The sequence below is a fragment of the Helianthus annuus genome, chromosome 3, assembly GCF_002127325.2.
Source record: "Helianthus annuus cultivar XRQ/B chromosome 3, HanXRQr2.0-SUNRISE, whole genome shotgun sequence".
NCBI lineage: Eukaryota > Viridiplantae > Streptophyta > Magnoliopsida > Asterales > Asteraceae > Helianthus > Helianthus annuus.
This window is the reverse complement of record NC_035435.2, coordinates 4,102,257-4,174,345: the sequence shown is the minus strand read 5'-3', so window position 1 is coordinate 4,174,345 and position 72,089 is coordinate 4,102,257. Positions and strand designations below refer to the sequence as shown.

Genomic DNA, 72,089 nt, shown 5'->3' with positions numbered 1-72,089 from the left:
CGACGAGTACCAACCACACTTAGGATACGAAATCGTCAAGTTAGGGGTGAAACCCGCACCTTGGCGACTAGTTCCACTCCTTGATATTTTTTTTAATCCCGCCAAGTCTCGAAATTTCGATTGATTTGGGACATGTAGTAACCGGAAGGGTAAATACCGTTAACCGACTTGTCGGCGAGAGTATTTTATCTATTAGGCCAAAGCATGCTCCTCAAATTCAAAAGAATTTTCGACCACTTTGGTTAGTCAAAGTTCCGTTTTGGAACCATCCAAATTTTGATCAAACATTTGTTTCTATTATTTATTTATACGATGCAATCTTTCAAACTCGAGTTTACTTTCGATTTCTTTTTTTCACACACACAACATATCGAACCTTTTCCATACATTTATATATATGCATGATTTCATATAATTTAAATTCGTATTCCTTGTAACGACGACTGGAGACATATCATTAAGATTAGAGTGATTTCCTTACCTTGACGATTAACTCCACTCCCCTTTTCTTAAAAAAAATGATATCACCAACGAGTTAGGGGTGATTCCCTTACCTAGGTGATCGCTACCAAAACGCCTCTTCAAAATATCTTATTATGCAAACTCGATCATATTTTATACCCAAATTGTTTATCATTATTCAAAATACCCACTCATACCGATTTCAAAATACATTGTTTTATCAAACTTACTTCTTATTCTACAATCTATTTTCACTCAACTCATATACACGAGATTCTTAATCATGTCTTAAAACGTCTTATTACTCGAACTCCAAAACCTTACGAAATGCTACCTATCAAGTAACTCGGTCCAACGAAACTCTTGCCCATGAACTTCATATTCGACTTAATCACTAAAACTTGCTCACATTATATCGTCATACTAGAGACTTCCATTCTTAATTGAAACCAAACCAACCTTTCTCAATTACTTATAGGATCTTATAGATATTATGAGATCGTTTTACCAAAGAATATTTCCAACATCAACGAACCATTTGTCAAAACCCTTTAAAATGAACACTAAGACCTTGATAAATCCCTTTTCCAAGGATCAACGTATTCACAAAAACTCCAAAATTTCTTGTTTTGATGAAACGAACTTACTTTTTCGAAGACCTTTTCCTACACCTATTTTCCAAAACATGTGGGCAAGAAGACTTCATGGGGACCGACCATCTTCGGATTTCGTAAACTCTTTTAAAACAAAGGTAGCATTTCCATTCATTACAAAATACGATATGCATGACCAATAAGTACTTTATATCCTCTTACATATGCAAACTATATTCTACCTTTTAAACCAAGGTCAATCTAAATTTGATTCAATAAACTCAACGTTTCGTTTAAACAACTATACATTCATATCATCATACACGTTTTTGTCGCTTCATCGCGACAATTTCACTTATATCGTTCGTATTTACATGCTCAACCTTTTGAGCACTCTTACATATGTAACTTTGTTATGTTTCAATTAATATTATATACGTAATCATTAGTATTTGTACTCACACTCTCACTCATATTCATAACAACGCATTTTATGCTTATACTTATAATCGTATTCATACTTGTACTCATGCGTTTTATGCTTATAATTATATTTATACGTTTCATGCTTACACGTATACTCATACTACTTGTACGTTTGTTACCCATACTTACGTGTATATTCATACTTAAACTTATACTTATGCTCATAATTTTGCTTATACTCATGATTCATACATTCGTACCTATACGCGAGCGTAATCCGAGGGATTCGCTTGCGTGGGTCCCATACATACTTAAGCATGGAATTGCTTACATACTATATTCTTATACGTACACATTCTTATTCTTTTTATGTATACCCTGATTCATACACAACTTGTACAAGCTATGCAGATCATGCGACGATCAAAATAATCGCGGGTGCACACGGGATTATAGTGATAGGCGTATGAGAACCATAGAGTGTACTACAGTGTATGGTAAGACACGGAACGTAACCTGACACCGAATACGAGACAGACGTGACATGGTCAAAACATGGTGGATACGCCGCTGGTACTTCCTATATATAAGTGTTTCACCATGTTACCAAACCGTCGTAAAACATGCCACGAGAAATTCAGTGTTTTGCAGACCCTTTGACCTAATACAAACTTTAAATAACTCACAAACGCATTATATCCGATTATCCATGACGAGACTTCATCTTTAACACACTACTTTCGTCTATCTAATACTTATATCATTCATATACTTGCATTCATTTAGTGTCAATTGTTCACCCCATACTCCTATTATTCTCCATTATCCTTTCTTTCATATGAACCCCGTTCGCAATCAAGCTTGTTTTAAACATTCAAATCCTAACTTATCTCATTACCTTTAAAACCGTCTTCCTATTCTTTATTCTTATGTAAATGTACTTAGTATACCTTTAACAAATCTTTTCGTTACTCTCAATAAACAATTTTTATGAAAATGTGATTTTTATACTATCCTTTAGACTCCCCATGCAAACTACCACACTTTTCATCAAAAATACTAAACGCATTATACGAAAGTTATACTTCTTGGATATCATATTTTAAAGATACTTCTCCATTCTGGGACATTCAAACTTATTTAAACTCCTTTGCCTATGCGCACGCATACACGTTTTACCTATGCTTAAACGCCTCAACTCATTTTAGTCAAACAAATTCCTATCCTATCGTTCTTCAAAATTTCGTACTTTTCTAAACGTTTCAAAACTCCCAAGTCTTGATTCTTTTAGCCAAAATGCTTTTTCTCCAAGGTCTTCCTCTTGAACAAATTTCGGGACGAAATTTCCTAAAGAAGGGGAGACTGTAACACCCTGCTTTTTCATACTTTCCATAATTAGAAAGCCCGCCTTGTAATGCTATTTTTGGAAATCTTGTATTATTGTAGTCGTCTTTTCGTTGTAAAATCCGAGACTTGGATCATAAATAAAATTCATATTTCTTTAAATTCACCATCTACATATTCATACATGTTCATACGTTCGAATTCATTGTACATCGAATCCTTATTCGTAATTCATACTTATACGATACTTATTCACGATGCATGTCCATGCTTGTCCTTAAATTTTTGATACCTAAAAACCCCTAATAATATGCTTATTTATACAGCGGTTAATCATCTAATATGTGACATATACTTGTCACTTAAAAACATGTTACATACTTGTACATTACACTTTTTACCTAGTTAAATCATGTTTTATTTCATATTTCACCTTGTTACAAGTTAGGGGAAACATTGTTGCATATTATTACACAACTTAATTAACAAAATTACTCATTATAATGTTTAAAAAAAATAAATAAAGAAATATGGCAGCCCCAATTCAGCAAAATTTAGCCCCATATAGTTGGGTTTTGTGGGCTAGTTTCAAGGTGTAACCCCTTCTAAACACTTCCAAAGCCCAACCCATTGAAACCCTAATCCTTCCCCCTATAAATACCACTTATAACCAGCCTCCCTACCACTTTTGCAACACTAAAAACTCTCAAAACATCCTCCAAACCGTAGCTGAAAACAAGGGTTCGAGCAGATTGACACCCCTTCACGAAAATGAGCATAACTTATTCAATTCTTATCCGATTCACTCGATTCTTTTCCTACTACTTTGTATTGACCTTATCTACGTTTCCATGGGTTTTTCACAGTAAATAAATCCCTGGAATGTCCCCAAATAGGCTCCAAAGTGGGCTGTTCGTTTCTGTTTTTATCTAAACTTTGTTAAACTCATCCAACTTGTGTCTAACACATCTCACACCTATGTCCTAATGCTTACAACCTCACTTATGGTTGGTTAAGCTTAAAAACAAGGTTGAGACACTATAAATCAGAGGTTAAAACCTCAAATACTTTCTGTTTTGTTAGGGTATTTAACCCACAAATCATGTCAAGCTTAGATCTTGATGAATGAGTGATTATGGAACAATTTGGGTTGTCCTACATACAATCCTCACATGATTTGATGATTTCTCTATAGTTAGGTTGTTTATGTTATTGTGCCAAACCTAGTTCGTGACCCTCCTTGGTTGTTTTTACATCAAGTGAAGTGGTGAACATTCAAGGGGTTCCTAAATGGAAGCATGTTATTCCTACCCCATACATGACATCTATGATAACACGAGGTGCCTAAATGAAGATCCTAATCTTCTACCTCCTACTTGAATTATTGGACTAAATAATATGTAGTACTTAACCTAGATATATATATACACTCATTCGAACCTTTGATGTTGAACTTATGTTTATATGTTAAAGTAGTAGAACATCACCTAAGACCTAAACCTTGTTGTGATTCTTATGGGTGTTCAACTCATGAAAACATTATCATAACCCTTGTGGTTACCAAGTGTCATACAAGTGTTAAGTGTTGAAGATGATTATTTTCACATGCTATTCTCATATCTTACTTTTATGTTGTTTTAAATACCGAATCTCGACTATAAGCATACTTGAACTTTAACCCTACACATTCAATCTTCTAACCTCATCAACTCGTCAATAATTGGATAATTGGAAAGCATATGCAAACTTTGTGAGTATACTCGTATTTCCCCCTTTTTTACTTTTACCACTTTTGGGGTATAACATGTTTACTTATCAAAAACTTACACATGAACATTTTGCTTAAACACATGAACATTCCTATAACATGCTTGTATACGTGATGGCTTGATACTTTAAACTTGGGTGAAACTTACGTGTTGAATTTATCATTAACTTCGTACGAGCCAAACCGTGACATATGTAGCGCTATAGGATTAACGACCCGCCTCTTTATCTTCGGTTATGTCATGAGCTTGGTTTGATATGTTAGACACATACCATGTTTAGATGTTTATCTTGAATCACATGCTTGCTATGAGGAATTGTTTAAAACTTATCTCTTGCTATGTATGTATCAAACTTGTATACTCGCCTTTGCTTTTGCATTGAATTGTATTTTTAAACATGTTACAGGTTGATGATGACGATGCTATGAAAAGAAGTAGCGTTGATGCCTAGATACACATATAGACGTTTAGGTTTAATATGTTGTATCAATTTTGCTTATGTTGTTATGTATTACTTTTGGAACTTGTTGTATTTTGAATTTCTTGTAATGTTGACAATTTATCTTATGAAATGAAATCGGATTATTTAAATACTTGTCACAATTATTAGCGTTATGATGTCTCGAGCAATCTTCACACTTCGTCTCATCCCGATGTTTCCGCCATTGGTTAGGGTGTGACAGTTTTTGAGTAATCACACATTATCGGTCCAATCAGCAATCAGGTTTGGTTGAACAATTAAAGTTGTAGGCTTTTGCATGTGAACATTTAATTGTTAACAGTTGATAGGCCACTTCATCGATCCATGTGAGATACTCATGCCATCGGCCCAATCAGTTAAGCATAAGTCAGTATAAGCTTTGACTGAATAAAAAGTGGCCCAATCATATTTGTTGATCAACTAATATTGTTGGTCATTTGATATATTAAATGTATGTGTTCACTGAATTAATTTTGTTGGTCATATAATACACAAATTTGCATGTAATCTGGTAAAAAGACATCGGCCCAATAATTTTTTTTACAATACATTCAAGTCAATTCACGCGAAAGTTGTGTCAGATTGCATCGGCTTGATCGGGTCTTTTAGTCAAAACTGTCAAGAGTGTAGGTCCAATAGAATTGGAACTGACTGTTGTTTATCGATTCATAAAGCCAGATTCATCAGTTCATGTGACATATTCATTGACCATGTGAATCATTAAACAGTATAAGTCAGAATCGGCCCAATCAATCACATTCACGTAATAGTGGCCCAATCATTTGTTAAGTATATTAGAGCTTTTATGTTTTAATCAATAGTTTCATTCGAAGTTTGATTCTGCTTCAAATCATTCAGATTCCGCTTGAAAAGGGTTCATGGTAGGAAGTTTGTATTTTCGCTTGAAAAGGGTTGTCTTGAAAAACGTGTTTCCGAATCATGGATATCAATTTCTTTAATATGACTAATGAAACAATTAATAGAATAAATGTATTAAAGAAAGAATTTGATTCGTTTTCAGGTTGTCCAGGAGAGAGTACAAAGAATATCATTGAAAGATATAGCCATCTTGTTCGATCAATGTCTAAAAATGGTATAACCAAAAGACCAGAAGAATGGGTTGAGAAATTTGTGAGTGCTTTACCTCAAGAAGAATGGGGAAATTATATCTTGAATTTGAAGATTTCCGGAGAATTTTCTCAACTGACGATTTGTCAACTCATTGAAAAGATTGAACAACAGATGGTGATCAATGCTGAAAATAAGAAAAGTCAAAATGATGTGCAAATGGGAGAAGACCTGACTGAAGAGATTTCAGTTTTGAGAGACCTAAAGAAATCTGATGATAAACAGATTCTTGTCTTACGAGATAATTGTGAGAAGTTGAAATCTGAATATGTCAAACTGTTAGATAATTTGAACAGTTTGACATTGGAAAACAAGAAATTGAAAGTTTTTAGTTTGAGTTTATGTGGACAACTATATCGTCAATCTATGTGAATCGTTTAAAAATTAAAACGATTAAAAGCTTAACGGTGCTTGTGATGTGTCTCAAAACTAATATGATCCTCTTTCACAAACTCATAAAAATACTGTTTGTATATATTTCATTTCTGCATTTAAATTTCTGTTAGTCTAAAAAATTCAAAAAAAGATTTTCGACAACTGATGTTGAAGAGCTGATTTTCAAAATTCCAAAGGCTAAACATGATGAACAGTTGGGTTGGATAATTGATTTGAAATGTTTAAAATGAATCATTAAGTTGAATCAGAACTTAGAATGATTCCAGGAAAAGTTCCTGAAGAAGACCGATCAAGATTGAAGAGTTGTCATGATTGAAGACTCTCACTGAAGATTCCGTCAACATTCAAGGGGGAGTCATTTTCATGTAGGATCGGGTTTCGACCTAATGAGTCGATCAGAAGAGTGCTCAGACAGAATCAGAGGCAGAATTCATTGATTCTGCCTTCGTTTAGCTTGTAGAACACTGAAAATACTATTTACAGTCTCTTGTATATATCAGAACGTGATTACAGACTCAAATACACCTTGGCAGGGCTTCGCCGTCAAATGTAAGAACTGAACTACTTGATTTCGCTCGAGACTACCTATATATAGGCTTGGGGTTCCGCTTGAACATGCATGTGCATTTCGAGCGGAATCAGAAATTACATTTGGAGCGGAATCAGAAAGTTACATTTGGAGCGGAATCAGCAACTAACTTTTCGAGCGGAATCAGGATATTAAGTGATTTCGCTTGAAATAACATTGTGTCATTTCGAGCGGAATCAACACTAATTCACATATCCTTGATTTCCGTGCACTATACAATCAGCCCTACACTAAGACTCGAACAAAGATGAAGTCGACAGACAACTGCACCAACATTCGAGTTGCGAGCGCAATGATGATTAGATTAGTTTTATTAGCGTTTAATTGGCTTTATCGCATTGTTACTTCCAATTATTCACAGTCGTAAAGCGAGTTGTAGCGATAAACATTCGATTACAACTAACGTTAAACATAAATTAGACTATCTACAGTCAAAGAAGTCAAACAAAATGGAGTAAGGAGAGACAGATCGCAATTAGCGATCTTTTCCTCCTTTGACTTCAATCTTGACTTTGACTTTTACTTTCGAAACACTGGGGTGTTACACCTAGCCCTTGTGCTAGTAGTAAGCTCCTTGTAACTTGTTATTTCATATTTTGATAGTTAAAAGATGATGAACAATATTAATCTTGAAGAACACAAAAGAACATGATCATGGTACTTTAACATAAGCTTAAATACATAAGAATACATGTTGAATATGCTGATTTGCTTCTTGTTGATTGATTATTAGTGTTAGTGATGTTAGACATCATATGGAAACTACTAGATTGTGATTAAACACATGATCTAGTAAATTAAAGTGGTGATCTTGTGAAAGACCAAGATCTTCATACTTTATGTCTTCATGAACTTGAATAATGAAATTAATTTTCATATGAAAAAAATAATATAAACAAAATACAAATCTTGTAAAAAGATGATTACAAAAATGATTTTCTCAAGAAACCAAGTTTATTTATGAAATTTACAAAGTCATGGTTTCTAAGTAAACTAATAATATTTTTAGTGTTTAAACGAGACTAGAAACATGTTGGTAACAAGAAAAATACAAGAGAAATATTTTTAGAAAAATTATCTTACAAGTTGTAAATGGCTAAATCTCTTAGTAAAGTGATTTACAAACAAATAACCATGTTTTTAAGGGTAACTAAACCTACTAAATAACATGGTAAATTACTACAAGTTTTTACAAAAACTTCAAGTTCATTATATAGTGTAATATACTTGATTTTGACACTCGGATAGTGTTGAATAAGTTGATGATTGATGGGATGATTTTAAAAGAAAATAAACACATGTTTTGAAAACATGGGAAACCTCCATTTTTAGGGGAAACTATGTCAAAATTTTTATAAATTTTGACACTTAGAAAATATAAGTTTGGTGAAACTTATTCCCTAAAAATATTTACCAAGGTTTCCCTAATTTTTTTATAAACTTCAAGTTAAGAAATGATGATTTCTTCAAGATAAAAATTGATATTAAGTATATATATTTTTGAAAAATATATATATATATATATATATATATTGATCACCAAATTTTGTGCTAAGTGTATGTAGTATGTATTACATGTAATAGTGTATTAGGACTTGAAAATACACTAAATACTCCTAAGGAGTGAAAATACAAAATACACACACAACATGCTTAGACACATACAAGAAAATATATTTATGAAAATATATTTCTTCATAGAATAAATAACTTGGACAAGTTATGAACATGAAATGAAGTTATTGGACAAAATACATAATTCGGGTGAAAAATGCAAGATACTTATATTTATTTTTGAGAAAATAATATAAGTAAGACACATGGTTAAAAATATAAATTATTTTTAACACAAGAGTACATACACAAAAGATATTGACTTGTACTTGTGCGATACAAGTCTAGTGACTAACGTTAATAAGACACGTTTAGGTCACGACGCTAGATAAGCAAAATCCAGTGAAGTTTACGGCGCAAGGAACGCAAAGTTGTGAGTTCATGCTCCCCCTTTTCTTTTAACTGTTTTCAGTTTTATAAATTCGGGGGTGAAATACATGTTACAAATGTTACAATGTTTACAAATGGTATGATGATACGAGAAATGATACATGTTACGAGAAATCATGTCACGAATAGGGTACCATAAGCACCATTAATCAACAATATACCTAGACCGCAGAACAAAAGGTTAGATCTAACGGGTTTTCGGGCAGCCACACTCTTGGTGAGAACGAGTACCGAGTAGTGCTTTTGTGTCTCAGTCGTGAATCAACAACAAGAAAAATGCCTATGGTTTGGATGCTTCCTATGTCGTGTCACATGTTAATGGCCTTGCAACCCATTAACAACTTGATACATACAGAAATACTTGATTATACATGATATATACAGAAATACTTGATTTATACGAGATACATACCATGTTTTTCATACAAAGTATACAAACGTTCAATACAAGAACTGCATGAATTCACACCAACATTATGTTGACGTTTTTCCAAAAACTGACATGCATTTCAGGTAACAAAAGTGGATGTGCGCACGGTCTTAATCATGCTCTTGGATGTTGTTTATGTTTATCTTTGAATAAAGTTGTAATCTTTTCATACAATATGTTGTCTTGTGATGTAAACACTTAAACCATGTTTTCAGTTATGAAATGTTTGGTATTTGAAGTTATTTTTACGAGCATGTAGTATGTTTACCTTTCGTATGCAATGAGAACCTTTCATGATCACACCTCGTGCTTCCGCCTTAGAAATGTGACAACCCTCACTAAACCAGGTATCCGTACGACTTAATTAATAATTAATTACTGCTTAATTACTGTGCTTACCTGAAATTGTGGACAAACTGCTATTTGATTACTGATACTTGTACATACCTGCATCATACTCTGTTTACTGTCACTACATTATTTACATGCTGAACCTTTGTAACAAACATGATGCGCAAAAGCACAGTAGCACTATGAACGGATAACCTATTGAACGTGCTGTCATAACTAGCACCAGGCAGATACTGCCTCTAAGGCCTGCATGAGCCAGAAATATTTTACTACACCAATAGTGAGTGTGAAGATACAAGGGTTGTAGAACTGCGTCTCTAGGAATAGGTTACAGTGACAGGATGTGCCTAAAACGTACTCTAAGTACAAAACTCAGCACTTTAACTAAAAATTCAGCACTTTAATTAACAATTCAGCTTTTAGCTAACTAATAAAGTGCCAAAACATGAGAAAGATATTACTAGACACTTTCCAAAGTGTCAGGAATAAGTTGTGTCACTAAAATTAATAATAACGACACTTTAAAGCTTTGTTAAACGCTTTAACGGATTACCATCCAACCGAACAATCGGACTATACCCGGAACATAAAAATATTGCCATTAACATTATTTATCTTTTTCTGAGCCAGTTAGGGTCCCTGAACACCCTAACACCCACTGTAATGCACAACACACTAGTAACCGGGTTAATCCCTAAACTAACTAAACTAACCTAACTATACACTAACTAAATAGTTGGAAATGAACCAAGACCCCCCCCCCCTCTTAACCGAACTCGTCCCCTTGGGGGACTCCCTTGTACTATTTTGATTAAACTAATCTCTTTTGTCTAATATCTAAGAGACATGAAATCCTATGGTTAATTACATTAGGAATTGCCTATAAGTTCTAGCATATGCACACATGATCATTTCATCACAACTCACCACTCAAAACACTCTCCCTCTCTCTAAATAACTCACGGCCGAACACCCACACTTTCAACCATCCATCTTTCGATTTCCTTCATCCAATTCCAAGTTCATTCAAGTGCTAAGGATCGCATACGAGGAGGCTTGGTGCATTCGGAACTCGAAGGACCCCATCTCATTGCTTTTATCCACTCATTTTGCGTCTAGAATCTTCCCTAGCCTCGAGCTAGTAGTAAGTCACTATAATCACCCTCTCGAACTATTTTAAGGTGGTTAAAATGATATCTTAGCACTCCCAGAAGGTACAGATGATTTCGTGGTATACTGTGACGCCTCACGCCAAGGTTTGGGTTGCGTGTTGATGCAACGCCAAAAGGTTATTGCTTACGCATCGCGTCAATTCAAAGTGCACGAAAAGAACTTTACCACACATGATTTGGACCTTGGCGCAGTGGTTTTTACTTTAAAGATCTGGAGACACTACCTATATGGTACGAAGTGTACGATCTTCACAGATCATAAGAGCCTACAACATATATTCAATCAGAAGGAGTTGAATATGAGACAAAGACGATGGGTTGAGTTGCTAAATGATTATGACTGCGAGATAAAGTATCATCCAGGGAAGGCGAATGTGGTCCCCGATGCCCTAAGTCGAAAGGAGAGGATCAAGCCCATAAGGGTTAGGGCTTTAGAGATGATTATCCAAACCGATCTTTCCTTGCGCATTCGTGTCGCGCAAAAAGAAGCTCTTAAGGAAAGAAACCTTGAAGAGGAATATCTCCGTGGGATGGAGAAGCAATTAGTGCCAAACGAGGAAGGAATGTTATGTTTTGAGAAAACGATTTGGGTTCCTTTGTTTGGAGGTTTGAGGAAAGTTATCTTTGATGAAGCTCACAAATCGCGGTACTCTATCCATCCAGGAGCGGATAAGATGTACCAAGGTCTTAAAGATTATTATTGGTGGCCTAGGATGAAAGGCGATGTTGATGTTTATGTGAGCAAGTGTTTAACATGCGCTAAGGTGAAAGCGGAATACTAGAAGCCTTCGGGACTTCTGCAACAACCAGAAATTCCCAAGTGGAAGTGGGAACAAATCTCAATGGATTTTATTACAAAGTTGCCAAGAAAGCCAAGAGGCCATGACACTATTTGGGTAATAGTGGACCGATTAACGAAGTCAGCGCACTTCTTACCTATCAGAGAGAAGGATAATACGAGCAAGTTGGCCGAAATTTACATGAGAGAAATTGTTACACGCCATGGAGTACCTCTCTCGATCATCTCTGACAGAGATGGAAGGTTCGTATCAAGGATTTGGCAATCCTTCCAAGAAGCTTTTGGCTCGCAATTGAATATGAGCACCGCGTTTCACCCACAGACCGACGGGCAAAGCGAACGGACGATACAGACTTTGGAAGACATGCTGAGAGCGTGTGTTATGGATTTGGGCGGTAGCTGGGATAAACATTTGCCACTGGTCGAATTTTCATACAACAACAGCTACCACACCAGTATTGGTGTCGCGCCATTTGAAGCTTTATATGGACGCAAGTGCAGGTCACCGCTTTGTTGGTCTGACGCAGGTGATAGACAGTTGGTTGGTCTTGATGTGGTCTAGGAAACCACAGATAAGATTGCACAGATCCGAGATCGCATCAGTGCGGCTCGTGACCGTCAGAAAGCCTACGCAGATCGAAAAAGGAAACCTCTAGAGTTTGAGGTAGGTGATATGGTTTTGTTGAAAGTATCACCCTGGAAGGGTGTGGCACGCTTCGGGAAGCGTGGGAAGTTGAATCCGCGGTATATTGGTCCGTTCAGATTTTTGGAAAGAATTGGGCTAGTAGCATACAAGCTGGACTTACCTGCTGAACTGAATGGTGTTCGCGATACATTCCACGTATCCAATTTGAGGAAGAGTCCAACGCAAGATACCGTTGTCATTCCTACCGACGAAATTCATGTTGACGACACGCTCCACTTCGTTGAAGAACCCGTTGAGGTTACGGATTGGAAAGTGAACAAGACCCGCCGGAGCAGTTTCAAGCTCGTCAAGGTTCGTTGGAATGCCAGACATGGCCCTGAATACACCTGGGAGCGTGAGGACCGGATGAAAGAGAAATACCCCCACTTATTTCCCAAGAACCCTGCATCTAGAAGCAGAACTTAAAATTTCGGGACGAAATTTTTCTAATGGGGGGAGAATGTGACAACCCTCACTAAACCAGGTATCCATACGACTTAATTAATAATTAATTACTGCTTAATTACTGTGCTTACCTGAAATTGTGGACAAACTGCTATTTGATTACTGATACTTGTATATACCTGCATCATACTCTGTTTACTGTCACTACATTATTTACATGCTGAACCTTAGTGACAAACATGATGCGCAAAAGCACAGTAGCACTATGAACGGATAACCTATTGAATGTGCTGTCATAACTAGCACCAGGCAGATACTGCCTCTAAGGCCTGCATGAGCCAGAAATATTTTACTACACCAATAGTGAGTGTGGAGATACAAGGGTTGTAGAACTGCGTCTCTAGGAATAGGTTACAGTGACAGGATGTGCCTAAAACGTACTCTAAGTACAAAACTCAGCACTTTAACTAAAAATTCAGCACTTTAATTAACAATTCAGCTTTTAGCTAACTAATAAAGTGCCAAAACATGAGAAAGATATTACTAGACACTTTCCAAAGTGTCAGGAATAAGTTGTGTCACTAAAATTAATAATAACGACACTTTAAAGCTTTGTTAAACGCTTTAACGGATTACCATCCAACCGAACAATCGGACTATACCCGGAACATAAAAATATTGCCATTAACATTATTTATCTTTTTCTGAGCCAGTTAGGGTCCCTGAACACCCTAACACCCACTCTAATGCACAACACACTAGTAACCGGGTTAATCCCTAAACTAACTAAACTAACCTAACTATACACTAACTAAATAGTTGGAAATGAACCAAGACCCCCCCCCCTCTTAACCGAACTCGTCCCCTTGGGGGACTCCCTTGTACTATTTTGATTAAATTAATCTCTTTTGTCTAATATCTAAGAGACATGAAATCCTATGGTTAATTACATTAGGAATTGCCTATAAGTTCTAGCATATGCACACATGATCATTTCATCACAACTCACCACTCAAAACACTCTCCCTCTCTCTAAATAACTCACGGCCGAACACCCACACTTTCAACCATCCATCTTTCGATTTCCTTCATCCAATTCCAAGTTCATTCAAGTGCTAAGGATCGCATACGAGGAGGCTTGGTGCATTCGGAACTCGAAGGACCCTATCTCATTGCTTTTATCCACTCATTTTGCGTCTAGAATCTTCCCTAGCCTCGAGCTAGTAGTAAGTCACTATAATCACCCTCTCGAACTATTTTAAGGTGGTTAAAATGATATGTAATGGTTAAAACTCGTAAACATACAAGATGAAGTGTAAAAGTTTACTAAAAATGCTGGTAATGATGGTTAAAAGCTTGGATGTTGTGTAAATCTTGTAGTATTTGATTTGTGTAGTTATTTAGGCCCGATCTATGTTGTGGTAGCTCAGATCATCGTTTAACCCGGATTGGTCATGATCATGGATCATGACATAAAGCTTGTTTAAGTGTAACAAGGGTTAAGTGATGAAACTCTACCACACGCGAAACTTGAACTTGTGTAAAAACGATTTTACTTACGAAATAGTGTTTAAAACTAGTAGATCTACGGATCTACAAGCAGTATTCTCAAAGAACCAAGTATCAAAGAAATCATATTTTCTAAAGCCGGATCTTACATGATCAAGAATGATTTTTTTTAAACACACAAGTGTGTAAACACTTGTGTAACACTAAGTTTCGACAAAGAACTAGTTTTGTCAAATTGTACAATAAGTTGTAAAGATGGAATTTCTTTAAAAACGAGGTTTTTATGAAACCGGATTGATTTATATAAAGATCCACTAAAAGTAATGTGATTTACTTCATAGTTTTGAAAAACTACAAGTTCATGTAATTCTTGCGATTTACATAATTATTGACTAGTTTGTTGCTTTGAACGTTGTTTTGTTTGAATGAGAAAAATGGTTGGGTTGATTTATAAAAGAAAATGATACGCTTGAAAGCGTGGCCACCTCCCGTTACAGAGGAAACTCTGGCGAAATTTTCCCAAAAACCTAACACTTTAAAAAATTATTTTCACCCTACAAGTGTTAGAAATACTTTTTGACTTGTTTTCAAATTATAGATTTCGCCACGACTTTATTTACAAGATATCGGAGGCGGGATTTCGCAAAATAAAACTTGGTAAATATATATTTAATATATATTTTTCATAACGTCACTTTATATGTGTTTATGATTATTTTGTGAAGTATAGAAATATTATTTTTAGGGTAAAAATAATATTATCGAATGTTAACGAATCCAAAATAATACGAACGCCTCTACGATAAATATATAAGTTACACCGGTAATTATTATTACCACTCGATCGTTAAAACGTAACTTACGCATTTTTAAGAAAATATGACTGAACGCGTATTTTGTCAAGGTATTATTTTGGGAAAATTTTATGTAATAGAAAATATAATATTTTTGAAAAGAATATTTATATTTTGGAGTTAGAAATAAAATATATTTTAAGTGAGACTTAATAATATATTTCGAACGCACATGTATTAAATCCCCCATCCTTGGGAAGGAAAATGATTACCAAGTATTTACAAAATGTAAACACGAAATAGTTGTCTAACTATTTCCCAAAAACTTTAAACCATAAAGCTAAGGCACGGCCGTCCGTCTAATAGAGTTAGTGCGTGTAGGTCGTCGCACAGCTGCTTGATCAGGAGATATACTTGGTAGAGACGCACCACTGTGAGTTCATGTCCCCCTTTTCTCTTAACTGTTTTCAGTTTTATAAACTGCGGGGGTGAAATACATGTTACTATGATTACAAGTCCTTTATACATGGTATGGTTAGCGTAAGGAGGTTTACTACTTAGATCATGTGAGTGGGTAGGCGCAACTTGAGGCCATTAATCCTCAGGGTAGGACCGAGGGACAGGAGCGGTAGATCTATCTGGGTGTAGCGAGCCCAGCCCCAGGCCAAACAAGAAATGGACCTCGGGGTGACTTTGTGCCCAACGCATAAATCCGCTAGGTTTGAGTCTTCCTACTTGCACTTCACACATATCAATGGCCTTGCAAACCATTGGTGATCTCTTTTTCCTTATTTGCTACATACCAGGATTTTATACATACAAAGGTTTATTTACACACTTACACATGAACTCGCTCAACATTATTGTTGATTTTTCAACTTACATGTATTTCAGGGAATTAAAGGATCTGGCGCGGTATGACACGTTTTCCCGCTGCACTAGTTACGAGGTCATCTGGGTTTAGGGAATGTGACTCTTTCCTGGACAAGTCACAGTCCTTAAACTGTGTTTATGTTATGTCGAGGATTGAGAACAATGTTTTATGTTATTAGATTTTAATTCACGTTGCATGTGTCAACGTCTTCAGACAATGTTGTTGTATTTAGGTTTTAAAACTTAATTTAATGGATGATCTTGCATGGTTTTTATTTCATATAGCTTTGTTATGATTAAGCTATGGTATTAAGAAGTCACACCAAATTAACCACGCTTCTGCAAAGCCAGGGTGTGACAGCTTGGTATCAGAGCTCTTATCATAGCGAACTAGGATTCCTTCTCGAGTCTAGACTATGATCACTAGGGCTCTCACGAAAACATTTTTACTGCATACCACTTAAGTCCAGATCCAAAACGTTTTTATAAACAAAGTTGAGCACATTTTATTTGTTATTTATAGGCTCAGTCTGGGAGGCTGAGGCTCGGTCTGAGAGGCCGAGGCTCGGTCTAAGAGATCGAGGTAGATGGCTAGTGAGACTAGGAAGAGCAGTCTAAGAGGCTGGGAGAATTTGGCTAGCGAGACTAGGAGTACCAGTCTAGGAGACTGGGAGGCTAGTGGGACTAGGAGAATTATTTGATTGCTTACTTGGTGACTAATGTGTTTACCTGATTGTATGACTGATTATTTGTGCATATTTGTGTTTATGTTACAGACACATGGACTCGTCCGACACTGGTGATTCAGACACCACAGGCCCTAGACCTATAGTATCAGACGACCTAGAGTCTTCAGAGCGCGAGGTTCACACATCCGACGTTACTAGCACAGACGAGGATGACTTTCAGCCCTTTGCGTTACCTGATGGTGCTGATGAGCTCGCTGATGGCCCTTTGGCCGGGGACCTACCGCTTGTAGAGATCCCTGCTCCCATACCACTTGCTTCATATCCTGCTTACGATTTGCTTCTCGACGCCGACGTTGATAGCGACGTCGATCTGTTTAATGACGAGCCCTTAGAGGAGGATGTTCAGGGCGAGGCCCTTCTTGCTGCTGGTGATCTTTTGATGCTTGCAGATGCTCCCACTGAGGAGTCACCTGCACACTCACCGGTCCCAGACTCTTTCGAGTCTGTGGCCTCCGCACCTTCACACACTCAGAGTGCGCAACACTTTTCTCACGGTTCAGATCCAGATAGAGCATCCTCTGTTGCCCCTGCTCCTAGCTTTGCTTTCGACCACAATGGTGAGGAGGATTCCGATCCTGTTTTTCCCCCAGGATTCGACCCAGATCAGGATATAGAGTTTATACCTATGGATCAGCCTATGGAGGATCCGGTCGACCCAGTTGACCCAGTTGATCCCATCGACCCTGAGTTTGATTTTGAGATGGCCTTTGATGATCCCGAGCCTGTCATGGCCCCTGAGCAGGTAGCCGCTCTAGACCCTGCGTTTGAGCACGACCCAGTTCATGCTGGCGCACCCATTATTAAGCCTGTGATTGCTGACCCACCTATTGATGATCACCCTGTGGATGCTCCGTTGTTGGAGGGCGATCATGTCATTGCTGCTGATCATGTTGATCCCCCACTTATCGATGATGCACCTGTTGACCCTTTTGTTGCACCCCACCATGATCCTATGCCTGTTCAGTTTGACCGTGCACTTTTTGAGGCATAGATTGACCCACGAGATGAGCATGCACAGCACGGGTGGATTCCTGCTGATGACGAGGTTCCACCTATTCCCCCTCAGATCACTGATACTCGTCACGTTGATACCTCTTTTACATTCCCTCAGTTTACACCTCCAGCCCGACCTGGAGAGGGTTCTTCGGCTCACCCTTTTGGACATGTACCAGTATCTATCCCAGCTATACCACCGTCTTCTACTACTTTTTCCCCTGTTCCACCATTTCCTGTATCACCTTTTGATCCAGCCAGTGAGCCATTCCTTTGGTCGTCACCACCTGTTATGCCACCGACCGACCCCTACCATCCTTTCCATATGGGGTATTCCATTGAGGACGTTTTGATGTCATTTGTCGCCCAGCACGAGGCACACACGCGGCGCATTCAGGAACTTGAGAGAGCTCAGCCGCCGACATGTCAGTGCCAGGGTCAGACCCACCCTGCTCCTTTGCAGCACCCTCGACCTGCACTACCAGATTATGCTGCACGCCTTCTCGCATTAGAGCAGCAGGTTGCTTCTTTCTTGCGTACCCAGAGAGCCATGGAGGAGGACTGGCTCCAGTTGCGTCGTTTGTTCTACACCCACTTTCCCCCTCCTCCACCGCCATCAGTGTAGAGCTCTTCAGTACCGTATGGGTAGACGTTGGTGAGAAGACGACGATTGCTTTTGACTGCACAACATTTTTGGAGACCACCTGCTGATTCTGACTTTTGTTGATCATGTATATGGGATGTATTAACACTGATTTGATATAGTTTTTGGACTAGGGTGATGTAGCCCTTGGTCGACTGATGTTGTATGACACTATGATGTACTTGTACACTTACTATGTGGTCTCGATATATGGCAATCGCAGTATTCTTATCATATTTGATGCTTGATTTGGTTATTTATATTTTATAACATGGGATGTTGTGTGAATGATATAATTGAAACATGAGATGCTATGTGATTGGTCTATTTATAACATGAGATGTTATGTGCTATTACTATTATTATATACGTACGCTTTATTATGGCCTGACCAACGTGAACACACCTTTTAGAAGATGCCGAGACGTCAAACGCCGATGCCTACCAATGAGGCAGAACTCCAGCAAATCATCGCTGCTGCCATCGCGCAATACGCCGCCTCTCAAGGAGGGACTAGTGGAAGTAACTCTGGCAATACTGGCAACAACAATCCACCTCATGGGTGCACCTACAAGCAGTTTCTAGACTGCAAGCCTGTCAACTTTGATGGCACTGGAGGTGTTGTCGCCTTTGTTCGTTGGGCTGAGAAAACTGAATCTGTTCTTCGCATGAGCAAATGTGCACCAGACCAGCAAGTCACCTATATCTCTGGGCTATTCTTGGATGGAGCCCTATCTTGGTGGAATTTGCAAGTGCAGACTCTTGGAGAAGCTGCTGCCTACGCACTGACATGGACCGAACTGAAGGAACTTATGCGCAAAAAGTACTGCTCTCGTGCGGAAATCTAAGAAAAACTGAGTTCTGGCATTTGAAAATGGAAGGTCCAAAGATCGCAGAATACGTTCAGAGGTTTCATGACTTATCGCATGTGGTACCCTATATGGTCACTCCAGAATTCAAGCGAATTGAACGCTTCATTTGGGGTTTAGCTCCCCAAATCATAAGCATGGTGACCTCCTCCAAGCCTGCAACTATTACTGAGGCGATTGATCTGAGCGTGGCTCTCACTGAGGAGGCTATTCGCCTGAACAAGTTTGATGAGATCGAGGCAAAGAAGAAAGAGACTCACGTCGAGTCATCAGGAGGTAACAAGCGGAAGTTCTCGAACTTCAAGCAAGGCACCAGCGGGGTGGTTAAGAAAGGAGAATCAAGCATGCCAGCTCAGGTTACAGCTGGTAGTGGAAAGAAAGGAAAAGGATATATGGGCACCCAACCCAAGTGTAATACCTGCCAACGACACCATTCTGGGCATTGTACTGTGAAAGTATGTGAAGCATGTGGAAAACCTGGCCACTTGAAGGATTCTTGTTGGGCCACTGTTGGCTAGGGAGGCCAGGGAGGATTCGGAAACAGAAATAATAACCAGGGTGGGAATGGAAATCGCCCACAAGGAAACAATGGAGGTAATGGAAATCGAGGCAACAATGCTAATCAAGCGGGCGCTGTGAATCGTAACCAGAGGAATAATCAAGCTGGGAATGGAGGTGGGAACGGGCAAAGACCCGGATGCTTCAACTGTGGTGATCTTGGGCACTACAAGAGGAACTGCCCAGAGTTAAACCAAGCCCGTGGAAGAGTGTTTAATATCGAATCGAGGGAAGCGCGCCAGGATCCCAATGTCGTTACTGGTACGTTCCCTGTAAACCAACGCTATGCATCTGTTTTATTTCATACTGGCGCCGATTATAGCTTCGTGTCGTTAGAGTTTAAGAATATGCTTGGTTTAGCCGGTAGTAAATTAGATATTCCGTACTCAATCGAATTGGCTAATGGAAAGTTGGTAGAAGCCGGTGAAGTTATCAGAGGCTATGTGATCGAATTGGGAGAGCGTGAGTTTGCTCTGGATCTACTACCAGTCCAGTTGGGAAGCTTTGACGTGGTGGTAGGAATGGATTGGTTATCAGGCAACAAGGCAGAAATAGTTTGTCATGAGAAGGTCGTTCGTATCCCAACCGAAGATGGCGAAACAATTGTGGTTCACGGAGAGAAGCGTGATACGCCGTTAAGAATTATCAGCTGCCTTAAAGCGCGAAAGTGTTTGCAGAAGGGATGTGCTGCCTTCCTGGCGCACATTATAGATAAGAAAGCTGAAGAACCAAAGATCGAAGACATCCCTGTCGTGAGGGAATATCCAGAAGTCTTCCCAGAGGACTTGCCTGGACTGCCACCTCAGAGGCAAGTAGAGTTTCACAACGATTTAGTCCCAGGCGCCGCGCCTGTGGCTAAGGCACCCTATAGACTTGCTCCGTCTGAGATGCAAGAACTGTCGACACAACTTCAAGAGTTGTTAGACAAGGGATTTATCCGACCAAGCTTCTCGCCTTGGGGAGCTCCGGTCCTGTTTGTCAAGAAGAAGGGCGGTAGTTTCCGTATGTGCATTGACTACCGAGAGTTGAACAAGCTGACGATCAAGAATAGATACCCTCTACCAAGGATTGATGATCTGTTTGACCAACTGCAAGGTTTAAGCTTTTATTCAAAGATCGATCTTCGATCTGGATACCATCAGTTAAGGATACAAGAGGAGAGTATCCCGAAGACAGCCTTCAGAACTCGATACGGACACTACGAGTTCCTAGTTATGCAGTTTGGGTTGATAAACGCACCAGCAGTCTTCATGGATTTGATGAATAGAGTTTGCAAGCCCTACTTGGATAAGTTCGTGATTGTGTTCATCGATGATATCTTGATTTATTCAAAGACGAAAGCTGAGCACGAACAGCATTTAAGAGCCATTTTGGAATTGCTAAAGAAGGAACAGCTGTATGCCAAGTTCTCTAAGTGCGAGTTTTGGCTACGAGAAGTCCAGTTCCTTGGACACGTGGTGAATGGAGATGGAATCCACGTGGATCCCACCAAGATCGAAGCGATTAAGAATTGGGAAACGCCAAAGACGCCAACCGAGATTCGACAATTCTTGGGTTTAGCTGGCTATTATCGGAGATTCATTGAGGATTTTTCAAAAATCGCTCAACCATTGACGCTCCTCATGCAGAAAGATAAGAAGTTTGATGGGGGAATCAAACAGGAGGAAGCATTCCAGATATTGAAAGATAAGCTCTGCAATGCGCCAATCTTAGCACTCCCAGAAGGTACAGATGATTTCGTGGTATACTGTGACGCCTCACGCCAAGGTTTGGGTTGCATGTTGATGCAACGCCAAAAGGTTATTGCTTACGCATCGCGTCAATTGAAAGTGCACGAAAAGAACTATACCACACATGATTTGGAACTTGGCGCAGTGGTTTTTACTTTAAAGATCTGGAGACACTACCTATATGGTACGAAGTGTACGATCTTCACAGATCATAAGAGCCTACAACATATATTCAATCAGAAGGAGTTGAATATGAGACAAAGACGATGGGTTGAGTTGTTAAATGATTATGACTGCGAGATAAAGTATCATCCAGGGAAGGCGAATGTGGTCCCCGATGCCCTAAGTCGAAAGGAGAGGATCAAGCCCATAAGGGTTAGGGCTTTAGAGATGATTATCCAAACCGATCTTTCCTTGCGCATTCGTGTCGCGCAAAAAGAAGCTCTTAAGGAAAGAAACCTTGAAGAGGAATATCTCCGTGGGATGGAGAAGCAATTAGTGCCAAACGAGGAAGGAATGTTATGTTTTGAGAAAAGGATTTGGGTTCCTTTGTTTGGAGGTTTGAGGAAAGTTATCTTTGATGAAGCTCACAAATCGCGGTACTCTATCCATCCAGGAGCGGATAAGATGTACCAAGGTCTTAAAGATTATTATTGGTGGCCTAGGATGAAAGGCGATGTTGCTGTTTATGTGAGCAAGTGTTTAACATGCGCTAAGGTGAAAGCGGAATACCAGAAGCCTTCGGGACTTCTGCAACAACCAGAAATTCCCAAGTGGAAGTGGGAACAAATCTCAATGGATTTTATTACAAAGTTGCCAAGAACGCCAAGAGGCCATGACACTATTTGGGTAATAGTGGACCGATTAACGAAGTCAGCGCACTTCTTACCTATCAGAGAGAAGGATAATACGAGCAAGTTGGCCGAAATTTACATGAGAGAAATTGTTACACGCCATGGAGTACCTCTCTCGATCATCTCTGACAGAGATGGAAGGTTCGTATCAAGGATTTGGCAATCCTTCCAAGAAGCTTTTGGCTCGCAATTGAATATGAGCACCGCGTTTCACCCACAGACCGACGGGCAAAGCGAACGGACGATACAGACTTTGGAAGACATGCTGAGAGCGTGTGTTATGGATTTGGGCGGTAGCTGGGATAAACATTTGCCACTGGTCGAATTTTCATACAACAACAGCTACCACACCAGTATTGGTGCCGCGCCATTTGAAGCTTTATATGGACGCAAGTGCAGGTCACCGCTTTGTTGGTCTGACGCAGGTGATAGACAGTTGGTTGGTCCTGATGTGGTCCAGGAAACCACAGATAAGATTGCACAGATCCGAGATCGCATCAGTGCGGCTCGTGACCGTCAGAAAGCCTACGCAGATCGAAAAAGGAAACCTCTAGAGTTTGAGGTAGGTGATATGGTTTTGTTGAAAGTATCACCCTGGAAGGGTGTGGCACGCTTCAGGAAGCGTGGGAAGTTGAATCCGCGGTATATTGGTCCGTTCAGAATTTTGGAAAGAATTGGGCTAGTAGCATACAAGCTGGACTTACCTGTGAACTTAATGGTGTTCGCGATACATTCCACGTCTCCAATTTGAGGAAGAGTCCAACGCAAGATACCGTTGTCATTCCTACCGACGAAATTCATGCTGACGACACGCTCCACTTCGTTGAAGAACCCGTTGAGGTTACGGATTGGAAAGTGAACAAGACCCGCCGGAGCAGTTTCAAGCTCGTCAAGGTTCGTTGGAATGCCAGACATGGTCCTGAATACACCTGGGAGCGTGAGGACCGGATGAAAGAGAAATACCCCCACTTATTTCCCAAGAACCTTGCATCTAGAAGCAGAACTTAAAATTTCGGGACGAAATTTTTCTAACGGGGGGAGAATGTGACAACCCTCACTAAACTAGGTATCCGTACGACTTAATTAATAATTAATTACTGCTTAATTATTGTGCTTACCTGAAATTGTGGACAAACTGCTATTTGATTACTGATACTTGTACATACCTGCATCATACTCTGTTTACTGTCACTACATTATTTACATGCTGAACCTTAGTGACAAACATGATGCGCAAAAGCACAGTAGCACTATGAACGGATAACCTATTGAACGTGCTGTCATAACTAGCACCAGGCAGATACTGCCTCTAAGGCCTGCATGAGCCAGAAATATTTTACTACACCAATAGTGAGTGTGGAGATACAAGGGTTGTAGAACTGCGTCTCTAGGAATAGGTTACAGTGACAGGATGTGCCTAAAACTTACTCTAAGTACAAAACTCAGCACCTTAACTAAAAATTCAGCACTTTAATTAACAATTCAGCTTTTAGCTAACTAATAAAGTGCCAAAACATGAGAAAGATATTACTAGACACTTTCCAAAGTGTCAGGAATAAGTTGTGTCACTAAAATTAATAATAACGACACTTTAAAGCTTTGTTAAACGCTTTAACGGATTACCATCCAACCGAACAATCGGACTATACCCGGAACATAAAAATATTGCCATTAACATTATTTATCTTTTTCTGAGCCAGTTAGGGTCCCTGAACACCCTAACACCCACTGTAATGCACAACACACTAGTAACCGGGTTAATCCGTAAACTAACTAAACTAACCTAACTATACACTAACTAAATAGTTGGAAATGAACCAAGACCCCCCCCCCCTCTTAACCGAACTCGTCCCCTTGGAGGACTCCCTTGTACTATTTTGATTAAACTAATCTCTTTTGTCTAATATCTAAGAGACATGAAATCCTATGGTTAATTACATTAGGAATTGCCTATAAGTTCTAGCATATGCACACATGATCATTTCATCACAACTCACCACTCAAAACACTCTCCCTCTCTCTAAATAACTCACGGCCGAACACCCACACTTTCAACCATCCATCTTTCGATTTCCTTCATCCAATTCCAAGTTCATTCAAGTGCTAAGGATCGCATACGAGGAGGCTTGGTGCATTCGGATCTCGAAGGACCCCATCTCATTGCTTTTATCCACTCATTTTGCGTCTAGAATCTTCCCTAGCCTCGAGCTAGTAGTAAGTCACTATAATCACCCTCTCGAACTATTTTAAGGTGGTTAAAATGATATGTAACGGTTAAAACTCGTAAACATACAAGATGAAGTGTAAAAGTTTACTAAAAATGCTAGTAATGATGGTTAAAAGCTTGGATGTTGTGTAAATATTGTAGTATTTGATTTGTGTAGTTATTTAGGCCCGATCTATGTTGTGGTAGCTCGGATCATCGTTTAACCCGGATTGGTCATGATCATGGATCATGACATAAAGCTTGTTTAAGTGTAACAAGGGTTAAGTGATGAAACTCTACCACACGCGAAACTTGAACTTGTGTAAAAACGATTTTACTTACGAAATAGTGTTTAAAACTAGTAGATCTACGGATCTACAAGCGGTATTCTCAAAGAACCAAGTATCAAAGAAATCATATTTTCTAAAGCCGGATCTTACATGATCAAGAATGATTTTTTTTAAACATACAAGTGTGTAAACACTTGTGTAACACTAAGTTTCGACAAAGAACTAGTTTTGTCAAATTGTACAATAAGTTGTAAAGATGGAATTTCTTTAAAAACGAGGTTTTTATGAAACCGGATTGATTTATATAAAGATCCACTAAAAGTAATGTGATTTACTTCATAGTTTTGAAAAACTACAAGTTCATGTAATTCTTGCGATTTACATAATTATTGACTAGTTTGTTGCTTTGAACGTTGTTTTGTTTGAATGAGAAAAATGGTTGGGTTGATTTATAAAAGAAAATGATACGCTTGAAAGCGTGGCCACCTCCCGTTACAGAGGAAACTCTGGCGAAATTTTCCCAAAAACCTAACACTTAAAAAAATTATTTTCACTACAAGTGTTAGAAATACTTTTCGACTTGTTTTCAAATTATAGATTTCGCCATGACTTTATTTACAAGATATCGGAGGTGGGATTTCGCAAATAAAACTTGGTAAATATATATTTAATATATATTTTTCATAACGTCACTTGATATGTGTTTATGATTATTTTGTGAAGTATACAAATATTATTTTTAGGGTAAAAATAATATTATCGAATGTTAACGAATCCAAAATAATACGAACGCCTCTACGATAAATATATAAGTTACACCGGTAATTATTATTACCACTCGATAGTTAAAACGTAACTTACGCATTTTTAAGAAAATATGACTGAACGCGTATTTTGTCAAGGTATTATTTTGGGAAAATTTTATGTAATAGAAAATATAATATTTTTGAGAAGAATATTTATATTTTGGAGTTAGAAATAAAATATATTTTAAGTGAGACTTAATAATATATTTCGAATGCACATGTATTAAATCCCCCATCCTTGGGAAGGAAAATGATTACCAAGTATTTACAAAATGTAAACACGAAATAGTTGTCTAACTATTTCCCAAAAACTTTAAACCATAAAGCTAAGGCACGGCCGTCCGTCTAATAGAGTTAGTACGTGTAGGTCGTCGCACAACTGCTTGATCAGGAGATATACTTGGTAGAGACGCACCACTGTGAGTTCATGTCCCCCTTTTCTCTTAACTGTTTTCAGTTTTATAAACTGCGGGGGTGAAATACATGTTACTATGATTACAAGTACTTTATACATGGTATGGTTAGCGTAAGGAGGTTTACTACTTAGATCATGTGAGTGGGTAGGCGCAACTTGAGGCCATTAATCCTCAGGGTAGGACCGAGGGACAGGAGCGGTAGATCTATCTGGGTGTAGCGAGCCCAGCCCCAGGCCAAACAAGAAACGGGCCTCGGGGTGACTTTGTGCCGAACGCATAAATCCGCTAGGTTTGAGTCTTCCTACTTGCACTTCACACATATCAATGGCCTTGCAAACCATTGGTGATCTCTTTTTCCTTATTTGCTACATACCAGGATTTTATACATACAAAGGTTTATTTACACACTTACACATGAACTCGCTCAACATTATTGTTGATTTTTCAACTTACATGTATTTCAGGGAATTAAAGGATCTGGAGCGGTATGACACGTTTTCCCGCTGCACTAGTTACGAGGTCATCCGGGTTTAGGGAATGTGACTCTTTCCTGGACAAGTCACAGTCCTTAAACTGTGTTTATGTTATGTCGATGTTTGAGAACAATGTTTTATGTTATTAGATTTTAATTCACGTTGCATGTGTCAACGTCTTCAGACAATGTTGTTGTATTTAGGTTTTAAAACTTAATTTAATGGATGATCTTGCATGGTTTTTATTTCATATAGCTTTGTTATGATTAAGCTATGGTATTAAGAAGTCACACCAAATTAACCATGCTTCCGCAAAGCCAGGGTGTGACAAGAAAGGGGTGTGACATAAACTTACCTAAACTAGAAGGTGTACAGCTGGCATAAGGCTCCTTGGGTAGACCAATCTGCCTATATAAGAAAAGTCTTATCCCATCCAAAGGTTAGACCATTCACTTACTCTTTTACTCTAAACTCTTATCCTTTCTTTTGCTAAGACTCTCAAAGAACAATTCGCTGATTCTCACGCCGGAGTCCAAACGCGGGAGGCCCCCAATTGCGTTAAGGCTAACGGTGTTCTTTGGTTGCAGATTCTGATCAAGGAGCTGTCTTCTGGAGTGGATCCTGGACCTTCCCCCTACCATACTCTTGTTGTTACAACGTTTCTATGTCTATTTTTTCCCATTTAACGGCCCCGCAGCAACGCTCGAGTATATGCTAGATTGAATTGTTTATTCTTTTCTATGTTTTAATTTGCGGGCTAATTTTGCACGTTAATGATACCGTCACAACACGCGGGTCATACATACTAGTTATTATTAATTAATTAACAAAACAAGGAGAGATAAGCTAATATCAATCATCAGTACAAGGAATAATAAAAGGTACAACCTTCTTATTCAAATATATAAGCAAACAGAACAAGACTGCAATTCTTATGACAAGATAAAAACAAGCTTAATTTATGTATGTATGTATGTATGTATGTATGTATGTATATAAGATGCATATTTATTTGTAACATCGACACTACAAACATGTGGAATTATTTATTTATTTATTACTATTGTAGTTTTTATTAATTAAGTAGATAGTGAAGCTTCAACATCTTGTTGGTCTGCAGTTTTCTTCTTGGCTGCAACATCTTCACGGGTGAATTCTGCTTCGTACACAGGAGAAGTGCCTGTCTCAATTTGTGATGTCACCATCATTCCCAACTTAATAGAAACATGTTGTCGGCTATCAACATCCTCCATCTTCTGGTAGATCTTCTCAGGGGAATCAACCTTTCCCTCATCAAAGACGTCGCAGTAGGCCTGAACACAACATATATGCAAATTTAAGTTGTTAAACTGAGTATTAACAAAGGAGGTCAAATGAACAAAAGATGATATGGTTACCTGATTGTTATAGCTCACTTGGCTCCACGGGACTGACCAAGCAATTAGTGGGTTGTAGACTATTGTATCATTAACCCTGACGCGATATACCACAAACCCAACAGAGCCAGAAGCCACAACATGTTTTTTGGTATGAAAAAACGCACCCCACTGGCCGTTCTGAACCCTTGTGGGATACGGGCCCTCGATCTGCCCATACGACGAGTTTTCTTGAGTAAAAGTCAAGGTCTCACCCGTAGCATTATAAAAGATACCTAGTGTGGAAACTCCATTCCCCCAGTTTGCTTTTAGTCGCCTAACATAGGCTAGCGCCTCATCATGCTTTCCATCTACGTTTGGATTGTTTAAAGCCTCGAGTGCTCTCTCCGTCCTAGTTCCCTCTGTCACAGCCTTGCCGAACACATTGGTAGCCATTACTACTCGAACCTCCTTCTGGCTCGTTACACAAACTAAGATTGAGAGAGTGATGTATGGGGTTATATGTTTTGCTTCATCAACTTAGGCTCTATTTATAGCCCATGCATATACCTTTCTCAAGTATTAAAGTAAGAAAAATGTGACTAAATGTTTGACGCCTACACATTTGTCTCTTTTAGGCTCTGAAGAAACACTGGTTAAATGACCGGAGTCAGATAAACCAGGGGGTTAGGTTCTGCATAAAAGGGTTGGTTTCTTCTCGTTCGATTCAGGGGGACAAACCTTCTCCTCTTCTCGATAACTGCAAAACAGACACCGTCAGACTCGCCACGGGTAGAATGGGGGTTCTCTGCGTGACCACCCTCCAGCGTGAGAATAAGTATCGGTATATGAAGAAGAAGAAGTATAAGTGAAGTGAATGTAACTTGAAGATTATACCTGAATTATTCTTCTATTTATAGCCGAAGTTTGGGCGGGAAAACCTGTTATTGAAATGTTGACGGAAAATGCTAACTCCGTAAGCGGTTATTTTTCCATCCGTTAATCTCTTCATCGAGTGTGAGAGCACACGGATCGCGATCTATATCAACGGCTGGGGTATTGCCACGTGGAAAGTGGGCAAGTGGAGATTTCTCTTTAATTCTATGCCATCATTGTGACTTCAAGGGAGCCTGGGATGATAACACGTGGCCAGACGGTTATAACCGTCTGGTGGTGCACGATTGAGTCTTCTAGAAGATTATTGCCGTAATCCAGTGTGACTCCTTATCGTGTGGTATCAGTGAAGTAAATAATATCCAAGTCTGGGTATTATTTAAGCGGGAGTGCTTACTGGTATTTTTATCCCTGTTTGCTATGGAGAGAGGCGCAAGGATTCATTAGTTTCCTTTTGGCGCGCAGGTGTTGCTTGTTGTTTTTCTTCTAGGTTCTCTCTGTAGGACACTTGTCGCGGCCGCGCAAAACCTAAACAGGGTTAGAATATGAAGTTGTGGTATGGTCTCAAGTACTTGAAGCGAGATTCTTTAAGACCTTACCCCTTCAGGCTCTATTTATCACCCATGCGTATACCTTTCTCAAGTATTAAAGTAAGAAAAACATGACTAAATGTTTGACGCCTACACATTTGTATCTTTCAATAATTATATACATTTTCTCTTCATATATGTATCTAGTAGGGATAAGTATTGAGTGGTGATGTTAGGTTTATGATATACTAAATAGGGGATGGCTACACGTACCACTTGAGTTTTCGACACTAAATCGATTTATTTTTTGGGATAACTAGTAAAAGGCCCGCTCGCGTTGCGGCGCGAGAACATCACAAACATCGAATAGATTTGTTCAAGTGTTAGGTGATACAACTCTCTTAGACGTGTGTAAAAATAGTTAAGAACATAAATGTTAATAGAATAATACTAGATTATTATGAAATATATATGATTTTTTTTATGTAAATAACCTCTTAGGTGTGTGTAAAAAACTTAACCCAACTATAAAACTCAGTATCCCGAAATAAAAAAAAAAAAAAAAAAAAAACTAAACTAAGAGGTTGTTTGTTTACGTCTTAGTGACACTCTTAATGGTTTAGACCTCTTATTGATTCAACACTTAATAGTTCAGGCTGTTTGTTTCGCGAGCAGATGTCTAAATAGCTATGACATTTGCCTTTGAATGGTTAAGTATTATACTGAGTCTGAATGGTTAAGACCTCTAATCTGAATTAGACAGACATTTGCATCTGAACGGTTAAGTATTATACTGGCTCTTAGTGGTTCAGCACTTTAATGGTTTAGACCTCTTAGTGGTTAAACACTTAACCATTTAAAAGTTGCCAAACAGCCCCTAAAGATTAAAACATTTTTAATTTTCATATTTTGTTTTTTTTTTCTGTTATGCAACAAGGATTTATTTGCTATAAATTGTAAACTACATTATAGTTTTCATTTTTATGGTATGTAAAATATTAACCTTTCAAGGGGTTTATTTTTTTAACCTTCTTGAAACTCATTTCCTAAGCGCAAAGTGTGTTTTATCCGATTCTACTCGTTACTCCTTAGTAGGGTATTGGTGTATTTAAGTATTGTAGTTGGCTCTTTGGGTAACTTTTACACTAGTAATCAACTCAACATCAATATTTTATTTACCAAATTTCACTCCTTTTACAATTTTACTATTAATAGTTTTTTTACTTTTAACCACTATACTTTTCATCATTTATAAATTTGTCACAAAACATTTCATTTTTAACCTCAACGTTTTTCAACTTTCAACTTTGGTCCCCTAAACTTTTCATTTTTTACAAATTTTTCATTCTACGTTTCAATCTAAATTTTGAGAGTTAACACCCTCAGTGTGCGTGTTTAGTTCAATGTTTCTATGTCTATCTTTCCCATTTAACAGCCCCGTGACAACGCTCGAGTACGTCCTAGGTTGAATTGTTTATTCTTTTCTATGTTTTAATTTGCAGGCTAATTTTTGCACGTTAATGATCCTGTCACAACACGCGGATCATAAGTACTAGTTATTATTAATTAATTAACAAAACAAGGAGTAAGTTAATGCCAATTATCAGTACAAGGAATAATAAAAGGTACCTCCTTATTCAAATAATAAGCAAACAGAACAAGACTACATTTCTTATGTATATAAGGTGCATATTTATTTGTAACATCGACGCCACAAACACGTGGAATTATTTATTTATTTATTTATTTATTACTATTGCAGTTTTTATTAATTAAGTAGATGGTGAAGCTTCAACATCTTGTTGGTCTGCAATTTTCTTCTTGGCTGCAACATCTTCACGGGTGAATTCTGCTTCGTACACAGGAGAAGTGCCCGTCTCAATTTGTGATGTCACCATCATTCCTAACTTAATAGAAACATATTGTCGGCTATCAACATCCTCCATCTTCTGGTAGATCTTCTCAGGGGAATCAACCTTTCCCTCATCAAAGACGTCGCAGTAGGCCTGAACACAACATATATGCAAATTTAAGTCGTTAAACTGAAAACTAACAAAGGAGGTCAAATGAACAAAAAGACGATATGGTTACCTGATTGTTATAGCTCACTTGGCTCCACGGGACTGACCAAGCAATTAGCGGGTTGCAGACCGTTGTATCACTGACCCTGACACGATATACCACAAACCCAACAGAGCCAGAAGCCACAACAGGTTTTTTGGTATGAAAAAACGCACCCCACTGGCCGTTCTGAACCCTGGTGGGATACGGACCCTCGATCTGCCCATACGACGAGTTTTCTTGAGTAAAAGTCAAGGTCTCACCCGTAGCGTTATAAAAGATACCTAGTGTGGAAACTCCATTCCCCCAGTTTGCTTTTAGTTGCCTAACATAGGCTAGCGCCACATCACGCTTTCCATCTACGTTTGGATTGTTTAAAGCCTCGAGTGCTCTCTCCGTCCTAGTTCCCTCTGTCACAGGCTTGCCGAACACATTGGTAGCCATTCTTACTCGTACCGTTACACAAACTAAGATTGAGTGAGTGATGTATGAGGTTATATGTTTTGCTTCATCAACTTAGGCTCTATTTATAGCCCATGCCATGCATATACCTTTCTCAAGTATTAAAGTAAGAAAAAATGTGGCTAAATGTTTGACACCTATACATTTGTCTCTTTTAGGCTCTATTTATTACCCATGCATGTACCTAATTTCTCAAGTATTAAAGTAAGAAAAATGTGACTAAATGTTTGACGCCTACACATTTGTCTCTTTCAATAATTATATACATTTTCTCTTCATATCTATATCTAGTAGGGATAAGTATTGAGTGGTGATGTTAGATCTGTTAGAAGAAACTGAATTTGCACATAGATATCGTTTTAGTCTTTACTCTAAGTTCAATAATAATGATTGATTGGATCCTCTTCGAATGCTTAAGAATTAATCGGGGAAGCAAGATCTATACCCTCGATGGACGGAAGATTGAATTGATGGATCTTTAGATTTGTTAACAGACATAAGGTGCACGTATGAGTTGTAAGTAGAAGTGGATTAAGATTACTAGATGTTCTAAAAATAGTTATTTAAAAAAAACATGGAAGAGATTCCATTAACTTCTCAGCTTGATTGATTCAAAACAGTTACGAACATAAATGTTAATAGAATCATAGTAGATTATTATGAAATTTATGTGATTTTTTTTTATGTAGATAACCTCTTAGGCGTGTGTAAAAAACTTAACCCAACTATAAAACTCAGTATCCCGAAATAGAAAAACTAAACTAAGAGGTTGTTTGTTTACGTCTTAATGAGGCTCTTAATAGACCTCCTGATTCAGCACTTAATGGTTCAGTCTGTTGTTTCGCGAGCAATGGTTAAGACCTCTAATCTGAATTGGACAGACATTTGCCTCTGATGGGTTAAGTATTATACTGATTCTTAGTAGTTCAGCACTTAATGGTTTAAACCTCTTAGTGGTTAAACATTTAGCTATTTAGAAGTTGCCAAACAACCCCTAAGGATTAAAACATTTTAAATTTTCATATTTTGTTTTTTTTTTCTGTTATGCAACAAGGATTTATTTGCTATAAATTGTAAACTACATTATAATTTTCATTTTTATGGTATGTAAAATATTAACCTTTAAAGGGGTTTATTTTTATAACCTTCTTGAAACTCATTTCCTAAGCGCAAACTGTGTTTTTATCTGATTCTACTCGTTAGTAGGGTATTGGTGTATTTAAGCGTTGTAGTTGGCTCTTTGGGTAACTTTTACACTAGTAATCAACTCAACATCAATATTTTATTTACCAAATTTCACTCCTTTTACAATTTTACTATTGATAGTTTTTTTACTTTTAACCACTATACTTTTCATCATTTATAAATTTGTCACAAAACATTTCATTTTTAACCTCAACTCTTTTCAACTTTCAACTTTGGTCCCCTACACTTTTCATTTTTTACAAATTTTTCATTCTACATTTCAATCTAAATTTTGAGAGTTAACACCCTCAGTGTGCATGTTTAGTTCATTGTTTTTATGTCATTTTTCCCATTTAACAGCCCCGTGACAACGCTCTAGTACGTCCTAGGTTGAATTGTTTATTCTTTTCTATGTTTTAATTTACGGGCTAATTTTTGCACGTTAATGATCCTGTCACAACACGCAAATCATAAATACTAGTTATTATTAGTTAATTAACAAAACAAGGAGAGATAAGTTAATACCAATTATTAAATTATCAGTACAAGGAATAATAAAAGGTACATCCTTCTTATTCAAATATATAAGCAAACAGAACAAGACTACATTTCTTATGACAAGATAAAAACAGGCTTAATTTATGCACAAAGTATATACATGTATGTATGTATATAAGGTGCATATTTATTTGTAACATCGACACCACAAACACGTGGAATTATTTATTTATTTATTGATTACTATTGCAGTTTTTATTAATTAAGTAGATGGTGAAGCTTCAACATCTTGTTGGTCTGCAATTTTCTTCTTGGCTGCAACATCTTCACGGGTAAATTCTGCTTCGTACACAGGAGAAGTGCCCGTCTCAATTTGTGATGTCACCATCATTCCTAACTTAATAGAAACATATTGTCGGCTATCAACATCCTCCATCTTCTGGTAGATCTTCTCAGTGGAATCAACCTTTCCCTCATCAAAGACGTCGCAATAGGCCTGAACACAACATATATGCAAATTTAAGTCGTTAAACTGAAAACTAACAAAGGAGGTCAAATGAACAAAAGACGATATGGTTACCTGATTGTTATAGCTCACTTGGCTCCACGGGACTGACCAAGCAATTAGCGGGTTGCAGACCGTTGTATCACTGACCCTGACACGATATACCACAAACCCAACAGAGCCAGAAGCCACAACAGGTTTTTTGGTATGAAAAAACGCACCCCACTGGCCGTTCTGAACCCTGGTGGGATACGGACCCTCGATCTGCCCATACGACGAGTTTTCTTGAGTAAAAGTCAAGGTCTCACCCGTAGCATTATAAAAGATACCTAGTGTGGAAACTCCATTCCCCCAGTTTGCTTTTAGTCGCCTAACATAGGCTAGCGCCACATCACGCTTTCCATCTACGTTTGGATTGTTTAAAGCCTCGAGTGCTCTCTCCGTCCTAGTTCCCTCTGTCACAGGCTTGCCGAACACATTGGTAGCCATTACTCGTACCGTTATACAAACTAAGATTGAGTGAGTGATGTATGAGGTTATATGTTTTGCTTCATCAACTTAGGCTCTATTTATAGCCCATGCCATGCATATACCTTTCTCAAGTATTAAAGTAAGAAAAATGTGACTAAATGTTTGATACCTATACATTTGTCTCTTTTAGGCTCTATTTATCACCCATGCATGTACCTAATTTCTCAAGTATTAAAGTAAGAAAAATGTGACTAAATGTTTGACGCCTACACATTTGTCTCTTTCAATAATTATATACATTTTCTCTTCATATCTGTATCTAGTAGGGATAAGTATTGAGTGGTGATGTTAGGTTTATGATATACTAAATAGGGGATGGCTACACGTACCACTTGAGTTTTCGACACTAAATCGATTTATTTTTAAGGATAATTATTAAGTGGGTGATATAAGGTAAATGATAGTAACTAGTTAATTTCCCATCTGCACGTTATTGCTCTTCATCTAAGCCTAACAAAACAAAAAAGTTAATAAATGATGTTTATATGTATATTAAACACTAGAACGCAGGATCAACATGCTTGCATTGACCAACAAACTATCAAGATTTGGTATCTCAACTTGCTCATATTAATTTGGATTGTAATCCTAAAACATCCATAACCTGCATGACAATGACAAAGAGTTAACTTCATATGGAGATTCTTTTATAATTAGTAATAAGAAGATGAAGGGCACATAGACTTGCACAACTGTATTGAGTGAAATAAACAGAATGAAGGCAGTAAACTTTACTTGTATTTAATTTCTTTGTAGCTCAGCTCTTACATTACATATAATATACCCCTTTCCTGATGTGACAAAAACAACAATGCTGCAGCCGGAATTACTATATATTACTATATATTATTACTTTACTATATATTAATAAACTAATTTAAATAAATAGTGATTTTAATATTATAATAACATATAGTTTTTAAATGCTTTTATTATTTTAATATTACAATAATAGTTATTTTCTTTACTTTTTAACTTTAATCCTTTTTTTAATATCAGGGGTTGAGATAAGTTTGGTGTTAACCGGTATCGAACCAATACTGGTATCAAAAATACCGGTACGGTCCTGTTCGGTATCAGTACATGAAGGTAAAAACCGGCACTAATAAAGAAAACACCAAAAGTTGGTGCCGAATTGATATTGGAAATCTTTTGGTTCGGGAAATTCAGTGCTGCTACCCGGTACCATTTGCCCATCCCTGATCACGGTTACCGTACGAACAAAGGTGTCGTACAACTTTTTTTTTGTTAATTTTCTTCAACTTTTAATTTTTTATTTTTTTTAGTTTAACGGGTAGGGATGAGCTCGATGCCAACCGATACAGAATCGGTACTGATGCCGAAAACACCGGTTACGGTACCCCGGTATATGAAGGTAAAAAACGGTAGTGAACCGGTACCAGGAACGCCAAAAGTCGGTACCGAATTTGTACTTAAGATCTTTCGGTTCGGAAAATTTGGTATCGGTACCCAGAGCAATTTGCTCATCTCTGACCACGAGTTTCATACGAACAACATCGCTACCATACAACTTTTTGGTTGATTTTCTTTCGGTTATATTTTAGTGTTTTTTTTTCTACATTTTCTTTTTATTTTTGTCAGGAGTTTCGTTCGCAACACGCTCGTAGTGATTTCAAAACACATGTAAACACAGACTAAATAACAAAAGAAATTCGCCGAACTTCTTTAAACTTAGTTAGTATAATCAATAAACTTTGTGATTTTTCGTAGATATATATACTAATTATTGTTTGTTGACCTACAAGCATCAACTTCCATTGTCGTCCAGCGGTTAGGATATCTGGCTTTCACCCAGGAGACCCAGGTTCAATTCCCGGCAATGAAACCTTTTTGTATACGATAATCAACTCATCATTTTTCATATTTAAATAATGAAAACTTGAAGAAGTTGGTGGGGTTCAACTTAGTTGAATTTTCTTATGCACTAATTCACACATATATTTTTAATTAATTCACAAAATTGTTGTCGAGTATGATGTCATCCACGTATATTAATAAGTAGGCAGTATTGGAGCCTTGTTTGTAAACAAAGAGAGAAGTATCACAAGACGCACTACGAAACCCGCATTTAGTGATAAAAGTTGCAAACCGATGATACCATGCCCAGGGGGCTTGTTTTAACCCATAAAGTGATTTGCGTAACCGACACACATATGAGGGGTGTTGTTTGTCTACAAATCCGGGGGGTTGGAACATGTATACGGTTTCATTTAAATCCCCATGCAAAAATGCCTTTTTGACATCAAGTTGGTGTATTGGCCAATCACGCGAGACGGCAAGACTAAGAACGGTACGAATCGTGGTAGGTTTGACCACAGGGCTGAACGTGTCAAAGCAGTCAATACCAACTTGTTGTGATTTTCCGTTGACAACAAGACGGGCTTTGTATCTCTGTAAGGAGCCATTAGCATGGAACTTATGTCTATATAGCCACATGCAGCGAATTATATGAGCACCATCAGGTCGTGGAACTAGCTCCCACGCCATTAAAGCCCTATATTCGTCGGTCATGGCACTGAGCCAGTTTGGATCAGTTTGGGCGGCTATGTGAGATGTGGGAATGGGTGAGATTGAGGTGGGTCTGGAAGTGTGTAGGCTGAAGTGGGTTTTGGGTTTAGTAATGCCATCCTTAAGACGAGTCGTCATAGGATGGATGTTGCTAGGAGGCCATGGAGGATGATGGATGTTGCTAGGAGGCCATGGAGGATGGGTATTGGCGGACTGAAGTGGGGAGTGGGCTGAAGTAGGGCTAGGTGACGCGGTGGCAGACTGAGGTGGAAAGTGGGCTGAAGATGGGCCAGGTGACGGGGTGGCGGACTGAACTGGGGTGTGGGCTGGGGTTGGGCCAGGTAGCGGCGAGTGTGTGTGGGTTGGGGTGGCATGGTGATCAGGTGGAGAATGGGCTGCGGGGCTGGGCGGTGTGTTATGTGTAGGGTCGCAGTGGGTTGTAGAATGTAGATGGGTTGGACTAATGGAGTGGTTTGTGGTGGGCTGTAAGATGTGCGGAGATGGCACAGTTTGGGAGGTGGTCTGGACAGTATGCTGTGGAGAAGGGTGTGTGAAGAGTGGAGATAATAAATCATTCTCCAAAGGAGTGTAGTCACGAGGGGTATTGGCGGATGAGAATGGGAAGGATGCTTCATCAAATATAACGTGACGAGAGAAAAATGTTTTTCCGGTGGATAAGTTAAGGCACCGGTAACCACGGTAATCCGCGGGATAACCGAGGAAGACGCACAAGGAGGACCGAGGGTGTAGTTTGTTGGGTCGAGTGGAGGATTGATTTGGAAAGCAAGCGCACCCGAAAACCCGTAGGTGATCGTATGTTGGGTGGCGGAGGTATAGTGCAGCGGTAGGAGTGTAGTTATTGAGGAGTTTGGTGGGTAGTATATTGTGAAGGTAGACAGCAGTGTGAAGAGCTTCCACCCAATATGTGGTTGGAATGGAAGCATGGGTAAGGATGGAAAGCAAGATCTCGTTAATTCGTCGGATCATGCGTTCGGCCTTCCCATTTTGTTGGGAGGTGTGTGGGCACGAGAAGCGGAATTGTATGCCATGTGTAGAGGCAAATTGTTTAAAAATATGGTTATCAAATTCACCACCATTATCACATTGGAATGATTTAATGGGTAAATGAAATTGGGTTTTAATGTAGGTGTAAAACTTAATAAATTGCGAGTCTGTTTCAGATTTATATCTAAGGGGGTATACCCATGTATAATGTGTGTGATCATCAATCAAAATCATATAATATTTGTAACCAGTATTAGATAAGATTGGTGATGTCCACAAGTCACAGTGCACGATATCAAATGGTAAGACAGTAGTAGAATTTGATAATGAAAAGGGTAAACGTTTATGTTTGGCAAGTTGACAAGAATCGCAAAACTGAGTTCGACTAGATTTATTACATGCAACAAATTTATTTGAAATAAGAGAATTAATGACGGAAATCCCCGAGTGGCCTAGTCGATTATGCCACGAATCGGGAGTGGAATCAGCAAGTAAACATGAGGTTGAAGCTTGAGCAGGAGCAGTGACAAGATAAAGGTGACCTTCACTATCGTGACGGGTCAACATCTTCCCAGTCTTGTAATCCTTCACAGAAAATCCAAACGGGTCAAATTCAACAGAAACCCAATTATCTTTGGTAAATTGTCTAACCGAGATCAGGTTTTTAACAAGTTTAGGGGCATAAAGGACATTATTTAAGAGAAGGTTGTTTGGGGTGGGAAAGGTTGTGTTTCGTGATCCAAGAATAGGCATGCGTTGACCATTTCCGACTAATATAGATTTAATGGGACTAATACGAGAAGAGTTAGAACATATACCTGAGTCGGCGTGAAGATGGTTGGATGCGCCCGTGTCCATTATCCGGTTCGGGTCACCCGAGTCCATCGTGAATGCATGAAACGCCTCACCAATGTCAGTAGGCTGCAAGGGGTCGAATTCAGTTGGTTGGGCTGTGGGTACTGCTTGAAATGCTTCAGCGATATCTGTGGGCTGGAGAGGATCATAATCTGTGATATGGGCCTGAGGTGAGGTACGTGAAGTTGAGCCAGTAGCGGGCTGGTTCCCATTGGGCCTGGGTGACGGTTGTTGAAAGCCTTGCTGCCAAGGAGAGGCCCAACCTGCTTGGGTTGGGTATGGGCAGGGTGGCGGAGCCCAACCAGCAGGTGATCCAGTTGGGCCGACCCACCAAGGAGTGTACGGAGGCCACTGTTGAGAATAGGAAGTCCATGGCCCATTACGTGGTTGTGGAGGACGCTGCTGGCCATTTTGGGAAGTCGGGCCACGATTGGGCCTTGGCCTATTGTTGCGACGCTGTTGACCAGATCTGGGTTGGCCCCGGTAGGTGTTTTCACGGTGAGGAGCAGGCGAATCAGATGTGTTAGATGGCGTGGTGTGTGTGGCAGCTGCAACAATGAAGGATTTTCCCGAGCCTTTTGGCGTCTCTCTTCAGAGTCAAGGAGGTTGACGGCATCCTCCCACGAAGGTAACGACTGGTCCAATTGAGCAGCAACCACATCATACTCTGGAGGAAGGCCACGTACCAGCTTCATAACAAGACGTTTCTCATCGACAGGGCAGTCGACATCAGCCAATTGACCAGCGAGTTCTCTTAATTTTTGACAATAGGCTTGGAGTGAGGGCATGGATTTGAGGGTTAGATTGGTGAAGGCATCGTCAAGAGCAGCAGCGCGGGATCCTTTGTTATTGAGAAAAATGTTCTTGAGGCGAACCCAAGCCTCAAGCGCGGTGGACTCTTGTTCAAGAACACGAACCAATAGTTCATCTGAGAGAGTGGCATAAATCCACTGCAGAACTATTGCGTCAATCTCCATCCACAAATCATAGTTTGTGTCATCTTTAGCTGGTGGTTTGGTGTCGTCGATGTGGTCGAGCACCTTGTAGCCACGGGCATTTAATTGGAATAGCTTCACCCAAGACGAGTAAGTAACTTTTGTGCCGTCCAATATCCGAACCTTGTTCTGGATGTTAGTGACGGTATACACCGGGTGCAACGCAGGTGGGTTGGTATTTTGCCGGAGCCGGACGACTCAACGGTGTCTGGCATGATCGAACGGGTGAAGAAGTAGAGTGAAACTGAAAGAAAGATCGAGACCGTAGCCTCAAGAGGGAAGAGACCGTAGCCTCAAGATGAAAGCGATTGAGTTAGGATTCAGAGCAATGGGTGCTCTGATACCATGTTAATAATTGAAAAGGTTTCTTATTGTCTTTGAACGAAAGGTACAACATATATATACAATGAGAATCCTAACTAACCAATCACTTAAATATGGAATATACAATCTCTACAAATATACAAATGATATTATATTATATTATTAAGTGTAGAATATCCTCAGTGAATATACGTTGACTAATATATATGTGTGGGCATTCAGGGGGCAAAAGTGGAAGTGCACTAATTTTAACGTTATTTTACTAATTTCGTGAAAATAATGTTAAAAGAGAGGGATGATTAATCATGCATCATGTGGTGGCGTTGATAGCCAAAAGACAATGGAGTACATGCACTAATTGGCCTTTGTCTTAATTGCCGAGTGTTATGTGTCTTACGTCCAAGGCTTGATACAAAACTACTATCGAGTCGGGGGTCTCATTGGAAGCAACCTCTCAATTCCTACGGAGTGAGGTAAGGATGTCTACGTCTTACCCTCCTCAGACCCTATTTTAGCTTTGCTGTTGATGAAATTTACTGAGTATGATGATGATGATTAGGGACAGTAGAAAAATCCCATCTGGTTGAGATAATTAGATGTTCTAAAAATAAATATTAAAAAAAAAAATTCTAAAATCACTTTCGCAATCTTTAGATTTGTTTGTGAGTAGAGTCGTTAAAGCCTTATTTGATTTTTTTTCTGTGTTACTAGGGTGTTCTTGATTCACTAAGAGAAGTTTATTAGACCATGCGTAGTGGAAGACACCCCATCTTTGGGCGTTTTGCGTCATGGGGCGTTCCAGTCAGTAAGGGGGCTTTATGGGGCGTTTTCTAAAATGGGTGTAGTGGGGATGTGGGCATTATGTTAAAAGGGATGTAAAGAATTAAATAAATAAAAAAAAACCATCAAAAAAAGTGATTGGCCAAAGAAAAAGATGGTTACCGGTAATATCTTCATCCGGCGTTGATTTTACAACGCTCCAGCCAAATTTTTGTATAAAAAAGCCCACGGGGGTGGAGAAGATGGCGTGGTGGGGCGTTGTTTTATAAAACACGCCCAAAAAACGCTTAAGTATGGGTGTTCTTATATGATTTTAACTTTTCTTCCCCAAGAGAAGTTATTCCATTAACATGGAAGAGATTCCATTAACTTCTCAACTTGATTGATTCAAAACAGTTACGAACATAAATGTTAATAGAATCATAGTAGATTATTATGAAATTTATGTGATTTTTTTTTATGTTATTAACCTCTTAGGTCTATAAAACTCAATATCATGAAATGCAAAAAAAAAAAAAAAAAAAAAAAAAAAAAAAAAAACTAAGGATTAAAACATTTTTAATTTTCATATTTTGTTTTTTCTGTTATGCAACAAGGATTTATTTGCTATAAATTTTAAACTACATTATAATTTTCACTTCTATGTTATGTAAAATATTAACCTTTCAAGGGGTTTATGTTTTTAACCTTCTTGAAACTCATTTCCGAAATGCAAACTGTGTTTTATCCGATTCTACTCGTTAGTAGGGTATTGGTGTAGTGACGTGAGTTTTTAGAAAAGGGATTAAAATAATTAATAAAATCAATATCAATAAAGAAAAGAAAAAAAAACTTATTCGTAGATATAAATATTAATGATTTTTTGTTGCCTTACAGACATCAAGTTCCATTGTCGTCCAGCGGTTAGGATATCTGGCTTTCACCCAGGAGACCCGGGTTCGATTCCCGGCAATGGAACCTTTTTTTTTCATTTTTTAATAAATATTGTATTTTGGGTTGATCAACTCATCATTGTTCATTTCATATTTAAATAATGAAAACTTGAAGAAGTTGGTGAGGTTCAACTTAGTTGAATTTTCTTTGTTTCTTATGCACTAATTCACACACATATTTTTAATTAAAAATTAACTATAATATAACCCACACGTTTATTCAAAGGAAAATGATGAAAGAAGCTAAAGTTGTAATCAATTGTGCAGCAAGTTGTTAATATATATATAACACAGACCCATGTGAGCAACTACAATGTTGAACATTTGATTATTCATAATGCACGCCAGCTGTTTGACAAAATGCGTAAGAGAACTTACTTTGACTTTAAACTGCTCTCGACCACTGTTTATGCATAATTAAACAATGTTTATCATCTTTAAGTTTCCTTATTTGACTTATTGTTGGATATAAAAGCTAATAACCACTTTACATTACAAGTCTTTGTTTGGTACATACATTCAATGTACAAAGTTATAGTCATAATCTGTTAACCAAAGTGCAAAAATGGTATTCTTCATTCATTTGTTTCTGTTATGTGTTACTGCACGGTTCATTCATGTTCATGCACAGATTCAAACAGGTTTGCATTGTTAACTGTACCAGATTTCTGTTATAAGTTTTTTTTTTTTTTTTTTTGGCTGAAAGTTGTTTGGTTATATTGGTTTGTATTTGGTTTCTTGATAGGTTATATAAGCATTGATTGTGGGTCACAGGAAAATTTCAATTATGTCGATCTTGATACGGGTATAAGTTACACATCCGACGGGTCGTTTGTGAACACCGGAATCAATAAAAACATTTCATCCGAATATGCATATCCAAACAACCTATATCTTCCTCAGCCTCTTTCAGATCTTAGAAGCTTTCCACAAGGGGATAAAAACTGTTACACTTTAAGACCCAATGGCGGAAAGTCGAGTTTAAATCTAATTCGAGCTACTTTCATGTACGGAAATTACGATGGCGAAAACAAGTTACCCGAGTTTGATCTTTATCTTGGTGTACATCTTTGGTTATCGGTTAAGTTCAAAAACTCTTCGGATGTCGTTACTACGGAGATCATTAGTGTTGCTTTAGAAGATACTTTTAGTGTCTGTCTTGTAAATGTAGGACTTGGGGTTCCGTTCATATCCGGGTTAGAGTTAAGGCCGCTAGATGGGTCGATTTACAAAACCGACACTAAAAAATTCGTACCGTTAGTTTTGTTCGAAAGATTTGATATTGGATATACTAATGGGTCGGGTCGATATTCTAGCGATGTTTATGATCGAATTTGGTCTCCTTACAATTCTCCATCATGGGATTCGCTACGTACGTCTATAGATATAGATACAAGTGGAGATGGTTATCGTGCGCCGAATGAAGTCATGCAAACGGGCTCCACACCGAAAAATGGAACTGAATCTTTGGAGTTTAGTTGGAGTGTTTCTGACCCGAAAGCCCGATTTTACATTTACTTATACTTTGCGGATTTGGTTGTGTTGCGGAGGAATCAAACCAGAGAGTTTAACGTATCTTGGAATGAATTTCAACTTTTTGGAAGTGTGAGACCTCGAGCTTACTATGCATCTACGTTTTATAATTTGAGACCGTTGGTGGGAAACGAGCATAACATTTCTATTAAGAAGAGTGGTAGTGCGAATGTTCCGCCCATTTTAAATGCTATTGAGATTTATCGGGTTCTAGAGTCCAGCGAATTGGCGACATTCAGTAGAGACGGTAAGTTTTTCTTTTCTTTTTTTTTTCTTAGAGTTAATTACTGTATTCGTCCCTGTGGTTTGTCAAAAATCACTATTTCAGTCCATTAGTTTAAAAATTGCAATTTTAGTCCCTGTGGTTTCACTTTCGTAACCATTTCAGTCTACCTCGTAACCATTTCAGTCCCTGTACTAACAGAATAAATGAATTGAAATGGTTACGAAAGTGAAACCACAGGGACTGAAATGGTTACGAAAGTGAAACCACAGGGACTAAAATCGCAATTTTTAAACTAATGGACTAAAATAGTAATTTTTGACAAACCACAGGGACGAAAACAGTAATTAACTCTTTTGCTTAATTACTTACAAATTTGAATTCTACAGTACTATGGTTTTTAGAAAAGCAAGATGTAAGCACACAAAAATGAAATACATGCCTAAGAGGAAATGCTTCTAATATCTGTTAGGTCATACACTCATACAAAGATTTATGCATCTTAAATGAGTAAATTGTCATTTTCGTCCCTGAGATTTGGCCACTTTTGCGACCTTCATCCAATGGTTTGTTTTTTCGTATCTGTGGCCTTGTGGTTTCAAAATCTTGTCATTTTCGTCGCTAAGGTTTGGCAATTTATTGCGACTTTCGTCCCTCGAGGTTCGGCCCTTAGGGACGAAAATGACAAGATTTTGAAACCACAAGGACCCAGATGCGGAAAACAAACCTTTGGAAGAAAGTCGCAAAAGTGGCCAAACCTTAGGGACGAAAATGACAATTTACTCATCTTAAATTTATATATATTTTGATTTTGATGGAAGATGTAAGCATACACGATTGAAATACATGTTTTAAGGGAAAAGTATGTATTTTCAGACTATTTTGTAAGGTATACAAAGAGTCATTTACTAAGGTTGCTGATAATCATTACCATAGTTGTCAATAGCTATAAAATAGCTGGATTTATAGGTTTCTGTTAAATATACATGTAAAATAGCATATATACCAGGATATTTTGATGTAATATACATATAAAAGTTTTCGTAATTCTTTTTCTAGTGTATCGCTATTTATAAAATAGTGGTCGCTATTTATAAAATAGTGGTCGCTATTTGTCGCTATTCGCTATGTAGCATATAGGTCCCTTGTCGCTATTCGCTATTAACAACTATGATCATTACATATTTGGGCTTAACGAGGTGCTTATATTAGACCCGTAACTCTACTCAGATCAAAAGTTATGGCCATTTATGTTATTTGTTTGTCATCGTATTTGAATATGTCATTAAACACCTTTTAAAGGGCATTATGAACATGCTTAATTTTCTAAGAACATATTGCTAATCTTGCGTTTGGTTGTGCTACTAAAACAGTTGATGCTGTAGAAAACATTAGAACAACGTATAAAATAAACAGAAATTGGGTAGGAGATCCTTGTGGCCCAAAGAACTACTCATGGGAAGGTATTATTTGCAATTACACAAATTCAAATCCTCCTAGAATCATATTCATGTAAGTTATTTCTTCTTTTATAATTATATATTTATATACCCTCTATTTCTTTATAGATTGGATAAAACATTAAATACCCTTTAAAACCGATACCAGGAATCTTTCCGCAAGTGACTTAACCGGGCAAATAGCTGCTTCCATAGCCAATCTTTCATCTCTAGAAACATTGTAAGTCTATGCAGTTAATGCGGTAAAATATCGGATATCGGTAAAGGACCGATATTTGAAATATAGGTTATCTCGGTGAGATATCGGTGGGATATCGGTAATTTTAATATAATGCAGAATTTATATATATAGCAATTTAACACCAATAATTCAGTGATATATCAGTGATATATCGGTTATATCTGTCAAATATCGATGATATATCGGTTATATCGGTCAAATATCGGTGATATATCGGTTATATCGGTCAATATCGCCGATAATATCGGTACCAATATTTTAACTGATATTTGACACCGATATTTTACTAAGGGACCGATATGACCGATATATCACCGATATCTCACCGATATTAACTGCATAGTTGTAAGTACTGTATTTACATTTCATATATGTAATGATTAATTGCTATTAACATAGTTGTCAATAGCGGCTATAGCGACCGCTATAGCGCGCTATGTAGTGAAGCGACCAAGTGTCGCTATTTGGGTCATAGCGACCAATAGCGTGAATAGCGACAGTTAGTGTTTTTTTATGTAACTAGCAATTAGATATAGCTATAAAATAGTTGGATTTATAGGTTTTTGTTAAATATACATGTAAAATAGCATATATACCAAGGTATTTTGATATAATATACATATAAAAATTTTCAAAATTCTTTTTCTAGTGTATCGCTGTATATAAAATAGCGGTCTCTATTTGTCGCTATTCGCTATGTAGCATATAGGTCCCTTGTCGCTATTTGTCGCTATTCGCTATTAACAACTATGCTATTATATTTCCTTGTCGCGTTTGTAATATGTAGTGATATATTCATGATGTGTTATCAGGGATCTATCTAATAATAGTTTGACTGGGCCAATACCCGATTTTCTGGAAAAGCTTTCACTTTTGAAGTTACTGTAAGTTTTATAACATGATGATTTTTCGAAAATTTTAATTTGCTGCAGATATTCCGTTGTTTATTTTATTCACGTATGTTATAAAACTTGTCAAGAGTCAAAACGAGTTTAAGCCAAAAGGGCAACTTTTTGGTGTGGGTCGAAACGGGTTGTGTTAAACACTTCACAAGACTTTTGGCTCATTCGAACCATTTCCTTTCAAGCATTTTTATAAAAGTTTTACATGTTTGACCCGTTAGAGATAAAACACAATTTGAATTGACACATTCATAAGTAAATGAGTTGTGCACGTTGGACTAGCTAAACCACTTTTGTCCGATCTTTTTGTAAAGACTTATTTTGTCAAATACGATTACAAAATTCATATTATTGTAATCGTAACCAAAGTTTTGAATGAAACGGTTTAGGAGGTTAATGCACTAAAAGACACTTTGGGAGACTTTTCACCCGTTTTCAACCTATCTTTTACCTTTTGACCCGTTAGAGACAAGTAACTAAAGTGAAGGGTTCAAATGAGAATAATTTTTTTGTAAGAAGAAAAAAGAAGAAGTTTCAACCAATAAGAATGCTTCATTTTACTTTATTTAATATTTGTAGTTAATTTTAATATAAGGGTATATTGGTAAACTTACATAAATCATTAATTTGTATTCTTCCTCTTTAATAACTAGCTAAATTAAACTTGTAACTCCTTTTCAAAATATATACTTTTTCCAAATTAAAAAAAAACAACAACTTAATTTAAAGTGTTGAATAAATTACTAGTTGTGTAGGATAAATTACGAGTTGTGTAGGATATATTTCGAGGTGTGTAGGATAAATTTCGACTGTGTAGGATAAAATTCTATAATGTGTAGGGTATATGTAGGAAAATTTTGATATGTGTAGGTTATATGTAGGATAATTAATGATTAGTTGACTAATTAATTAAAGAGAGTAAAATTAATGATATGAATTATAAATGAAATAACATTTTACTAATATGCCCATTCTTCTTTTTCTTCTCACATTAAATTTGTTCTCAAATGAACCTTCCCCAGTAACTAAAACTGATCCTTCATTAATAAATGAGTCAAATAAAACATGAATATATGTAAGCTTATTTTTATTTCAATTGTTTTAGGGATTTAAGGGGAAATCAATTATCTGGCTATATACCAAAGTCTCTCTTGGAAAGATCAAGAACTGGATTACTCAAATTAAGGTTTGTTCTTTTTAAGATTTTGACATTTACACACTAAAGTTTTGTTATATTTTTGACAGGACAAAAATACTTTAATTATGATAAAAATATAATTGCTAAAATTTCCCATGACCATCATATTGTTGATATGGTAACAAAATTTATATATTACCCCTTCATTCCAATATTACCGTCCACAAATACACAGCACAATTTATGATATGTACAATTAATACAAATTTGAACTTGCAAGATTGATTACAAAGGTAAAACAAGAAAACTTATAACTGTCCAACATAACCGTTTCTAGATAGAGGATTCTGTACATTAAGCCAGAAGTGTGAGAAGTGTATTATAACACTATATATAACACTATATAACACCATATAAACACCGTATAACACTATGTAACACCATATTACACTATGTAACACTATATAACACTATATAACAAATATAACACTATATTTTGTCTGATAGCATGTCTATGATAGATGTATAGCGTTATAATTGTTATATAGTGTTACATAGTGTTATATGGTGTTATATGATGTTACATAGTGTTATACGGTATTTATATGGTGTTATATAGTGTTATATAGTGTTATACGATGTTATATGGTGTTATATGGTGTTATATGGTGTTACATAGTGTTATATGGTGTTACATAGTGTTATACGGTGTTTATATGGTGTTATATAGTGTTATATATAGTGTTATATATAGTGTTATAATACACTTCTCACACTTCTCACACTTCTGGATTAATGTACAGGATCCCTACCCACCGTTTCTAATACAGTTTATTAGTTATGAGAATATACTAAATTTATTATGCTAAGTTTTTTCACCTTAACTTGTGAATCTAACTACATGTTCTGTTTCAATTGCCTATATTATGATAGTGTGGATAGCCGAAACCTTTGTGACTCGGGATCATGCAAAAATAAGAGCAAGAAGAAGATCTTGATTCCGATAATTGCATCACTGCTATCATTGTTGGTGGTCTTACTTCCATTGATCATCTTTTGGAGAATTAAAAGGAAACAAAAATCCTGTAATGTTCTCTCCTTTTCTTTTTCTTCTTCTTCTAGTCACCCTCTCTGAATCATTTATATTGGCGTTTATTGCGCTAAAATGTTACAAACTTTCATGTTTTTCACACACCCCAAAAATCTTATTTTCACACCCATACTTCTATATGACCCGTATAGAGTTATACGGGTCGTATAGGCTAATGTTGCGCAAAAAAATGTCAGACAATGTTTTTTTGTCTCCATTTATACGAGCTGTATAAAATGTTATACTACCCATATAATACTACACGACCCAAACCCCATATAATGTTATATGGCCCGTATAGAATGTTATACGACCCAATATTTTCACCATCTATACAAGCCGGATAGCAATATACGACCCAATATTTTTTTGTGTAAATGTAATAATGCTGATGTGGATGAATGCCATTGTGAGTATAGTGAATGTTGTTTTTGGATATAGCGAAAGAAAGCTCAAATGAAGAAGTAAGAAGCATAGAATCCAACAACAAGCAGTTTACCTATGCTGAGGTGGCAAACATGACTAATAATTTCCAAACAGCCATCGGAAAAGGAGGATTTGGAAGCGTTTACCTTGGGACTTTGAAAAACGGCAAACAAGTTGCAGTCAAGTTACTCTCTGAGTCATCTTCTCAAGGATATAATGAATTCCAAAATGAGGTAACACTAATCGGATAACTCGAAAAATCTTTCTTGGAAATTACAGTTTTGCTCCAATGAGCGCAGTGGCGAAGCTTGACAATGAAGACGGGGGTTGAAAACGTAAATATCATCCAAAAATTTCTATAGAACTAGGGGGTCGAAAACGTATATACCCAAAAATTTCTATACGAAAACTACATATATAACACTAGTGAGCGAAAAGTTCGGGGGGTCGGGCGCCCTCTGGCCCCTCTTATGCTGCGCCACTGAATGAGTGGCGGGGGTTTTTTAACCTGAGTATGCACTACCATTACAAATATTTACCATTTCAAAATACTAAAAATTATCATATTTATTCATTCCATAGAAAGTACACAGATAGTCCCTGTGGTTTTCTAAAATTTTGGATTTAGTCCCTAGCTTTATAAAAGTACATGGATGGTCCGGTGGTTTGCATTTTGTAACACATTTAGTCCCCAACTTTTGCTAAAAATACATGGATGGTCCTTGTGGTTTTCACATTGTAACGCATTTAGTCTCTAACTGGGACCTCCTAAACCTTTAGGTTTGTTGGCTGGGGACCATCCGTGTAGTTTTGGAAAGCTAGGGACCAAATCTAAAATTTTAGTAAACCACAGGGACTATCCATGTACTTTACTCTAAATAAAATAAGATCACATACTTATAAAAGTGTGTTTCACTAGTAATTATTGAGTGAAATATGCTATAGATAACTGATTTTTATTTTATTAACAATGGAATGAGTAATTATGGTATTATGAAATATAGAAGGACTAAATTTTAAACATATAAAAGGATATACACATAGTTAATCCAAATAAATAAGTGGAATGAAAATTTTAAAATTATAAAGGATCGCCCCCCAATTATTTTGCCTAAATATTTATACAATATATAAATTGGGTCCCAAGACTTTCTGCCCCCCGGAACTTTTAGTCAAGCTCCGACACTGTTATCAAATTTAGAAAGACTAAATTTTAAACATATAAAAGGATATACACATAGTTAATCCAAATAAATAAATGGAATGAAAACACATGCACCTAACTCTACAAAATGAAACCAGAACAAATAGATTAAGAATGAGTGCCATCAATACATGTAAATTTATAGAAATATACGGTCTAACTGCAGGCTGAGCTCTTGATGAGGGTTCATCACAGGAATTTGGCCTCATTTGTGGGATATTCTCATGATAATAACAGAATGGCGCTTGTATACGAGTACATGGCTAATGGTAACCTCAAAAGTTATATATCAGGTATTGCATAGTATTGCATTTTGATATTTAACGTTAGAGGTTGTTAAGTGGGTGAGTGGGTGTGGGTTGGGTTAAGTTTCAAAGGGGTTCGGGTTGAGAACAACTAATCGTTGAGTGATAACAAAACGTACCAGATTGGTTGACCCATACACACTTTTTGTTCACCTTTTTAACATCATTAATGTGTTAGGTAAGGCTGTCTACATCTTACCCTCCTCAGACCCTACCTTAGTTTTGCTATTGGTGGGATTTACTGATAATAGACTTGATATATATTTCGAGATAATTGATATATATCAAGTCTATTATCAGTATACGACACCATTTGAGATAAAACGTGACCTAAATCTACTCATGCATGACTAACATTGATTTTGTTTATTGCAGACAGAAATATCCACCCGTTGAGCTGAGAAATGAGACTCAAAATTGCGATAGATGCTGCACAAGGTGCATACTTATTCAACTTTATTTCTAAACTGTTGAAAACCTCCATTTTTTTATCATTTATTACAGTGTGAGACTTCTCTTCCATCATCATAATTTTTTTTTTTTTGCATGAATGTGTCACATTTGAAGATATTTTGAATACATTGACAAATGACAATAGTCCAATTCATTTTTTGGTCCTGGAAAGAAATAAAGATATGATAGTAGGTCAGATTTACATAATTGAAGGTGGGACCCACAAAAGCTTTTGTATTGTCAATGTAGTGACCAATGTATCATTGGACAAATGCTTTTGCAATTTTTTTTTTTTTTTTTGGTTTATGACCCAATTTGTGTTTGGGGTTGTACATTGATTATTTGAGTGAAATAAGTTGATTTAAATAACAATTTGAAGTTGCTTTTTGTGAAGATGCAGTTTTAACAATTTTTAAAATGATGTCATAGTGGGTCCTTTGTTTATATATACGAGAAATGGGGACCCGTGATATAAAAATAACAGAAAGTAATGTAACTGAACGAACCTCTTGGATTACAGGATTGGAATACTTGCACCATGGTTGCAGACCGGCTATAATTCATAGAGACGTAAAATCAGCCAACATCCTTCTTAGTGAAAACTTGGATGCTAAAATAGCGGATTTTGGTCTTTCAAAGGGTCTCCCTGATGATCAAACTACTCATATATTGACGGACGTTATTGGTACAGCCGGTTATCTTGATCCAGAGTAAGTACTTGTAATTGATCTACAAATGTTTACAAAAGTTAGCTAGACATGAATGGCCTAAACGCGTTGAGAGTCCCCCAAAAGTAAATTTTTATAGCATACAATCTATGCAGTTAATGCGGTAAAATATCGGATATCGGTCAAGGACCGATATTTGAAATATAGGTTATCTCGGTGAGATATTGGTGGGATGTCGGTAATTTTAATATAATGCAGAATTTATATTTATAGCAATTTAACACCAATAATTCAGTGATATATCAGTTATATTGGTCAAATATCGGTGATATATCAGTTATATCGGTCAAATATTGGTCAATATCGCCGATAATATCGGTACCGATATTTTGACTGATATTTGACACCGATATTTTACTAAGGGACCGATATATCACCGATATTAACTGCATAGCATACAATCATCGAAATCACTTGAACAAATTGGATCATTATTAGAATTAGAAAGGAGTAAAACTGAGGGGTGATTGTGCACATATAACAAGGTTTAAGGGCTAAAATTGTAACTTTTTTGTTATCTTATTAGCATATGTTGCACATAAGATATCATTTCCCTTGTACTAATATAGTGTTTTTCTTGTCATATTAACACATTAATTATATACGTAAAAGGTTTAAAGTGATACGGCCGAAAAAGCGTTTAGGGTCAACCTAACCCGACCATCCTATAAATATGATCCATTTTGGTCTGTTAGTCAACCCGCAAAATGCTTATTGATCCACCTACGTCGGTATTTATAAAGTTCAATGGAATTATTATGACCGTTAAGAACTAATGATCAATTTGCATCCATAAAGGTACCGCAGGTCTCACAATTTGAATGAAAAGAGTGACGTATACAGTTTTGGGATCGTTCTTCTAGAGCTAATCACGGGCCGACCCGCGATAATAAAAAGCATGGATCACATCCACATCATGCAATATGTGGGCCATTATCTCAAAAAAGGAGAGATCACAAGTGTAATAGATGAACAAATGGGAGGTGATTTCAACTTAGAATCTGTGTCGAAAGCTATTGAAATATCGGTTGCATGCACACGGGCCATGTCAACCCAAAGGGTGACAATGAGTGAGGTTTTAACGGGCCTAAAAGTGTGTTTGGAGATGGAAATGACCCGTGGGCCGAGAAACCAGGCTAACCATGTGGTCCAGAAGATGGTTGGGTTGCAAATGGACCATTCACCTGATATTTGTTCAATGGATTTTGAGCTCATGACTGATCCCTCAGGAAGATAGTGATCTTGAAAAGGAATGTACAAAAAAATGAAAAAGCTGATGTTTGTGTAGTTTGAAAAAAGAAAGTGAAAGGACAATTGTTTCTATAGGTTTTGAATTTATATGAATACAACAACTGAATTCTTATATCTCCTTAACATTCATGTTTTTATTTTTATTTTTATTTTAGCTGTGTGGTTCAACGGATCTACGTATATTTTTCAGGTCCCGTCACAACGCACAAGTTTTAGGTCGACTTAGTTATTTTTTTTCTATGTTTTTATTTTAGTCTAATTTTTGCACATTAACCAATACAAGGAATAATAGAAGGTACATCCTTCTTATTCAAATTTATAAGCAAACAAAACAAGAGTGCATTTCTTATCACAAGATAAAAACAAGCTAAATTTATGCATACAATATATACATGTATGTATGTATATAAGGTGCATATTTATTTGTAACATCGACGCCACAGACACGTGGAATGATTTGTTTATTACTTACTACTATTGTAGAGGTTTTATCAATTAAGTAGATACTGAAGCTTCAACATCCTGTTGATCTGCAGTTTTTCTCTTGATCAGTGCAACATCTTCACGGGTGAATTCTGCTTCGTACACTGGAGAAGTGCCCGTCTCAATTTGTGATGTCACCATCATTCCAAACTTAATAGAAACTTCTTGTCGGCTATCAACGCTCTCCATCTTGCGGTAGACCGCGTCGGGTGTATCGACCTTTCCCTCCTCAAAGATGTCACAGTAGGCCTGAACACAACATGTACCAACTTAGGAGCTAAGGAACTGACTAAAACTTAAAACGCTAACCTTTAACAGTAACAAATAATAATTAAGACTTAAAATACTAATAGCAGCAATAAGAAGAAAGATGAATGGTAGAAATAATACTGATATCAGGGAAAAATGGTGATATATCGGCAGAGGACCGATAACTGATATATCACTGATATATTGGTGATATATCGGGATATTAACTACATAGCTAAGGAGGTCAAATCAAATGAACAAAAGATGATATGGTCACCTGATTATTATAGCTCACTTGGCTCCACGGGACTGACCAAGCAATTAGCGGGTTGCAGACTATTGTATCATCGACCCTGACGCGATATACCACAAACGCAACAGAGCCAGAAGCCACAACAGGTTTTTTGGTATGAAAAAACGCACCCCACTGGCCATTCTGTACCCTGGTGGGATACGGACCCTCGATCTGCCCATACGACGAGTGTTCTTGAGTAAAAGTTAAAGTCTCACCAGTAGCATTATAAAAGATACCTAGTGTGGAAACTCCATTCCCCCAGTTTGCTTTTAGTTGCCTAACATAGGCTAGCGCCTCATCACGCTTTCCATCTACGTTTGGATTGTTTAAAGCCTCGAGTGCTCTCTCCGTCCTAGTTCCCTCTCTCACAGGATTGCCGAACACATTGGTAGCCATTACTACTCGTACCTTCTGGCTCTTTACACAAACTAAGATTGAGATAGAGAGTGATGTATGAGGTTATATGTTTTGCTTCATCAACTTAGGCTCTATTTATAGCCCATGCATGTAGCTTTCACAAGCTATCATATACTATTTATTACAGCCCATGCTATACGCCCCATCCCTCATTTGTCTCTTACATTTTTTCTTCAACTCTATATTAATTTAGTAGGAATGAGATGTTAAGTTTATTATATAATATTAGGCCAAATTAACATACCGATAGTAGAACTTGTTGTTATTACTCCTGTTTCATGACAAGAAGTCATCTTGAATCATACACTAACTTGAGCAAATGGAACATATTTCACATATTCCATCTTACCAGCAACATTGGCAGCTATTTATATAAAGAAAAAGGGTTCCAGTAAAGCTATTTGTTACCTTAAGCAAGAGCCTGCCCACCCCAAGCCGAAGGTGGGCGGACACATCTCTTAAAAAAATAAATTTTAGTGTTATTTTTCGTCGAAAATATTGACCGCACCCCTTAGAAATTTTTTTATTTTTTTAATTTTTTCAAATATATGCAATCTTTGCCTGCCCATTTTAATTTGCCACTGGGTACAGTATTTATTATTTAAATTAAACCGAAGAGATAAGAGTTGAGACTGGAAGCAGTGGCGGATCTTGCCCATTGAACGTGCCAGGGCCGAAAGATACGGGTACTAAAAAAAGCCTGGGCAAGCCCGGGCCAAACATAGTATATATAAAAAATTTCGATCGAAATGCCGAAAATTAGCACTACAGCCGAAAAACTTGCCCGGGCCGTGGCCCTGCCAGAGCCCTTCTAGAACCGCCCCTGAGTGGAAGGGGAAGATAATGCCCTCACACTAGGGAATTTTACGCCATGTGGCGGTCCAGTCAGCAAAGGGGCATAATTGGGCGTTTTCTAAAATGGGTGTAGTGGGGATGAGGCATTATTGGGGCATTAAATAAAATAAAGAAAGAGTAAACTGCCATTTTGGTCCCTGTGGTTTGGGCACTTTTGCCATTTTAGTCCAAATCTCAAACTTTTTACATCTGGGTCCCTGTGGTTTGCATTTTGTTGCCATTTTAGTCCAAAATCCAAAAACCTCCTTTTTTGACTGTTGACAGCTGCCTATTTTGTCCTTTAGTGCAAAGGCATTTTGGTCATTTTTTAAATTTCATTTTTTTAACAATAAAACCCATATCAAAGTCCAATTATCTTCCAACTCAACCAGACCAAAAGTCAAAACAATTTATAACAAAATTCAAATAATCAAATCGACAAATTTCCGATTCAATTCAACCGATAATAAAATTAAGTTTCAAAATCAAGTGAAACAAAACATCAACAATTATTATACCTTTAAGAAATTCAACCAAAAATATCTGCAAACAAATCAGAGTTCTACAACAGAGGTTCGTTGTTTATTTTCGATCAAGAACAATCAGATCTGTCTTCACGTGCCGGAATCGATGATGGTGGTGGTCATATCACGAAATGGCCACATCAGATCTGTAGAACAGAGGTTCACTGCTTAGTTCCAGCCAAGAACGATCAGATCTGTCTTCACATGCCAAGAACGATTACTTCTCTCTCTCGCCGGAATCGATGATGGTGGTGATCATTTCATAGGCAGTGGCGGAAGTGGACTTGGGGAGTAGTTGACTGGTTGTTGAATGTGAGCTGCCGCTAAAACCACCAACAGAGGTTTGTTGAACGATCAGATCTGACTTCACAATCAGATCTGTCTTCACGCACCTTCTCTGTTTCTCTCTCTCTCTCTCTCGTACGCGCCGGAATCGATGATGGTGGTGGTGGTTGTGGTGGATGGTTGAAGATCGGTGAAGACTGAGGTGGCAGTGGATGGTTGTGGTGGTGGTGGTGGTGGGAGGTGGGAGATGGTGGTGGTAGATGAAGGTTGAGATTTCTCTGTGTGTAGATGAAGGTAGAGATTTCTCTGTGTAGATTTGGTTGAGATAAAATCAATTCAGCAGGAGGAGAAAGAAGAAAAAGGAGGGGAAGGTGGGGTGGGGTGGTAAAATGACCAAAATGCCCCTTCAGAAAAGGACAAAAATCAGGTTGCAAAAGTGAAAAATTGGGGTCTTTGAATTTTGGACTAAAATAGCAACAAAAGTGAAACCACAGGGACCCAGATGTAAAAAGTTTGAGATTTGGACTAAAGTAGCAAAAGTGCCCAAACCACAGGGACCAAAATGGCAGTTTACTCATAAAGAAAAAACACCTAAAAATCTTATTGGCCAAGCAAATGGAATCTCTAATCTGATTGGTCAACATTTCCCCCCTTGAGCGTGCTTTAAACAACGCGGGCCCATTTTTTTTTTGAAAAAAAAGCCCAAAAACACCCTATGTAATGGGATTTGGGCGTTTTTCGGCGTTATTTTTGATTTTTTTTTTAAAAAACGCCCCACTACGGGGTCTGATAACGTCTTCATCTCGAGATTTTTTTTTAAGTCGGCACTGTATAACAGGGCATGGGGGTGTTTACGTGTAGATTAATATTTTATTCAATATTTATTTTTTTTAATTGACAGGGCATGGGGTGTTTATGTGTAGATTAATATTTTATTCAATATTTATTTTTTTAATTGTAATTTCTTTTCCTTGGACTAGAGAAACAAGTGATAAAAACTTTTTTCTAATGACTTGCACCATCCAACACTAAACCACTCTAAATCATCACCGCTTTATTTATCTCATCACATATTTTTTCTTTATTTAAACTACTAGGTTATTGCCTGTGTTAACACGTGATTTTAAAAATGAAAATAATATTATTTGTTGAAATTAAAGATCGTTTAAAAAACAAATATATTGGAAGAAACAAATCATTCAAATTTCAGAAAGAGTAAATTGCTAAAATAGTCCCCAACGTTTGTTCACATTTGCTAGATCCATCCAAAAAAAGATTTTTCTCATATGAACCACTGAGGTTTCAAAAAAGTTGCTAAATTCATCCAAACTTCAAGGACGATTTTAGCAATTTAATAAAACAAACTTTTTTTGGATGGATTTAGCAAATATGAACAAACGTGAGGGACGATTTTAGCAAGTTACTCTATTTTTTTTTTATTTTCATCTTTTTATTATATCTCTTAATTAACATAAAATCTATTTATTTTCATCTTTTTATTAAATTTCTTATTTAACATAAAATCTACTAGTTTTTTTTTTTTGAATGACGAATTTCTACAACAGACGATAGATTCGCACCTGCTTTTGCAGGCCCTCCACCCCACTCTGGCCAAGACTATGTTGTCTTAACCGGGCTCACGCTTCGCATCAGAGTTTGGTTTGGCGCTCCCCGACAAAATTTCCAGCCTACTGCCATATGCGAGTAGTTGCACCCTCCACAAGAGCCGAAAACTCTCTGGAGTAAATGCACTGTAATAGAAAACTCGAGTGTATTCCGCGGGTTTCGAACCTTTGGCCAGGCCTTTACCCAGTATTTTTTTGTTCATTTATAAAATAAAATACACGTTCTTGCTAAACAGGTAACAAATTAAACCGTTGAGAACATTTTGTCGTATAATTAACTTTATTAAAGGATTAGTAATGAGTAAAATGTTTACATTTTAAAAGACTTGGTTAGATGATTATAAATATAAAACCGTATTCATAATTGTAAAATATAAATGATTAATCTTTATTATGAAGTGGGTGAAGGCCTGGTCACAGGTTTGAAACCCGCAGAGCACACCCGAGTTTTCTATTACAGTGCATTTACTCCAGAGAGTTTTCGGCTCTTGTGGAGGGTGCAACTACTCGCATATGGCAGTAGGCTGGAAATTTTGTCGGGGAGCGCCAAGCCAAACTCTGATGCCAAGCATGAGCCCGGTTAAGACAACATAGTCTTGGCCAGATTGGGGTGGAGGGCCTGCAAAAGCAGGTGCGAATCTATCGCCTGTTGTAGAAATTCGTCGTTCAAAGAAAAAAAAACTAGTAGATTTTATGTTAAATAAGAAATTTAATAAAAAGATGAAAATAAATAGATTTTATGTTAATTAAGAGATATAATAAAAAGATGAAAACAAAAAAATAGAGTAAATTGCTAAAATCGTCCCTGACGTTTGTTCACATTTGCTAAATCCATCCAAAAAAAGTTTGTTTTATTAAATTGCTAAAATCGTCCCTGAAGTTTGGATGGATTTAGCAACTTTTTTGAAACCTCAGTGGTTCATATGAGAAAAAATCTTTTTTTGGATGGATCTAGCAAATGTGAAGAAACGTTAGGGACTATTTTAGCAATTTACTCTTTCAGAAAAAATTTTCTTGTAGATGACACGACCACATTAATTGTCTTATTTTATTATTTTAATTAATAATTGTTATAATAAAACTTATAATGACCATTTTGCCCCTGAGGAAAAGGACAAAATATCATAATTTTATTTGAAAAATCTGAGTTGATTTTACTTTTGGACTAAAATGGCAATAAAACTAAAACCATAAGGACTCAGATTTAAAAGGTTTGAGTTTTGGACCAAAGTGGCAAAAGTGATCAAAACTCATAAACCAAAATGACAGTTTACTCTTAATTCTTTGTCACCATTTGACCAATTTTCTTTTCCGAAACAACTTTTAAAGTTTCAAAAAAACCCTAAGGTGATTTTTAGTTTGTTGTTTGATTCTTGATCAAATTCTTAAATAGTTTATGTTAGGGCTGTAAACGAACCAAACGTTCAGCGAACAGTTCGTAAACTATTTGGCGGGAAGTTCGTTTATGTTTGTTCATTTAATAAACGAACAAACATGAACAAGAAATTCCGTTCATTAGTTAAATGAACGAACATGAACAGAGATCTCGTTCGTTCAATTGTGTTCGTGAACGTTCGGTAAGGTGTTCGTGAACTTTCGTTCATTTTATATGCGTTCGATTATGTTCGTATTTTGTGTTTTACTTAAAGATTTTTGTACTTTCATATTATTATGGGTGAAATTCTGAGCCCATATCCTGATTTTGTATCTTGATTTTTTATTAGTTGTATATGATCAGGATACCAGATCAGGATACCGGATCAGGGTACCGTATCAGGATACCGGGCCAGGATATTGGTAATATCCTAAGGTAGTATCCTGACTATTACTAACGATTGGCTTGTAAAACGTTGGTTGCAAGGTACCAACGTTAAAAGACTTGATCTACCTGAAGATTCGCTCAAGGTGGTTGAAAAATGGACGTTGATGGTGGAAGAATGGGTCTTGTAACGGTCAGAAAGGCATATTCCGCGAGAATATCGGATGTTGGTCAATGTTATTGACATTGTAACGGTTATATGAGCTGAAGACCCGGTTTTGTAATTAATAAGCACGTGGAAAACAAGTAGAAAGAGTCCCCCAACGTTCAGAATGGAATATTCCCAGCATCCCGGAATAATAGGAGAGTTAGTTTGTTTTTTGTAACTATATAAAGGGGCGATCGGATCATAGGTAGACACAACTTTTCACACACTTTCACTCACACTCTTTGCTCTCTAGCTACTAGCAACCACTACACACAAACACTTGTACTCAAATCTCATTGTAACACTTAGTTGATCCGTATCATATCCTGCACTGTATCCTGAAGTTTGAAGCAATAAGAAGAACAAGGCAGCTGCGATTGTCAGCTCCCGAGGTTTTATGCCGGCGATCTAGATTGATCAAGGGCTTTCCTCGTACATCTCGTGTCAACCCCTTTACCTTTTGCTCATTGTTTGATCGTAAATACAGCTCAATATCCTGAGCCGTATTCTGAATACTGTTTTTCTAAACAATTTAACCAACATATTTTCAACACATTTTTTAGCACACTACCTCACTTAACTAATTTGATCACTTAATTGCTTCGGTAATTTTTGACCAAAACAATTTGGCGCCCACCGTGGGGCAAGTGGTGCTATTTCTACTAAAAACTTTTGCAAAATCGTTACATGGTTTTCTATTTTCAAAACTTTTTGCTACATTATTTTCAATGGCCTCGAGATCAAACATGAGCTCTTCCACCATGTCAGCTACAACCTCTGCAACAACTGGTTTGGTGCTTCCTCCTCCTCCACAAGTTCAAGCTCCTTAAAGAGAAATGAAAGCCAAATATCCTGAGACACTCCTTCCGTTCAGAATGATCAAATGAAGAAACAACAAGAGACTAACCAAGTCATAATGAAGGAAATACAACTCTTGAAGTCCAACTCCAAGAGACCTGCTGAGGATACTGATACCCATCTGCATGCCAGGATGTTGAACTTTAGTTCAGCAGTATATACTGAGGATAATCAGGGCAATATCATACCCAGTCGTTCTCAGAGCAATATTCCGGAGATACCCTTAACGGCTAGAATGTCGACTGTGAGGGATCCAGGATATGCTCCAGGATACGCTCCAGGATATGGCTAGAATCGGAAAAATGGATACAGGTGTGACATCAGCGATAACCAGAGAGCTTCAAAAGTTGAAGGATATGATATCAAGTGCGCCTGGGATAGTGCAGCCTATACCGGAAGTATCCCGGGATAGTCACAACATATCCCGCTTTGCTCACCCCATTTGTGATGCAGAAATCCCAAAGAGATTCCAGACTCCCAACGTGAAGCCGTATGATGGGACCACGGATCCTGAGGAGCATATTGCCCAGTATAGGGAACGGATGGAAATCAATCCTATCCCTCCAGATCTCAAGGAAGCATGCTTATGCAAGGGATTCGGTTCTACCTTAACAGGATCAGCCTTAAAATGGCTGTTAAACGTTCCTCCTCACTCAATTACTTCTTTTGCTCATTTGGTTAACTTATTTAATAGTCAATTTTCTTGCAGCCGGAGTTTTGAGAAATTAACCAGTGACCTTTACAGGATAACTCAAGGACCTCAGGAATCCTTGAGGGATTATGTGAACAAGTTCAATCGAGAATCCTTGGATATCCCGCATCTTGATGTTGCAACAGCTGTGCAAGCTTTTAAGATAGGGTTACAAAAGGATTCTCAGTTTTATCAGGATTTTGTAATGAATCCCTGCAGGAATCTCAACGAAGCTCGTAACAGGGCTTTGAGATATATCCGTTTAGAAGATGACACGAAGATGCAAGAGAGGATGAATTCTACCTCAACCTACGAATCAACCAACAGGAAATCAGAATCCTCATATAAGCCATATCGCTCCAAGCCATATGGCAGAAATGATAACAAGAGAGTGAATGCTGTTGAAGACGAGGATCCTGAAGAATATCCTGAATTATCTGAATATTGTTTTTCTGTTAATATACCTGAACTAATGTATGCTATGCAGGGTTTGGGAGATAAAGCCAGGTGGCCTCGGAAGAATCAACAAAAAGCTGATTGGAAGGATAAATCCAAATGGTGTGTCTTCCATGAGGATTTCGGACATGTTACTGAGGATTGCATTGCCATGAGGAAAGAAATAAGTTACCTACTAAGCAAAGGATATCTGAAGGACTTGCTGGGAAGGAAGAAAAATAAAGGGCAGGATCCCGAGAAGGATCCTGAACGAGCAGCATCACCCCTAGCAGATGCCAAGATAATTAACTTTATTTCAGGAGGATCCGACATTTGTGGGACTTCGTATTCGGCGGCTAAGAGATATGCAAAGGAAGCCAAGAGTGAAAGGGGAGAGAAACCAGTCAGGATGACTACCCTCACAACTGATAAAGTGGTCACTTTCGATAGTGATGATAGGGATACTGTCCAGGATCCTCACCATGATGCTTTGGTAATAACATTATATGTGGCTAACCATTTTGTACGCAGGATATTAGTTGATAATGGCAGCTCCGTCAATATAATCCAACTAGAGACTCTGAAGAGAATGAATGTATCTCCGATGGATATCACTTCAAAGTCCACCGTGCTTGTTGGGTTCAGTGGAGAGGCTAGGAACACATTGGGAGAGATAAAGTTACCAGTATATGTTGAAGGAGTCAACTCGATACAACGTTTCTGTGTGATGGATTCTCTATCCTGCTATAACATCATACTGGGAAGACTATGGATTCACGATATGAAGGCTGTCCCATCAACATATCATCAATGCATCAAGATCCCTACCCCTTGGGGAGTTGTCAAAGTCGATAGTGATCAGCAGGAGGCGAAAGAATGTTACTCATCCTCGATGAAATCCTCGACCAAACCTAGTGCAGCATAGCAATTAAAGATGCGGGTATCGCGGAGGATCCGGAGCAGGATGTGAAGAAAGTTATCCTGGATCAGGATAATCCTGATATCTCGGTGCTCGTAGGAACCAATATCCCTCAGGATATTGAAGAGCAGTTAACTAACTTTTTGAAATGCAGGTTGTCAACGTTTGCATGGAAGCATGAGGATATGACAGGTATATCCAAAGACATTATCACTCACAAGCTTGGAATTGACAGATCATTCAAGCCTGTTCAGCAAAAAAGAAGGAAATTTGCTCCAGAGCGGAATACTATTATCCAAGAGGAAGTTGAAAGACTGTTGAAGTCCAGGATGATCAGAGAAGTTAAATTTCCAAGATGGCTAGCAAACGTAGTCGTGGTACAGAAGAAAAATAGGAAATGGAGAGTCTGTGTAGACTACACGGACTTGAACAAGGCTTGTCCTAAAGACCCATTTCCTCTTCCTCACATTGATGCAATGGTGGATGCTACTGCCGGGCATGAAATGTTGACCTTCATGGATGCATCCTCAGGATTTCAGCAGATTCAAATGGAACCTTCTGACCAGGAGGATACTGCCTTCATGACACCAACAGGTATTTGTTGTTATATGGCTATGCCTTTTGGTTTGAAAAATGCAGGTGCGACATACCAGAGATTAGTAAATATGATGTTTAAAGACAAGCTGGGGGACACCATGGAGGAAAGTTTCTAGGATATATGGTGACGAAAAGGGGGATAGAGGCAAGCACGGAGCAGATTAAAGCTATCCTGGATATAAGATCACCCTCGAATATGAAGGATGTTCAACGATTAACATGCCGAGTAGCAGCATTGAACAGATTTATTTCAAGATCCTCGGAAAAATGCAAGGAATTCTATGATATCCTCAAGAAGAATAAGAAGTTCGAATGGGGAGCAAAGCATGAAGCAGCCTTGCAGGATTTGAAGCGATATCTCTTGACTGCACCTCTATTGGTGAAGCCTGAAAATGGTGAACCACTATCCCTATACCTCGCTGTATCAGGGAATGCTGTAAGTGCAGTTCTTATAAAAGACCATGAAGGTCAGCAATATCCTGTCTATTATGTGAGTAAAAGTCTGTTAGATGCTGAAACTAGATATTCTCATTTAGAAAAATTGATATTAGCCCTAGTTATGGCATCGACGAAGCTTAGACATTACTTTGAAACGCATAGGATTCATGTTAAAACTAATTATCCTGTTAAAAATGTGCTTAGGAAACCAGAGATGTCCGGTAGGATGGCTAAGTGGTCAGTGAAGTTGAGTGCTTATGACTTAGTATATGAACCTAGGAATGCCATAAAGTCTCAGGCTTTAGCTGACTTTGTGGCTGATTTCAGTAGTGACATTCAGGATGAGGTAGACCTAGAAGTCCAACAGTTAGGAGAATCCTCAGGATCCTGGACATTATATACTGATGGTGCATCTAATGTAAGAGGAGTAGGATTAGGAATACTACTAAAATCACCACAGGGGACATATTACCCCAGGCTATTAGGTGTGAATTTCCTGCTACTAACAATGAGGCAGAATATGAAGCTTTAATTGCAGGATTAGAATTGGCTAAGAGTATGAGTATCAAAAATTTGCAAGTATATGTTGACTCTTTGTTAATTACTAACCATTTTAATGGATCCTATGCAGTTAAGGGTGAGAAATTAATCGAATATCTCGATATTCTCAAAAAATTAGCAGGATATTTCGATGTTTTTATACTTGAACAGGTACCAAGGGAGGATAATGCTGAAGCGGATGCCTTAGCAAATTTGGGATCATCGATCAGGATACCTGAAGGGACCCAAATACCAATATTACATATCTTATATCCTGCAACGAATCCTCAGGAAAAAGAAGTAGCAGGTATTCAGGATCCTGGAGCGGAGTATCCTGAAAAGGATCCTAAATCCTGGACGACTCCAATCATGAGATATCTCAAGGAAGGACATATCCCTGGAGATGAAAATCCTAAGGCATTTAGGATGAAGGTATCACGATTCACTATTATAAACAATGTTTTATACAAGAAATCTCTTGCAGGACCGTATTTGAGGTGCTTGGAGGGTCCTGAAGCCAAAGAAGTACTTCAGGATATACATGAAGGGGATTGTGGTAACCATACTGGGGGCAGGTCGTTATTCTCAAAAGTATTAAGGACAGGATATTATTGGCCAACAATGAGGAAAGATGCCGCAGAATATGCTCGAAGATGTGACGCATGTCAGAGATATAGTAACATACTGCATCAACCTGCTGAACCATTATATCCTATTGTTTCCCCTTGGCCATTTATGAAGTGGGGTATGGATATAGTGGGAAAGCTACCAAAAGCCCCGGGAGGAAAAGTTTTTATGCTAGCAATGACGGACTATTTCTCTAAGTGGGTCGAAGCGGAAGCATTTGTTCAAGTTAGAGACCAAGAAGTAGTATCCTTCATAAAGATGAATATCCTGACCAGATTCGGAGTACCAGCCGAAATAATCTGTGACAATGGTTCTCAGTTTATAAGCAAGAGAACTACTGACTTTTGCAAGAGTTGGGGAATCAAAATGGTAACATCTACTCCAGTACATCCTCAAGCGAATGGACAAGCAGAATCCTCAAACAAGATAATTGTCAATAACTTAAAGAAAAGGCTTGGAGCCAAAAAAGGAAGATGGGCAGAAGAATTACCCTTTGTTTTATGGGCTGATAGGACAACGGTAAAGAATGCAATAGGCCAAACCCCATTTTCCTTGGTATTTGGAGCAGAAGCAATGATTCCGACGGAAATGACAATACCCACTGCAAGATCTACCCTAAGTGATCCTGAGCAGAATCCTGAAGCCTTGAGTCAGGATTTAGACACTATAGATGAGAAGAGAGATGCGGCAAGGCTAAGGATGGCAGCATATCAACAGAGAATATCCAGGGCATATAACAAGAATATTAGGACCAGAAGATTTAAGGTTGGAGATTGGGTGCTAAGAAAGGCTTTTCAGAATACTACTAATCCTGCCGATGGCAAGTTAGCTCCAAAATGGGAAGGACCATACGAAGTTGAATCAGAAACAGGGAAAGGAGCATACAGACTCAAGAATATGGTGGGGGATATGCTACCGAGGTCTTGGAATGCTATACACCTTAAGCTCTATTTCAAGTGAGTTTAGAATTTAATTTCTAACTCAGGATGGTATGAATTCTACCTTTTTTAAATATGTTTGGTTTAATTTGTTCTTTGTAACCCAATACTGACTTAAGTATCGGAGGAGTGTTATGTAACATCCGTCAAAAACGGATATCCAAAATCCGACCCGTTTTGATATTCGGATCCTAATACCAACCCTTGAAACAAGAAATTTTTCTTTTTTCGCGAATTAAATGAACGTCGAAAGATTTTTTTCTAATTTTTAATCTAATTATCAATATGGTTATTTATTTATTAGTTTAATAAATTAAATTAGTTAAATTTACAAATAATTATAAGATTTATTAATTTAACCAAGTTAACAAAGTTAAGTTAAGTTAATAAACTTTTTTTTTCTTTTCTAAATAAATAAATTAATATTTTTAATTAAATAAATAAATAAATTATATTTTTTATCAAATTTATGAAATAAATAAATAAAAAAAGGAATTTTATTAGATTTTTAGTAGTTTAGGCTAACTAAGTTAGTTAAACCTTTAGAATATTGAATTTAACCAAGTTAAACCCAACTTGGTTAGTTTTATAAAGGAACCAACTAACTGAGTTAGAAAACTCAGTTAGTTCAGTTAATCATAAAAGAAAAAGGGGGGCTTATGCCCGGATTCGAACTCGTGACCTTAACTTCAACAAACGCGCATAAAACCACACCACCTCGTCGACCCGCACACAATCACACCATCTTTCATGTAAACTGCCATCACCACCACGAAACCTTTCACCACGTTCCCGTTTTCACCCGCAATCGATTTATTCGACACCTTTATGCACACTTGCTGTGCGATCCGAATACCTATACAAGTCGCCGGAAAACTCATGTGAACATCGGACCACGACGGAACGGTTTGGCTACGTATCGACAACCCGGGAACCCGCAGCCCTTCTGTTCAAAACCGCTGTCTTGCCGGAGCTGCCGGAGCCGCCTGAGAAGACGACTCGATCCGGTATCAATCCGATTCCGCTTCCTTTTTTTTTACGTAACTGTAGTTTCTGTTATTCTTAATATTGTTATTATTATTATTCTTAATAACCGGAAATTTTGTTAATATTTTTTTTTAAACAGAAATATTATTATTATTATTATTATATTATTATTATTATTATATAATTAATCAGAGTTATTATAATCAGGATATTTATATATATATATATATATATATATAATTAATTAGGTTTATTATTAATCTCAGAATGGTTGTTAACATCAGTACTTATTATTAAAGCTATAACTAATTATTATTATCATTATTAATCTTAATAAAGATACAATTATCAATTCTTATTGCTATTATTGTGGTTGTTATTAAAAATAATCTTAATATAGAATTCTACTATTTCTGTTTCATATTAAACATAAAAATATTAAAGGAATTAGTAATATTTTTCCTAAGTAATATCGTTATTAACCTCATCATTATTAATAATATTTTTCCTCATTTAAATATGATTATTATTATTATTATTACTAAATATTGTTAATAATAATGTCAAAATTTCTATTATTGGAAATATTATTACAAATTATCACTTTTGATGTTATAAATATTAGAAATTGAACAATATTGATATTATCAGCTAAAATCTCTATTTCTACTAACAAAAGTAATAATCTTAATACGTGTTACTTTTAATACCACTCATATTAATATTTTATTAATGTTATTCATTTTAATATTAATATTGCTACCTATACAAATATCGTTAGCATAGATAGTATTATTAATCTTAATAAGATTAGTGTTATCAAATAATACTATTTCTATTATATAAATTCTAAACCTAAACTAGAGAGCGTCACAATATTAAATCCCTTTAAATCATCTTATGAGTCTTAACCTAAAACACACCATATTAACACATCTCGATTAATTAGGGTAATCGCTTGGAATCTTTTGGGTAATTCCTACTCTAATCTCCTCCCAAGAAACGCAACGCAATCTAAGGTGAGTATACATGACCCATTTTCTATTTTCCACTTTTGGGTGCAATATGTATTCTATATCAAACATCACAATCACATCAAACATTTTATGCACACTCTATCCTTACTCTATGTGATACATTTTAATCATGTTAGACATGTTATGCTAATGTAAACATTCATGACTATGTGTTCATTAACTTCGTACAAGCCTCCCCTAACAATGGTAGCGCTATAGGTTGAGAAACGCCCCTCCCGTGCTAGTAACGGGTATTGTTAGGTTAATCTATGTTAAAACCACCCATACTCTTTTGGGTAGGCACGTTAATTGCGTTAAACTTTGGTTTGGACACATAGAGTAACATCGTTTCGAGTATATACTGTCAATATGATATTGTATTTCACATTTGGATATGAGCAACATTTTAAACACGTATTATGCTATGTATGAAAACTTGTATACTCGCCAACATGCTTTTGTTGACTTTATTTTAATACATATTGCAGGTTGAATGTGCAAGAATCAAGAAACAAGCTAGGATGGCTTTAGAAACCCATTTTAGCATTTTAGTTAATGATTGAATTTATGTTTGTTTATTTGAGACAATGTACCCTACTTTAGAATTTAATAAAATGATTTAATTTATATTGTCACATTTAGTGTTATGTTGTTTTGAGCAATTTGTTCGTCTCATCCCGATGTTTCCACCATCGGTTGGGGTGTGACAGATTGGTATCAGAGCCATAACTATAGGGAATTAGGTAGGATTGCCATACTTTTCCCTAGTCTATAGTAGGAGTACTCTGATACCAGATTGGTATCAGAGCCATAACTATAGGGAATTAGGTAGGATTGCCATACTTTTCCCTAGTCTATAGTAGGAGTACTCTGATACCAGATTGGTATCAGAGCCATAACTATAGGGAATTAGGAATGCCTTGCCTAGTCTATAGTTTAAGAGCTTATTCACTATGTGTTGCTTAAAACAACTTCCCTTCTATCTTCTTTGCTTCTCTCTACTTTCTTTTGGACTCTTAATATACATGCCTTTCCTAAGGCTAACACAATACACACTTGGAGGCTTCGAAGACACTCTTACAACACAATCGAAACGATTCATCAAGATAGTGGGTGATTCCCACACTTGGTGATGATTTTCACTCAGCTATACTTTGATTTTTGCACGAAATCTACCCTCAAGTTAGGAGTGATATCCAAACCTTGATGGGAGTTTTCCATTTCATATTCTAGTGGACCCTTATCTTAGGATAAGTACCAACCACATTAGGGTACGATGTTATCAAGTTAGAGGTGATACTCGCATCTTGTTAACTAGTCCCACTCCTCGATTTTCGCTCTCGCCAAAGTTTCGATTTCCCAATCGATTAAGGACGTGTAGTAACTGGAAGGACAAATATCGTTAGTCGCTCCTCGATGAGAGTATTTGTCTAATAGGCCAAAGCACGTTTCCTTAATTCGAGAAGGTCTTCGATTCACTTTGGAATTGTCGTATGTTACGTTCCGTGACGATCCATGTTTTACAATAAATCACTTTTTATGTTATCTCAATTATTATGTGTTTTACGTTTGAACGTTACTTTCATTTCAAGCTTGGAGACACGTTACAAACTATCTTCGCAAGCTAAAACAAATAATAATAATCTCTTGTGAACAAATTAAATTTATTATGCTTTCATCATACATGTTACTCTATGTGAAAATTCATGTCACTTTATTCATGTTATCCTATGTGAAACTATTTGAAACATTATATGCTATGTGAAACATTATATGCTATGTGAAACATTATATGCTATGTGAAACTATTTGAGACATTCTATGCTATGTGACTCGTTCATGAAAACAACTTTCTTAAGCAACCATTATGATCAATTATCATCTATTCTTTCAGTTGAATCTTTAAAAGTCTTCTTTTTGATTTCGAGGACGAAATCTCCTAAAGTAGGGGAGACTGTAACATCCGTCAAAAACGGATATCCAAAATCCGACCCGTTTTGATATTCGGATCCTAATACCAACCCTTGAAACAAGAAATTTTTCTTTTTCGCGAATTAAATGAACGTCGAAAGATATTTTTCTAATTTTTAATCTAATTATCAATATGGTTATTTATTTATTAGTTTAATAAATTAAATTAGTTAAATTTACAAATAATTATAAGATTTATTAATTTAACCAAGTTAACAAAGTTAAGTTAAGTTAATAAACTTTTTTTTTCTTTTCTAAATAAATAAATTAATATTTTTAATTAAATAAATAAATAAATTATATTTTTTTATCAAATTTATGAAATAAATAAATAAAAAAAGGAATTTTATTAGATTTTTAGTAGTTTAGGCTAACTAAGTTAGTTAAACCTTTAGAATATTGAATTTAACCAAGTTAAACCCAACTTGGTTAGTTTTATAAAGGAACCAACTAACTGAGTTAGAAAACTCAGTTAGTTCAGTTAATCATAAAAGAAAAAGGGGGGCTTATGCCCGGATTCGAACTCGTGACCTTAACTTCAACAAACGCGCATAAAACCACACCACCTCGTCGACCCGCACACAATCACACCATCTTTCATGTAAACTGCCATCACCACCACGAAACCTTTCACCACGTTCCCGTTTTCACCCGCAATCGATTTATTCGACACCTTTATGCACACTTGCTGTGCGATCCGAATACCTATACAAGTCGCCGGAAAACTCATGTGAACATCGGACCACGACGGAACGGTTTGGCTACGTATCGACAACCCGGGAACCCGCAGCCCTTCTGTTCAAAACCGCTGTCTTGCCGGAGCTGCCGGAGCCGCCTGAGAAGACGACTCGATCCGGTATCAATCCGATTCCGCTTCCTTTTTTTTTACGTAACTGTAGTTTCTGTTATTCTTAATATTGTTATTATTATTATTCTTAATAACCGGAAATTTTGTTAATATTTTTTTTTAAACAGAAATATTATTATTATTATTATTATATTATTATTATTATTATATAATTAATCAGAGTTATTATAATCAGGATATTTATATATATATATATATATATATAATTAATTAGGTTTATTATTAATCTCAGAATGGTTGTTAACATCAGTACTTATTATTAAAGCTATAACTAATTATTATTATCATTATTAATCTTAATAAAGATACAATTATCAATTCTTATTGCTATTATTGTGGTTGTTATTAAAAATAATCTTAATATAGAATTCTACTATTTCTGTTTCATATTAAACATAAAAATATTAAAGGAATTAGTAATATTTTTCCTAAGTAATATCGTTATTAACCTCATCATTATTAATAATATTTTTCCTCATTTAAATATGATTATTATTATTATTATTACTAAATATTGTTAATAATAATGTCAAAATTTCTATTATTGGAAATATTATTACAAATTATCACTTTTGATGTTATAAATATTAGAAATTGAACAATATTGATATTATCAGCTAAAATCTCTATTTCTACTAACAAAAGTAATAATCTTAATACGTGTTACTTTTAATACCACTCATATTAATATTTTATTAATGTTATTCATTTTAATATTAATATTGCTACCTATACAAATATCGTTAGCATAGATAGTATTATTAATCTTAATAAGATTAGTGTTATCAAATAATACTATTTCTATTATATAAATTCTAAACCTAAACTAGAGAGCGTCACAATATTAAATCCCTTTAAATCATCTTATGAGTCTTAACCTAAAACACACCATATTAACACATCTCGATTAATTAGGGTAATCGCTTGGAATCTTTTGGGTAATTCCTACTCTAATCTCCTCCCAAGAAACGCAACGCAATCTAAGGTGAGTATACATGACCCATTTTCTATTTTCCACTTTTGGGTGCAATATGTATTCTATATCAAACATCACAATCACATCAAACATTTTATGCACACTCTATCCTTACTCTATGTGATACATTTTAATCATGTTAGACATGTTATGCTAATGTAAACATTCATGACTATGTGTTCATTAACTTCGTACAAGCCTCCCCTAACAATGGTAGCGCTATAGGTTGAGAAACGCCCCTCCCGTGCTAGTAACGGGTATTGTTAGGTTAATCTATGTTAAAACCACCCATACTCTTTTGGGTAGGCACGTTAATTGCGTTAAACTTTGGTTTGGACACATAGAGTAACATCGTTT

General features: G+C 37.1%; 4 protein-coding genes and 2 non-coding genes across 8 annotated transcripts; 3 read left to right on the top strand and 3 right to left on the bottom strand.

The window, feature by feature from the left end:
* Positions 1–27,846: 27,846 nt before the first annotated feature.
* Positions 27,847–32,144, bottom strand: LOC110928505 (23 kDa jasmonate-induced protein-like). 2 transcript variants are annotated; one of them, XM_022171091.2, is made up of 3 exons: positions 32,038–32,144; positions 28,195–28,564; positions 27,847–28,110 (listed from the first exon to the last, which is right to left on the bottom strand). In XM_022171091.2, exons 1-3 carry the CDS (start codon positions 32,079–32,081, stop codon positions 27,877–27,879), a joined length of 648 nt encoding a protein of 215 aa, XP_022026783.2. In that variant the 5' UTR covers positions 32,082–32,144; the 3' UTR covers positions 27,847–27,876. The 2 variants fall into 2 exon arrangements, with proteins under 2 accessions (XP_022026783.2, XP_022027208.1); XM_022171516.2 differs by lacking the exons at positions 27,847–28,110; positions 28,195–28,564 and adding an exon at positions 31,193–31,582 and having other exon boundaries at positions 31,668–32,142.
* A 1,686-nt stretch (positions 32,145–33,830) lies between these two features.
* On the bottom strand, positions 33,831–34,837 carry LOC110928507 (23 kDa jasmonate-induced protein). The gene is made up of 2 exons (XM_022171518.2): positions 34,363–34,837; positions 33,831–34,278 (listed from the first exon to the last, which is right to left on the bottom strand). Exons 1-2 carry the CDS (start codon positions 34,774–34,776, stop codon positions 34,045–34,047), a joined length of 648 nt encoding a protein of 215 aa, XP_022027210.1. The 5' UTR covers positions 34,777–34,837; the 3' UTR covers positions 33,831–34,044.
* A 1,755-nt stretch (positions 34,838–36,592) lies between these two features.
* On the top strand, positions 36,593–36,664 carry TRNAE-UUC. The gene has a single exon. It is a non-coding gene; the product is annotated as a tRNA-Glu (tRNA).
* Positions 36,665–42,191: 5,527 nt separating this feature from the next.
* Positions 42,192–42,263, top strand: TRNAE-UUC. Its single transcript has one exon. It is a non-coding gene; the product is annotated as a tRNA-Glu (tRNA).
* A 334-nt stretch (positions 42,264–42,597) lies between these two features.
* On the top strand, positions 42,598–53,322 carry LOC110928506 (probable LRR receptor-like serine/threonine-protein kinase At4g29180). Of its 2 annotated transcripts, XR_004888161.1 has the most exons (12): positions 42,598–42,879; positions 42,984–44,018; positions 45,368–45,506; positions 45,603–45,674; positions 46,508–46,579; positions 47,703–47,783; positions 48,669–48,820; positions 49,267–49,484; positions 50,622–50,748; positions 51,136–51,198; positions 51,734–51,923; positions 52,740–53,322. XR_004888161.1 is itself a non-coding variant. In XM_035987330.1 (11 exons), the coding sequence occupies exons 1-10, from the start codon at positions 42,804–42,806 to the stop codon at positions 51,159–51,161; spliced, it is 1,998 nt and encodes a 665-aa protein (XP_035843223.1). In that variant the 5' UTR covers positions 42,598–42,803; the 3' UTR covers positions 51,162–51,198; positions 51,734–52,055. The 2 variants fall into 2 exon arrangements, 1 of the variants encoding a protein (XP_035843223.1); XM_035987330.1 differs by lacking the exon at positions 52,740–53,322 and having other exon boundaries at positions 51,734–52,055.
* Positions 53,323–53,529: 207 nt separating this feature from the next.
* LOC118490108 (23 kDa jasmonate-induced protein-like) lies at positions 53,530–54,658 on the bottom strand. Its single transcript, XM_035987329.1, has 2 exons — positions 54,202–54,658; positions 53,530–53,924 (listed from the first exon to the last, which is right to left on the bottom strand). The coding sequence occupies exons 1-2, from the start codon at positions 54,613–54,615 to the stop codon at positions 53,688–53,690; spliced, it is 651 nt and encodes a 216-aa protein (XP_035843222.1). The 5' UTR covers positions 54,616–54,658; the 3' UTR covers positions 53,530–53,687.
* Positions 54,659–72,089: the final 17,431 nt, after the last annotated feature.

Excerpts from the sequence above, each read along its gene's own strand:
- LOC110928505 (XM_022171091.2), bottom strand. The coding sequence starts at position 32,081 with ATGGCTACCAATGTGTTCGGCAAGCCTGTGACAGAGGGAACTAG. Across the intron at positions 28,565-32,037 it reads CCTGTGACAGAGGGAACTAG|GACGGAGAGAGCACTCGAGG; the intron begins GACGGAGAGAGC and ends AGAGGGAACTAG. Across the intron at positions 28,111-28,194 it reads AAGTGAGCTATAACAATCAG|GCCTACTGCGACGTCTTTGA; the intron begins GTAACCATATCA and ends TGTTGTGTTCAG.
- LOC110928507 (XM_022171518.2), bottom strand. The coding sequence starts at position 34,776 with ATGGCTACCAATGTGTTCGGCAAGCCTGTGACAGAGGGAACTAGGACG. Across the intron at positions 34,279-34,362 it reads AAGTGAGCTATAACAATCAG|GCCTATTGCGACGTCTTTGA; the intron begins GTAACCATATCG and ends TGTTGTGTTCAG.
- LOC110928506 (XM_035987330.1), top strand. The coding sequence starts at position 42,804 with ATGGTATTCTTCATTCATTTGTTTCTGTTATGTGTTACTGCACGGTTC. Across the intron at positions 44,019-45,367 it reads GGCGACATTCAGTAGAGACG|TTGATGCTGTAGAAAACATT; the intron begins GTAAGTTTTTCT and ends CTACTAAAACAG. Across the intron at positions 50,749-51,135 it reads CCTCAAAAGTTATATATCAG|ACAGAAATATCCACCCGTTG; the intron begins GTATTGCATAGT and ends TGTTTATTGCAG.
- LOC118490108 (XM_035987329.1), bottom strand. The coding sequence starts at position 54,615 with ATGGCTACCAATGTGTTCGGCAATCCTGTGAGAGAGGGAACTAGGACG. Across the intron at positions 53,925-54,201 it reads AAGTGAGCTATAATAATCAG|GCCTACTGTGACATCTTTGA; the intron begins GTGACCATATCA and ends TGTTGTGTTCAG.